The sequence below is a fragment of the Aegilops tauschii genome, chromosome 2, assembly GCF_002575655.3.
Source record: "Aegilops tauschii subsp. strangulata cultivar AL8/78 chromosome 2, Aet v6.0, whole genome shotgun sequence".
Lineage (NCBI taxonomy): Eukaryota > Viridiplantae > Streptophyta > Magnoliopsida > Poales > Poaceae > Aegilops > Aegilops tauschii.
The window spans coordinates 434033763-434105851 of NC_053036.3; the positions used below are offsets into that span (position 1 = coordinate 434033763).

Here is a 72089-nt window from a genome sequence, read left to right on the forward strand (position 1 = left end):
CAAATAACAATACATTAAATAAAGGTGTGTTTCACAAATTGTAACATGGATTACCTAACATAATAGAAATCGATTTTAAAAACAAACTGCAACAACCAAACTACTTAATATAATGCTACAAGAAAAGGACATAATTACTTGAAAAGAAGTCTTGCACTCCCAAATTCCAAAACGTGTCATTAGGCATTAAGGTTCAATAAACCACAAGATAAAAAAAGAATTTAATTTTAAAATAGAACATAGTAAAATGCCCAAATCAAAGTACTTAAATTTGCTAAAATTTTAAAATTTACCTTTAGTATATTCTCTTCCTCCGAGCCTTGAAATAGTCACCCACTTGATCATTGGTGACTTTTTTTCATTTCTTCTTTCTTCACATAACAAATAGCATCATCACTCAAGCTATCATCATTGAGGCGATTGTGCGAGTAAGTTTTGACCTATTTCAGTAATGAAAGCACCTCTCAACTGTAGCAATAGCAAAATAGGCAACACAATCACTAGTTTCAACAACCGATAAAACAAATGATACATAAAATGCCTCCTTATCTGCACCATTTTTTTGAAGCTCGGTGATTGTTGCTATGCTGGAAGAGCTATCATCTATGTACACATCAGCAATAGAGCCGTAGATCCTTATCAAGATGCCTAAAATCCCCATAATCAGAATCTTGAGGGTATATGTTAGCCAGGATCATAAGATTTCCCAAATTGAAGCCATGAAATGAGTCTCGTGGACTCAAAGACGCTGACCAAAAAAGCATTAGGGGATGTCTCACTGAACCTACTATCAAGCTCCTGAACTAGCCAATCGAAAACATCATTGAAGCAATCAACTTGATAGTGATATTTGTTGGTAATTCCGGTTACCTCCCTTCTCTTTTTTGGATTAACATATGCTTCTTCCATGTCCAACTCTCCAGTACCATGTTTCTCACAAAACGCATGGACTTCACTTAGCATAGATTCCCATCCATCTTCTCTAAGTTCATTCAAAACAATTCTTGTTGACTTGACACATTTCATGGCATTTACTATGTCTTGATCCTTCCATTGCAATGCTAATGACTGTTGGAAATATGCCCTAGAGGCAATAATAAATTGGTTATTATTATATTTCCTTGTTCATGATAATCGTTTATTATCCATGCTAGAATTGTATTGATAGGAAACTCAGATACATGTGTGGATACATAGACAACACCATGTCCCTAGTAAGCCTCTAGTTGACTAGCTCGTTGATCAATAGATGGTTACGGTTTCCTGACCATGGACATTGGATGTCGTTGATAACGGGATCACATCATTAGGAGAATGATGTGATGGACGAGACCCAGTCCTAAGCCTAGCACAAGATCGTGTAGTTCGTTTGCTTAGAGCTTTTCTAATGTCAAGTATCAGTTCCTTAGACCATGAGATTGTGCAACTCCCGGATACCGTAGGAATGCTTTGGGTGTACCAAACGTCACAACGTAACTGGGTGGCTATAAAGGTGCACTACAGGTATCTCCGAAAGTGTCTGTTGGGTTGGCACGAATCGAGACTGGGATTTGTCACTCCGTGTAAACGGAGAGGTATCTCTGGGCCCGCTCGGTAGGACATCATCATAATGTGCACAATGTGACCAAGGAGTTGATCACGGGATGATGTGAGTTACAGAATGAGTAAAGAGACTTGCCGGTAACGAGATTGAACAAGGTATAGGGATACCGACGATCGAATCTCGGGCAAGTAACATACCGATAGACAAAGGGAATTGTATACGGGATTGATTGAATCCTCGACATCGTGGTTCATCCGATGAGATCATCGAGGAGCATGTGGGAGCCAACATGGGTATCCAGATCCCGCTGTTGGTTATTGACCGGGTTGTCGTCTCGGTCATGTCTGCATGTCTCCCGAACCCGTAGGGTATACACACTTAAGGTTCGGTGACGCTAGGGTTATAGAGATATTAGTATGCGGTAACCCGAAAGTTGTTCGGAGTACCGGATGAGATCCCGGACGTCACGAGGAGTTCCGGAATGGTTCGGAGGTAAAGATTTATATATGGGAAGTCTTATTTTGGTCGCCGAAAAAGTTTCGCACTTTATCGGTATTGTACCGGGAGTGCCGAAAGGGGTCCGGGGGTCCACCAAGGGGGTCCACCAGCCCCGGGGGGGCACATGGGCTGTAGGGGGTGCGCCTTGGCCTATATGGGCCAAGGGCACCAGCCCCAAGAGGCCCATGCGCCAAGAGATAAGGAAAAGGGAGAGTCCTAAAGGGGGAAGGCACCTCCGAGGTGCCTTGGGGGGGAAGGACTCCTCCCTGGCCGCACCCTTCCTTGGAGGAAGGGCCAAGGCTGCGCCCCCCCCTCTCCCTTGGCCCTATATATAGTGGGGGGAAGGGAGGGCAGCAAAACCTAAGCCCTGGCGCCTTCCTCTCCCTCCCGTGACACATCTCCCTCCTCCCGCAACGCTTGGCGAAGCCCTGTTGGAATCCCGCTACTTCCACCACCACGCCGTCGTGCTGCTGGATCTCCATCAACCTCTCCTCCCCCCTTGCTGGATCAAGAAGGAGGAGACGTCGCTGCTCCGTACGTGTGTTGAACGCAGAGGTGATTTGGATCACGACGAGTACGACTCCATCAACCCCGTTCTCTTGAACGCTTCCGCTCGCGATCTACAAGGGTATGTAGATGCACTCCTTCTCTCTTGTTGCTAGTAAACTCCATAGATTGATCTTGGTGATGCGTAGAAAATTTTGAATTTCTGCTACGTTCCCCAACAGTGGCATCATGAGCTAGGTCTATGCGTAGTTTCTATGCACGAGTAGAACACAAAGTAGTTGTGGGCGTCGATTTTGTCAATTTTCTTGCCGCTACTAGTCTTATCTTGTTTCGGCGGCATTGTGGGATGAAGCGGCCCGGATCGACCTTACACGTACGCTTACGTGAGACAGGTTCCACCGACTGACATGCACTAGTTGCATAAGGTGGCTAGCGGGTGTCTGTCTCTCCCACTTTAGTCGGATCGGATTCGATGAAAAGGGTCCTTATGAAGGGTAAATAGAAATTGGCATATCACGTTGTGGCTTTTGCGTAGGTAAGAAACGTTCTTGCTAGAAACCCATAGCAGCCACGTAAAACATGCAACAACAATTAGAGGACGTCTAACTTGTTTTTGCAGGGTATGTTATGTGATGTGATATGGCCAAAAGGATGTGATGAATGATATATGTGATGTATGAGATTGATCATGTTATTGTAATAGGAATCACGACTTGCATGTCGATGAGTATGACAACCGGCAGGAGCCATAGGAGTTGTCTTTATTTTTGTATGACCTGCGTGTCATTGAATAACGCCATGTAAATTACTTTACTTTATTGCTAAGCGCGTTAGCCATAGAAGTAGAAGTAATCGTTGGCGTGACAACTTCATGAAGACACAATGATGGAGATCATGATGATGGAGATCATGGTGTCATGCCGGTGACAAAGATGATCATGGTGCCCCGAAGATGGAGATCAAAGGAGCAAAATGATATTGGCCATATCATGTCACTATTTGATTGCATGTGATGTTTATCATGTTTTGCATCTTATTTGCTTAGAACGATGGTAGTAAGTAAGATGATCCCTCACTAAAATTTCAAGAGAAGTGTTCCCCCTAACTGTGCACTGTTGCGAAGGTTCGTTGTTTCGAAGCACCACGTGATGATCGGGTGTGATAGATTCTAACGTTCGAATACAACAGGTGTTGACGAGCCTAGCATGTACAGACATGGCCTCGGAACACATGCAAAACACTTAGGTTGACTTGACGAGCCTAGCATGTACAGACATGGCCTCGGAACACAAGAGACCGAAAGGTCGAGCATGAGTCGTATAGAAGATACGATCAACATGGAGATGTTCACCGATGATGACTAGTCCGTCTCACGTGATGATCGGACACGGCCTAGTTTGACTCGGATCATGTATCACTTAGATGACTAGAGGGATGTCTATCTGAGTGGGAGTTCATTCAATAATCAGATGAACTTCATTATCATGAACATAGTCAAAAGGTCTTTACAAATTATGTCATACGCTTTAGTTCTACTGTTTAAGATATGTTCCTAGAGAAAATTTAGTTGAAAGTTGGTAGTAGCAATTATGCGGACTGGGTCCGTAAACTGAGGATTGTCCTCATTGCTGCACAGAAGGCTTATGTCCTTAATGCACCGCTCGGTGTGCTGAACCTCAGCGTCGTCTGTAGATGTTGCGAAACATCTGACATACACGTTTTGATGACTACGTGATAGTTCAGTGCGTAATGCTAACGGTTTAGAATTGTGGCACCAAAGACGGTTTTTGAAACGTCGCAGAACATATGAGATGTTATGAAGACTGAAATTGGGATTTCAGACTAGTGCCCACGTCAAGAGGTATGAGACCTCTGACAAGTTTCTTAAGCCTGCAAACTAAGGGAGAAAAGCTCAATCGTTGAGCATGTGCTCAGATTGTCTGAGTACCACAATCGCTTGAATCGAGTGGGAGTTAATCTCCCGGATGAGATAGTGATGGTTCTCCATAGTCACTACCACCAAGCTAGTAGAGCTTCGTGATGAACTATAACATATCAGGGATAGTTATGATGATCCTTGAGCTATTCACGATGTTTGACACCGCGGAAGTAGAAATCAAGAAGGAGCATCAATTGTTGATGGTTAGTAAAACCACTAGTTTAAGAAGGGCAAGGGCAAAAGGGATACTTCATGAAACAGCAAGTCGTTTGCTGCTCTAGTGAAGAATCCCAAGGGAACCCAAACCCGAGACTAAGTGCTTCTGTAATGAGGGGAACGGTCACTGAAGCAGTACTACCCTAGATACTTGGTAGATGAGAAGGCAGGCAAGGTCGACAGAAGTATATTGGATATACATGTGTACTTTACTAGTACTCCTAGCAGCACCAGGGTATTAGATACCGGTTCGGTTGCTAAGTGTTAGTAACTCAAAATAAAAGCTGCGGAATAAATGGAGACTGGATAAAGGTGAGATGACGATGAGTGTTGGAAGTGTTTCCAAGGTTGATGTGATCAAGCATCGCATGCTCCCTCTACCATCGAGATTTGGTGTTTGCGTTGAGCATGATTGGATTATGTTTATCGCAATACGGTTATTCATTTAAGGAGAATAATGGTTACTCTGTTTATTTGAATAATACCTTCAATGGTCTTGCACCTAAAATGAATCTCGATCGTAGTGATACACATGTTCATGCCAAAAGTAATGATAGTACCACATACTTGTGGCACTGCTATTTGAGTCATATTGGGATAAAACGCATGAAGAAGCTCCATGTAGATGGATCTTTGGACTCACTCGTTTTTGAAAAGATTGAGACATGCGAACCATGTCTATTGGTATATATGCATGAAGAAACTCCATGCAGATGGATCGTTTGGACTCGCTTGATTTTGAATCACTTGAGACATGCATATCATACCACATAGGCAAGATGACTGAAAAGCCTCGTTTTCAGTAAGATGGAACAAGAGAGCAACTTGTTGGAAGTAATACATTTTGATGTGTGCAGTCCAATGAGTGCTGAGGCATGTAGTGGATATCATTATGTTCTTACTTCACAGATGATTTGAGTAGATGCTGAGAATATTTACTTGATGAAACACAAGTCTGAATTATTGAAAGGTTCAAGTAATTTCAGAGTGAAGTTGAAGATCGTCGTGACAAGAGGATAAAATGTCTGTGATATGATCATAGAGATGAGTATCTGAGTTACGAGTTTGGCACACAATTAAGACATTGTGGAAAGTGTTTCACAATTAATACCGCCTGGAACACCATAGTGTGATGGTGTGTCCGAACATCATAACCGCACCCTATTGGATATGGTGCATACCATGATGTTTCTTATCAAATTACCACTATCGTTTATGGGTTGGGCATTAGAGACAACCGCATTTACTTTAAAAGGGGCACCACGCAATTCCGTTGAGACGACACCGTTTAGAGAAACCTAAGTTGTCATTTCTTAAAAGTTTGGGGCTGCGAAGCTTATGTGAAAAAGTTTCAGGCTGATAAGCTCGAACCCAAAGCGGACAAATGCATCTTCATAGAACACCCAAAAACAGTTGGGCATACCTCCTATTTCAGGTCTGGAAGCAAAAGTAATTGCCTCTAGAAACAGGTCCTTTCTCGAGGAAAAGTTTCTCTCGAAAGAATTGAGTGGGAGGATGGTGGAGACTTGATGAGGTTATTGAACCGTCACTTCAACTAGTGTGTAGCAGGGCACAGGAAGTTGTTCCTGTGGCACCTATACCAATTGAAGTGGAAGCTTATGATAGTGATCATGAAACTTCGGATCAAGTCACCACCAAACCTCGTAGGACGACGAGGATGCGTGCTACTTCAGAGTGGTACGTGATCCTGTCTGGGATATCATGTTGTTGGACAATACTGAACCTACGAGCTATGGAGAAGCGATGGTGGGCCCATATTCCGACAAATGGTTAGAAGCCATGAAATCCGAGATAAATGGATCTTTGAGAAGAAGACGGACGTGGACGGTAATGTTACCGTCTATGAAGCTCGACTTGTGGCAAAGAGTATTTCCACAAGTTCAAGGAGTTGACTACGATGAGATTTTCCCATCCGTAGCGATGCTTAAGTCCGTCGGAATCATGTTAGCATTAGCTGCAATCTGGCAGATGGATGTCAAAACAAGTTTCCTTGCCAGTTTTCGTAAGGAAAGGTTGTATGTGATACAATCAGAAAGGTTTTGTCGATCCTAAGGATGCTAAAAGGTATGCTAGCTCCAGCGATCCTTCCATGGATTAGAGCAAGCATCTCGGAGTCAGAATATACGCTTTGATGGAGTGATCAAAGTTTTTGGGTTTATACAAAGTTTGTTAGAAACTTGTATTTACAATAAAGTGAGTGGGAGCGCTACAACATTTCTGATAAGTATATGTGAATGACATATTGTTGATCCGAAATGATGTAAAATTTCTGGAAAGCATAAAGGGTTGTTTGAAAGGAGTTTTTCAAAGGAAGACCTGGATAAAGCTGCTTACATATTGGGCATCAAGATCTATAGAGATAGATCAAGACGCCCGATGATACTTTCAAAGAACGCACACCTTGACATGATTTTGAAAGAGTTCAAAATAGATCAGCAAAGAAGGAGTTCTTGGCTGTGTTATAAGGTGTGAAATTGAGTAAGACTCAAAGCTTGACCACGGCAGAAGAGAGAAAGGACGAAGGTCGTCCCCTATGCTTTAGACGTAGGCTCTACGGTATGCTATGCTGTGTACCGCACATGAAGTTGCCATGAGTTGGTCAAGGGGTACAATAGTGATCCGGGAATGGATCACATGACAGCGGTCGAACTTATCCTTAGTATCTAGTGGACTAAGGAATTTTCTCGATTATGGAGGTGAAAAGGAGTTCGTCGTAAAGGGTTACGTCGATGCGAACTTTGACACTAATCCGGATGACTCTGAGTAGTAAACCGGATTCGTATAGTAGAGCAATTACTTGAAATGGCTCCAAGTAGCGTGTGGTAGCATCCACAAAGATGACATAGATATTCGTAAAGCACACACGGATCTGAAAGGTTCAGACCCGTTGACTAAGAACCTCTCTCACAAGCATAACATGATCAAACCGGAACTCATTGAGTGTTAATCACATAGTGATGTGAACTAGATTGTTGACTCTAGTAAACTCTTTGGATGTTGGTCACATGGTGATGTGACCTATGAGTGTTAATCACATGGTGATGTGAACTAGATTATTGACTCTAGTGCAAGTGAGAGACTGTTAGAAATATGCCCTAGAGGCAATAATAAATTGGTTATTATTATATTTCCTTGTTCATGATAATCGTTTATTATCCATGCTAGAATTGTATTGATAGGAAACTCAGATACATGTGTGGATACATAGACAACACCATGTCCCTAGTAAGCCTCTAGTTGACTAGCTCGTTGATCAATAGATGGTTACGGTTTCCTGACCATGGACATTGGATGTCGTTGATAACGGGATCACATCATTAGGAGAATGATGTGATGGACGAGACCCAATCCTAAGCCTAGCACAAGATTGTGTAGTTCGTTTGCTTAGAGCTTTTCTAATGTCAAGTATCAGTTCCTTAGACCATGAGATTGTGCAACTCCCGGATACCGTAGGAATGCTTTGGGTGTACCAAACGTCACAACGTAACTGGGTGGCTATAAAGGTGCACTACAGGTATCTCCGAAAGTGTCTGTTGGGTTGGCACGAATCGAGACTGGGATTTGTCACTCCGTGTAAACGGAGAGGTATCTCTGGGCCTGCTCGGTAGGACATCATCATAATGTGCACAATGTGACCAAGGAGTTGATCACGGGGTGATGTGAGTTATGGAACGAGTAAAGAGACTTGCCGGTAACGAGATTGAACAAGGTATAGGGATACCGACGATCGAATCTCGGGCAAGTAACATACCGATAGACAAAGGGAATTGTATACGGGATTGATTGAATCCTCGACATCGTGGTTCATCCGTTGAGATCATCGAGGAGCATGTGGGAGCCAACATGGGTATCCAGATCCCGCTGTTGGCTATTGACCGGGTTGTCGTCTCGGTCATGTCTGCATGTCTCCCGAACCCGTAGGGTATACACACTTAAGGTTCGGTGACGCTAGGGTTATAGAGATATTAGTATGCGGTAACCCGAAAGTTGTTCGGAGTCCCGGATGAGATCCCGGACATCACGAGGAGTTCCGGAATGGTCCGGAGGTAAAGATTATATATGGGAAGTCTTATTTTGGTCGCCGGAAAAGTTTCGCACTTTATCGGTATTGTACCGGGAGTGCCGAAAGGGGTCCGGGGGTCCACCAAGGGGGTCCACCAGCCCCGGGGGGCCACATGGGCTGTAGGGGGTGCGCCTTGGCCTATATGGGCCAAGGGCACCAGCCCCAAGAGGCCCATGCGCCAAGAGATAAGGAAAAGGGAGAGTCCTAAAGGGGGAAGGCACCTCCGAGGTGCCTTGGGGGGGAAGGACTCCTCCCTGGCCGCACCCTTCCTTGGAGGAAGGGCCAAGGCTGCGCCCCCCCTCTCCCTTGGCCCTATATATAGTGGGGGGAAGGGAGGGCAGCAAAACCTAAGCCCTGGCGCCTCCCTCTCCCTCCCGTGACACATCCCCCTCCTCCCACAGCGCTTGGCGAAGCCCTGTTGGAATCCCGCTACTTCCACCACCACGCCGTCGTGCTGCTGGATCTCCATCAACCTCTCCTCCCCCCTTGCTGGATCAAGAAGGAGGAGACGTCGCTGCTCCGTACGTGTGTTGAACGCGGAGGTGCCGTCGGTTCGGCGCTAGGATCATCGGTGATTTGGATCACGACGAGTACGACTCCATCAACCCCGTTCTCTTGAACGCTTCCGCTCGCGATCTACAAGGGTATGTAGATGCACTCCTTCCCACTTGTTGCTAGTAAACTCCATAGATTGATCTTGGTGATGCGTAGAAAATTTTGAATTTCTGCTACGTTCCCCAACAATGACAACGTGTTGGTAGTAGTGAGGATTGTCAACATGAGATGCAAATAGAAGCCAAAGTCAAAACATTGAAAATACACTAGAAGACCATTTTCTTGGTCTCTATTTGTTCGACCGGTGTCTTCTTCTTCTTCTTCGACAATTTCAAGAACTTTAATAATCGGCTTGAACATGGCAACAACTCTTAAGTGTTTTAGCATGAGAACCCCGATGAGTGCCCCCGGGTCGTTGTAGGCATTGCTCTTGATTCAAACCTGTTCCCGTTGTAAGTTGCCTGCACCCTAAAGCCTTGCTCATTTTCTTCAAGATTTACATCTCTAATCATGTCCCTTTGCTTGGAAGAACGAACCACAACATTTAACATGGTAGAAATCATACTGAAGAAATTACTAACCCCTTCGTGCTTTCTTACAACAGCCACAACAACTAACTGAACTTGGTGAGCAAAGCAATGAGCATAATAAGTTGTGCTACTTTCTCTCATCATCAATGATTTGAAACCATTGAACTCACCTCGCATGTTGCTAGCACCATCATACCCTTGTCCTCTAACTTTGTTGTAACTCAACTTATATTTGTCGTATTAAAGTCACCTCCCATAATCATCAAACCATTCAGGATTGAACCTTCTCCTCTTAGCCAAAACTTGAATATGAAAAATCGATATCTCTTGGCTAACAAGGCCCATTAACCAAGTACTCTCTTCGTACCATATCTTTCAAAATTGTATGAGAATGTTTACAATTTCCTCTTATCTGGATCATATTGAAGCTCCTCCTCCCAATTCATGCCTTATGGAGCATTGTGATGATACCTTTATTTTCAGAAGAAACTTGTCCATATTATCTGCATTTAACAAACAAATTTACAAATGAGAACTCATAACTGAGTTCAAGAAAGTTTCGAGGGATTTGAAAAAGTTTCAAGAATTTGAAAAAAGTTCACGCACTCAAAAAATATTTGTGGATTTTATTTTATTTTGTATGTGAAAAAGTCCACAGATTTTTAAAAATTCACAAATTAAAGAAAGTTCACACATTTTGGAAAAATAGTTTGCGAAAAGGGCAAAAGAACCTAAATAGAAAACCCCCAAACTATCAAAAGCTTCTAGAAGCTTCCTAAAACCGGCTGGAATCTTCCAGAAGCTTCACAAAATTGGTTGGGAAAGGTTCCGAAAAAGCACACAACGACCGCTTTACGTGGGTTGGCCCATTCACGAGCGGCCGTGCATTGCGGGAATGAAACAAAATTGTTGCCACGAAAGAGAGAAAATAAATAAATGGGTCGAGCGCAAGGTGGAGAGGGGTTGTACGCTGGTTTGTCAAATGGATTGTAACAATCACAGAAGGTGCTAAATAGGGTTTGGGACAACAGTGCACGAACGAACAACTTGAAACCCACTACTGAACCCACTCAATTCTAGGGAGCAACTAACTAAAGGTTACCCCTTGTCGGGTTCCTGCAAGGGTAACTTTTTTGGCATGAGAGCGTGCCAAGTGGTGCGCCCAGCCGTCGCCACATGCCGCATGCTGGGCACTTCATATGGATTTTCATTTTTTGTTTTTCCGTACGCATTTTCGGGTTTTAGATGTTTTTTTAACCTTCCCTTATTTGCGAAGCATAATTGTGCTTCTCATGAAGGCACAAATTCACTTCCGCGAGCTCGTGAAAGCACCTATTTGCTTCCGTCAGAAGCACAACATTTCCTTTCACGATAAACATAGTTATGCTTCTCGGAAAGGAAATAAAAAATCCAACTAGGTTTATCGTGCTTCCCGTGAATAAAAAGAAAAGCACAACATGTGCTTCTACGAGAAGCACAACTTGCACTTCAAAAGAAGATTTGAAAGCCGCACAGTGCTTCCAGGCTTCGTTGTTTTCTTCCTTTTTTTCAATTTCTGTTTTTTTCTTTTTCTTCTGATTTTTTCATTTCTTTTTCTAGGTTTTCTGATTTTTTTTCTCTCTCATTTTTTTATCAAAAACTATTAACATAGATCTACTCTACTCCCTCCGCTCCATAATGTAAGACATTTTTTGACACTAAATGTCTTACATTGGGACGGAGGGAGTAGTTTTGAAGATCTCGAAATGAGAAATCCAATAGTGAAAATAGTTTAGAAGATAAAAACATTTTGAATAAATGAATCTAAAAAAGGAAAAAACTTCCAAGTTATAACAAGTGACACAGTAAGAACCTAAGAAGGTAGGGAGTGGCCTTTGCGAGGGTTAACTCTTAGTGATTTTTCTCTATTTAACACAGAGAGCGTCAAATACGAGAGACCACATTTACCCCGCAAAAAAAAAAAACACATTTGTTTTTTGAGCAACTATAGGGAAGACCGCATGCTGCTGGGTCGATAAGGATTTGGTCAAAAACATGGGTGCCCATTGAGCCCATCCAGGTCTCTAAGCCCACCCAGAGCTTACAGAAAATTTCACTGGAAGTCAAATAGAAGCCCATCTCCTGACCCTAAAGGTACCCCAAGCGCGGGAAACCCAAATCCTCTCACAGCCTCCTTCCCCAAAATCCCCCATTCCTCCACGGCTCCGCCTTCTCCTCCCCTCCCCAAACCCAAAACCCTAGAACCTTCTCCATTCCGCTCCCTCGCGGAGCTTGGCCACCATGAGCGCTCCCATGGAGATCTCCTTCGACCCCCACCCTTCTCATCCCGCGCTGCCCGCCTTCCCCTCCAGCCCACCCCTGGAGCCCGCAGCCGCCGCCACCCCTCCCGCGGTCTCGTCCTCGCCGCAGCCGACGGCGGAGGCCGTAGTCGCGCCCACCCCGCCAGACGACAAGGTCCTCGTCTCAGGTAGGCGCCGCGACGCGCACGCATTTCTGGCCTCGCCCTAGCGGCGCGTGATTAAACCGTGCTCTGCGAATGCCCGATTTGGTTTCCCCGGGGTTTATTTTTTCCTTTTGTGCTTGCAGTTGAGGTGCTGCTGCACGCCACGAGTACGGCCCGCGCCGAGGACGTCCGAGTAGCGGTCGAGAGGTCGGTGCTGTTCGGGTTAAACTTTGTTTCGAGCTTATTTTACTGTTGTTGAATGCTTGATGACACGTGGATGCATGAGCTGCTAAATGCGGGTTGGATTAGATGTAGTTTGGCACTGGAAAAGTGGAAATGTGCCATGATTGTAGGGAACGTGATTAACAATCATCCTGTGATTTAGCAGTGGAGTTTGCTGAGTATGTTGTAGTAGGAAATAACAGACATGTTTGTTTCATAATCGCTGATGGTGCAGCATATTGGAGATTGACGTGGCAACTAGCAAGGTTAGGAGTACTAAATTGTTTGTAATAGGCAATCAGGCATTGCAGGGTGATTGGTATTTTAGAGAAAAATACAAGCTAACTTTTAAGTTTTACAACAGATTAGCCATTAGGTGGGGATTTCTGCTGTGTAACATGGATATAAGCCGATCATTTAAAAAATGACTGTGTTCACCATTTGCTTGTACAAATGATGGAGAAAGCTGTAAATGAAGTTAAAAAAATCCTATCATCTGTAGTGTTCTGTTCAGAAAAGATCACTGGAAACACAGATATAAGCCAATCATTCCAAAACAATATCGCGTTCAACTGTTTATCATTGCTTATTGAGAGGCTGGATAGCTCACCAAATCATTCCAGAAATCTTATCATCACTTTCTTTCATATTAAAGTGCTGATCAGATCTGAGGCCATGGAATTGACAGAGTTTCTTGTAGACAGCTTATTGGTTTAAGCTCATAGCATATATATCTTGCACGGTTATCTTCTCTCGCAGGACATTAATGTTTGTTATTGCTCATACTTAACATTTACAAGTTGTTCTCTTATCAGGATGTTAGAATCTCGAAGTTTAAGCTATGTTGATGGTCCTGTTCAGATACCTCCAGACAATTCTTTTCTTCTTGAACATGTCAAAAGGATCCAAATAAGTGACACTGGTATGATGTTTCACTTAGGCTGGAAAGTGTGCTTTCTTGATCTCAGTTATCTATGTACCTCTTCCTGAATGCCCGCTTTTCATGTAGATGAGTTGATTGAGAACCACAAAATCCTGTTGTTTTGGCAAGTCAAACCTGTCGTTCATGTATTCCAGGTATGCATCTAAACGTTTTCTGCTTAAATCACTTAAATCTTTGTTGCCTAAATCTCTTGTAGTTCCTTTTAAAACACAGATGGTCTTTGGGTATGTTTACATGCTATTGCCGGCTATCTTTCTTCTTTGATCAATTGCCTGTTGGAATTGTTACATCATAAGATATCTTTGTAATGCTGCTGAGGTACTGGTGTTTTGTTGTTTTCACTTAAAATTTCACATTTGTTTTCTCTTGAAACAACCGGAGTGATTTTCTAAATTAGACTACCGACCTCTTTCCAAGAGATAGATTACTTCATGTCATGTTCTAAGTGAACATTTGGTTCAAATTTATCATACACCTCAAGGCTCAAGCTGATCTGGTTATCTTGCAGTTGAATGAGGATGGTCCAGGTGAAGAACCAAGTGAAGATGACACACTCTCTAGCTTCAATGAGTGGGCGCTACCTGCCAAAGAATTTGATGGATTATGGGAAAGGTTTGGTTTGATCTCATTATCCTTTACCAGTTACAATTTCTGTGTTTTTTATTCTGCTGGTGATGTCGTATGTGCTTGCAGCTTACTATATGAAGTGGGTCTCAAGCAGAGGTTGCTGAGATATGCTGCTAGTGCTTTGCTATTTACTGAAAGAGGTGTAGATCCATGCCTTGTTTCATGGAACAGGTAAGCATCTTTCACATCATTAAGCACTTGGAGGCTTCACATGTCATCAGCAGTAGCATATTTTGGTTTTACTTTCCACAATAAAGTTAGTCATTATTGCCATGGAACTTTAGGGTACCTTTTTGTGTAGTTGGGTTTGCAGTTAGCTTCTGAAACCTTTTAATGACGTTCATGAGTACTTCCTCTGTAAAGAAATATAAGAGCGTTGAGATCACTTTACAGAGGGAGTACTTCCTGAAATTGTATCTGGACAGTGGACCATTGTCTGCTTCCTCTTCTTCAGTTTTTCCTTGAGTCTATTGGTGGATATTGTTTGTTGGGATAGTTAATCAAGGTGAATGTGTAGAATACTGCAAAAAAGTATTGCAGCTTAATTGTCAAGGGATACTCATTGGATGCAAAAGCCTGAGCTTCGTGAAACTGAACTACTTGCCTTCTAATACCCATGCAAATGTGCAACAACCACAACAACAACAACATAGCCTTTAGTCCCAAACAAGTTGGGGTAGGCTAGAGCTTGAAACCCATGCAAATGTGCACTTTCAGTTATATAAATTATTCTCTAGGATTATATGATTTATTTTGTTTTGTATTGTTTATGTACTTTTTTACATACCATTGCAGGATTGTACTTTTGCATGGTCCACCTGGAACAGGAAAGACTTCATTGTGTAAAGCACTAGCTCAGAAGCTTTCTATTCGCTTCAATTCAAGGTTCTTGCTTAATGATATTTATGACTAATGTTTTACTCCCTCCATCCCATAATGCAAGACGTTTTTTGACATGTCTTAAAATTATGGGATGGAGGGAGTGATAAATTATGTGTTATTAATTACTGTCTCTTTTTCACCAGGTACTCTATGTGCCAACTAATTGAAGTCAATGCCCATTCATTGTTCAGCAAGTGGTTTTCTGAAAGTGGCAAACTGGTATGCCTTTTTGTGCTTATATCAATAATATTATTATGTATAAGTTCATGCTGGAATCACATCATCAGCTCGTGGTAATTGAGTTTTGTTATGTTTTTGCACCCTTTTGCACGATGTGGACAATTCACCATCATATGATACATTTTGTAGTATGTACTTAGTTTAGCCCACTAAAATTGTCCATTGGAGATACATCTTCATTTCCGTCTTACAATGTACATACTATAATTTGACCTTTTCAGGTAGCCAAACTTTTCCAGAAGATTCAGGAGATGGTTGAGGAAGAAAGCAACCTGGTATTTGTATTGATCGGTATGTTCATGACAAAACTGGTGAAATAACTAGATGTTCAATCTCTGTATGATCTGACTAGCTCAATCCATGCCTTGTTCATCTTATCTATGCGTTGTTAAACGGACTTCTCATTCCATTGTGTTTTTTACTTTCAGAAATGCCTCGGTACTAATGAATAATGAACCCCATTGAGCTACATGACATATGGGTGGATAGTAATATAGCAAATGATTTTGTCCTTTGTGTGAATAGAGAGAACATAGATCATAAAATGTTTTTAAAATTGAAACCAACACAATATAATTCTCTAGGCATTATCTCCTAGTTGCAGACTAGCGAAATGCATTATGGCACTCCTATAGAATTTTAACTTAACTTTTAGATTTTAGATAAATTTGATTTGCAGCATGCTGTATTTGAACCCTTAATGTTATCTCATTTATGCATTTTAACACGTGATATTGCAGATGAAGTTGAAAGCCTTGCTGCTGCCAGACAGGCTGCCATATCTGGCTCTGAGCCTTCAGACTCCATTAGGGTATAGTTTTCATCAGTTTTCCTTTGCCATATACCTTTTATCAGGTAATGTTTACACTGTCTTCTTTCACTCTGTAATGTTCAGGTGGTAAATGCCTTGCTAACACAAATGGACAAACTGAAGGCTTGGCCAAATGTTATCATTTTGACGACATCAAATATCACCACAGCTATCGGTATTGATTTTCCGCCTTTTGAGTTTTTTTCCTTTTATGACCTGAATAGCCCATCATGCCATTTTGTGTGCATAGTTGCCATAGTTTTTGCATGATTATCTGCGCGTTTGGAACAACGGTGCTGTATATGATCAACATCTGGACAAATTTGGACATTTAGTATGTGTTTTAGTTGGTCAAGTGAATCAACACAGTGAGGGGAAGATCAATTGCATAATAAGCATGTTTATGTTTGTGGAGCTGTCTATGTTTATAACATCACTTTTCCTACTTTTCTGAAGTAACTAATGCTACATTATTGATACATTTGAATTTAGATAATCTTGTTGCCATCGACAATGAGATATCAACTGTGCTCAGTACTGATGTCTCTTGGGCTAATAAAATTGTGTAATTGCAGACATTCATTCTATTTTCGATGGCTGTTAAGGAGAACAGCCTGTAGCTTTCTTAAACATCATGTAGACATGTATTGAGTCCTAAAATCAATAAATTCTAACTTGTATGTGGTTTGCAGATATTGCATTTGTTGACAGGGCAGACATCAAGGCATACGTCGGACCCCCTACTCTTCAAGCACGCTATGAGATTTTGAGATCATGCATAGATGAACTCTTCCGAGTAGGAATTCTTACATATCCTCAGGTATTTGTTCCTTTTTGCCAACTTGGTTGCTGTAATGCTGCCTTTTTTTTAATTAAACATCACTGTGAAGGTTGTTCGGGACTGCTTTGCTCATGGGGCACTTTCTCTAAGCAAACCTGGATTTGGGACCTCAAACGATGCGTTTATGAACTTCTGTATAGAATTTCTAGCTTGCAATCTTTAAATGATTATTCCTCTCCAAATACAGGGCGGTGATCTGCCTTGCATTCTGAGCTATTCAACCCTGAAAGAGAAGTTGCACGGTCCTGAGGCTGCAGAACCCCATACACTTCATCTCTCCAACTTACTGCATGAAGGTGCAGAACTGTGCGACGTAAGTGATGAAGTTTACAGTTGCCTTACCTTTTCATTGCTGTAGATTAAGCGATCTGCTGTAACCCACACCAACATGCTGCTTATGGTGGTGATGTTTTTTCCATTCTCCCACAGGGATTGAGCGGAAGATCATTGAGAAAACTTCCTTTCCTGGCACACGCTTCTGTTCCCAACCCTTCGTGCTGTGACGCTGCTTCTTTCATGCACACGCTGATTCAAACCGCGCGGAGAGAGCTCTTGGAATCACACGGATGATTCCTCGCGTATTGCTTGGAGGAGCAAATGGCTAACGGTCGGATACGAGTACCTTGCCGCTGATATGATGCATAGTTTGAGCTAATTCGAAGTCTGTTGTTCTGAGATACAAGCAAATCCATTCCATTTCTAGGTCTAGAGAAGTAGGAACTCCAGGATATAGGTGCCGTTGCTGTTGCATTACTTTTGGTTCTCCTGTAAATTGTTACGGTAGGATGCACTACACCTCGAGGGACGCCGCATTATTACCTACATACATGAAGTTTCTCTTGCGGGGATTTACCTACATGAATGCCATACTTCGGTGACTTGATCAGATCTGTTTCCGGTCATTGGAACTTGAAATGGATAGCGTTGTGTACCTTATTAGCTTTGTTTCTGTTATTGCGGTTTTGCATGATATGTGCAGGATGTAAATCAAAGTTGGCTGGACTGTTTGGCCTGGCCTCAGCCCTTCAGGCTAACTCTCTTCAGTCCCGCTGAAAGAGTGCCAAGGTATATGACCGTGCATTCCTGTGATAGGAATAGCCAAGAGAGTTTATTCTTCTGTACTGGTGCCAAGGGAGGTTAGTGCATTGAACCTTCATTAACCAAAAGTTTCGCCTATCAATTCAAGCATCCAGCAGAAAAAAAGAGAGATACAAGTTAATTCAAGACTCAGACCATAAACTGTGACTCTCAGCAACTTGATGGCGTGCGTAGGCTACAGGGAGTGAATGTACATGAAGGAAATAAGAGCCATGACAATGTTTATATAAAATTTGCAGGCGCACAGGCCATCTTCAGGTTAGAACCTTGGATTTCACCTGTGCTGGTCTGGTTGGGACATACTACGTTGCAGGATAACGAGCTGGGAATGCTTGCCCCTGAACCGGTGCAGCAGGATACCCCGTGCTACCAACCGAAACGATAACGGTGTCGAGTTGTAGTTGAAACTTTTAGTGACAAAATTGAATAATGTGGCACAACTAAAGGGCATGGAACAGCTGGTGTGTTTTGATTTAGTTATTCCCGAGTTCTACATGCGAAAAGACCGCTAATATAACTACATCATATAATGATTTTTTTTAAACTTATATAATGATTTTATTAAATAATAATAATAAGTGTTGAATCATGATTCTAGCTCCGTTCCTGCCAAGCGTGCAACTTAGATAATGATCTAGCAGAGCATATATGCAACCACCATGTCACAATGTAGTTTTCTTTGAAATATCTTCAAACAGCTGAACTATTTCACATGTATTTTGTTTGATGACTACCATGCTTTTGATTTTGAATATTACCAAATTATGTTCAAACTATTGCTGTAGAATTTATATAGTTTGTGTATAATATAGAGGAGAAAGAGACAAAAATGAAGTAACAGGGGGACAGGATTTGGGAGCTATAGCTCGAGTACCATACAAAATCTGACAGTGACATGCATAGCAATTCAGAAGACCAGATTCCCTTTCCAAAGAAAAGAGGACCCGATTCCGGTTACATGGGAGTGACAACCACGAATAAGAACTGAGAATAAACTTTCAATGCATGCCGTTTAAATTTAAGGTAGACAGCTATCCCCTCTGCAACACAAGGTGTTTTGCCTTGCTACAAAGTATCGTGGGAAGAATAATCCTCGTGGGTTTCTCAATTATTTCTGAAATATATAATTGCCGATCTAACGCTGTACGGAAAAAATAGCACTCAAAAGTTGGGACCTGTAAACCAGTCCTCCAAAAGAATCGATTCTGCAGGCGTGCATCAGGTATCTAATCCAGATTAGCGATCACTGCATCAGTAACTTCCTGGGTGGTGCTGGTGCCGCCCAGATCCTTTGTTCTGTACTTGCCGTCTGCAATGACCCGCTTCACCGCAGTTTCCAGACGGTCAGCGAACGACGGGAACTGCAAATGCCTCAACATCATCGCGGACGACAGGAGCAGGGCGACAGGGTTTGCTTTCTGCTGCTCTACAAGATTGTCATTTCCCACATTTCCTGCAGAAGCACCTTGCTCGAAGATGGCATGATCCTGACCCACATTACCTGCACCACAAATGGATCAATATAAACCTCAAACTTATGTTGGCTTACAAGAATAAACCTATATGTAGTTCATATAGATAAAAAAGGGGGTGTTAAGTTAAAATTTATTAATTATTCCAAAAGAGCGGATGAGGGTCAAAATCATGTGCGACTACAACACACTAGGCATGTCGCACTAGTCGCCCCCCAGCAAAGTTTTCAAGAATACCAGGAAGGAAGTGTTAACCAGCATTTCTCGCAATCGCCTAATTTAATCCAATTAACCACTCGTAGTATGAACTGACCACAGAAACAAAGTATGCTGAAATCTTACCTCCTGGCATGACACCTGTTCCTCCAACAAGACCTGCAGCTGTGTTGGCAACCAAATTGCCGTAAAGGTTAGGTGTAACCTATCAAAAGAATGGAAAGATAGAAGTTAGAAAATCCGCAGTAACCCCAAGGAATGGTTTACTTAATAGGAGCACGTGAGAACACCAGGATAGTTAGATACATACCATAACATCAAACTGCTCAGGCCTTGAAACAAGTTGCATGCAGCAGTTGTCAACAATGATTTCATTATACTCAATACTTGGATATTTAGCGGCAATCTCACGGCAAGACTCCAAGAACAAACCATCAGCAAGTTTCATGATGTTTGCTTTATGCACTGCTGTGACTTTCTTCCGGTAGTTAAGGTAAGCATACTCGAAGGCATATTTGGCAATCCTCTCAGAGCAAAACTTCGTGATGACCTAAACCCAATCAGTAAGAGTAACAAAAAGGCAACAAAACAGACTTAAAAGGAAAGCACGAGTCGAGCAATTGTTTTCATCGATAATAGTTTTGAGCAAACTCACATCATTTAAGACAGAACTGATAATGGGCTTGCATGGAAACATAAATGCAAGAAAATAACCACATATATGATGAATATTGTGAACATAGACAGGGCACATTTTCGGTGTATCTTGGTCTATTTGAAAATAATGGAAACGAAGCTAACCTCATGATATTCATGTTCTGTTGATATAGCATACACACATGAATGTATAGGTCAATAGACGTCAAGTTCACCCATCTGTTTATTTGGGACGGCAGTACCTACTGGCTATTATTTCCTGGGATAAACACATCCAGAATCCATGATACCAGCCTCACGGCACGTCACATCATGGTTTGACCAAAATAACGACAGTGTATTCTACATAAGGCCCACAGAGTTTTGTATTTATTACACTATTCGAAAATTCAGCAATGAGTTTTGAAGTCAAGTCAAGAGCTAATGCATAATGTCAAATGAATATTACAACTTCTCAACAAACGAGGAAAACAAGGAAATTACTCAAATACAGTCAATACCGCTAAATCATTTACCTGGTAAACACCGACCCAATAGTTCAGTTAAATTGGTTTCTATTCACTAGAAAACCTGCTAAGTTACACTACAAGTTTGGACAATCAAAGCACATGCCAATCACTGGAGCACACAATTCTTGCCAGAATCAGACTGAGGATTTACATGGATTGACCCGCAATTTCAACATTGTGAGGCATCAGGCATGAATTACCGCAATGATCATATAAACTACCAAGCAAACAGTACATTTCCAAAAGCATCTTAGTAATCTATATCATCCTGGTCACAAATTCAGATAACTCAATTTTACACGCATTGTGATTGATAACCAACTGACAGGATCAGTTCATCACAGACAAATCATATATATATATATATATACTCTGACAGTGGCAACTTTGCAATGGAAAATTCTCCTCTTAACCATGTACTAACTAACTAATTATGATATGCCAAATCCACCAATCATATACCATGTACAACAAGAAACGCACATCAGGCGTCAACCAATGAACAGGTGAAGGTCTGAAGGTGAATCATGTAAACAAACAACAGGGAGCGAGCGATCAGGCATACCTTGAGGCTCTCGACGACCCCCGGGACGACCTCGTGCTCTAGGCCCGAGTACTCGCCCTCGGTGTTCTCCCTGATGACGACGATGTCGACGTTCTGGTGCCTGGTGGGCAGGCCGGGGACGTTGGCGCAGTTGACGAGCGATGCGAAGAGGTCGAGCTCCTTGCGGAGCTGCATGTTGAGGGAGGAGACGCCCCCGCCGACGGGGGTGGCGAGGCCGCCCTTGAGGCAGACCTTGTTGCGGCGGATGGACTCGATGACCGCGGGGGGCACGGCGGGCATGTCGCCGTGGACGTCGTAGGACTCGAAGTAGACGGGCGCGTGCATCGCCTCCATGACCTGCTCGACGGCGCCGGTGACGAGGGGCCCGATGCCGTCGCCCGGGATGAGCGTGACGGGGCGCGGGGTGCCGTCGCCCGGGCGGGGCATGTAGGTCACCGTGCGGCGCGCCCCGCCGCCGTGGCCCGGGAGGGGCGGCGCGGAGGAGACCAGGCGGCGGAGGAGCGGGGCGGATCGCCGCGCCATCGGTGGCTGGCTGGGGCTGGGGCTGCGGCGGGGCGATGCGGAATTGCGATCCGGGAGGCGGAGCGCGGGCGACCCGGAAAGGAGGGAGGGAGGGAGGAAGGATTCCAAGACCGAAAGAGGGAGGAGACCGGGGCAGAGGGAGGAGAAAGGGACGGTGGAGATGGGTACTACTTGAGCCGTTTTGCGGTTCGGTCCTTGGAATTGTTGGGGTATTCGCGAACCTTTAAAGCCTCCTCCGCAAGAATGAGGGACACGTCTCTGGCAAGCGGGCCCGTCATCATCAAGGAGGCACGGATACTATTTTCGGTTGAGAAAATGGTCGACAATGTCGGTGCACAGAAATACGTACAATCGTATCGTGCTGATAGAGAAACGTTTTTTTTAGAATTGCTGATAGTGAAACGTTCAGACGAATGGAACTTGGAACCCAGCGATCTCATGCAAGCGAGCGATCAAACAAACGTACATCAGGTTTCTCAAAAAAGAAAAAAACTATCACATCAGACAAGTTTTTTCTTTCTCTCTTTCTTTTGGCACATGTATATCGATAATTCAAGCAGAGCATTTCACATACGATATTATATTAAAGAGCACCATCATGCTACTTTAAGCATGGCTCGACGAACGCTGATCCGGTAACTAGGCACCAACTAGCACCACGTACAGCTCCATTTTGCATATAAAAGCATACTAGAATGGCAAAATCAAATTGGACTTGAATCTGCTTAACCGCATAACATGGAACACTAGTGCATTCGGCTATCCAAGTGGCAGTGGCGAAATGATGCCACGTCTCACATTCGCATGCATGAAAAAAAGATCCACGGTTTCACAGTTAGTACTATCCTAGTCTCCGCATCCTTTGAACCCCTGAATCTTCTGTCCAAAAAGAACAAACATGCGACACTGGAAGTCCAGAAACCATCCAGCCAAAAAGAGGAGGAAATAGGCAGGCACTTCAACTCAAGATACAGTTCAAGGATCCCGGCTTCAAATCTTGCGACCTCTCTTACAGAACCTCTACACGCTGCAAAACAAGACGAAAAGAACGTCATCACAAGCTTCAAGTAATGGAAACGTGCCATCACGACGCATCACGATCCTGGCTAATCACAAACACAGGTCACCACTAATATTCAAATCAAGCCTTACAATCTGCTATGTGTTGGAGAGTGAATGTGAAGACTTTAAAATTCAGGTTCAGGGCCTTCTCATTGAGGATCACGGATAACATGCATTATACGGTTATTATACCACCACACAGCGAAAAATAAGTGGACACTTAAGATGCAACCTTATATAATCAAATACTTCTGCCTAAGAACAATAATAATTATTCACCAGCGGTTGAGAGTACATGGAAAGCAAGATCCTTACTCCAGTGTGTTAGCCCAACACACACGTGAAAGCAAATAAATAACATATATATACTAAGAAGATAAGAATTTATCAGGTGATGCCGTAGAACCATTCAGGTTCAACCAACCAAAGTGAAGGAATAGGGAGGTGTCAAGTGAGGATGCAAAACAAATGAGTAGCCAAATACCAGAACGATCCAGGATATTAGGAAGTTACACGTATAAAACAAAGTACTAATAGGCAAGTCAGGTTTACCTTGCTGAGAACAAGATCTCTGCCCTTACTCCAACCCAGCAATTTTTCTCCTTTCCAATATGTTCTTCCTTTCCTACAAAAAAAACATCAGCACAGACATGGTGAACAAAATAGTTGGTTAATGTCAGTAACGTATCTAAAGATAAACCTTGCAAAACTGATGATGAAGGAATGAACTGGTAGAAACAGGAGCAGCAAATAATAATAATAGCATACAATGATGCATCCGGTTAAATCTGAAGACATGTTAAAACCTGAATCTGTAGACGATATTGAAGACTCAACATAAATGTCTAGTTCTAGTTCATGTCTGGACGCTCCCTTTCAGCAAAACTACATGGATAATGATTTTCGATATCACATTCAAACAAACTGAACTTCAGCAACATGTGAACACATGTGAACCAATAAACCTATACACTAGCAAAGATCAACAACATCAATGGTCCAACCTCACATAGCTTATCCAGCAACATGCACACAATATAAAGTACTAGAATATTAACTCCTAATCTCTAATCAACCCTCACATGACATACATGACAGATATAACCATTTCACTCAGCAATAAAAATGGCAATTAGCTCAAGTACTCCCTCCGCCCGGGTTTAGTGGCCCCCCTTGTATTTTGGGTCAATTGACTAACAAATATGATGTATACCATACAAAAAGTATACTGTTGGATTTGTATTCGAAAGAGATTTCCCACGGTGTATTTTTTTATGAAATATAGTGTACATTTTATTAGTTAAATCTATGGTCAAACTTTGATCGAAAATAAGAGGGGGCCTAATAAACCCGGACAGATGAAGTACAAGATTAATGCACACTTCAGTAGTGTAGTTGCAACTGTACACTGCACGATACTTTCCTATAGCTATAGGTCAACACTTAAACTCACACAATAGCATAGCTTGTACATGTAACTACTCAAAGTGTTACCAACTAATCATCCAGAAAAAGCAAACTACCACTTTGTTTTGACTTTTGATAGCTCAAATTGTCACATTTATGACACAAGACATCGAAATGCTCTTGAAATGAGCTCTCCAAAAGGACGTACGTAGAATGACGTATTAGCTACTTCTCCAACTCACTTATGAGGTCCCACTCTACCATTTTCACATTTTGCAGCTCAGCCCTCACGAGATTCTGACAGATGCTAGCAAGAATGCAAATTTTGTAGAAGAGAGAGATGACATGTGCAGATTAAAGAAAACGTAGTAAAATCTATAAATGCTGCAATAAGATGAATTGACACTCTATGTCCTGTACATGCACAATTGCACACACGGGCATGGATATGCGATGCAAGCATATTACATATCCATGCAGCGTCTTTTGAACAAACAAATGCTACATTGTTCACACAATTTATAAGCACTTAACTTAATAAGAAGCAAGGGTTTTCTCTAATGAATAAGATCTGATTTAAACACGGAAAAATAAATCACGCAAAAAGAAGTTGGTATTAGTAGTTGGTCCTGCTGTTCGAATCAGCATGCCCTACAGAGAACGGTTTAACCTTTTTATCTGGTAAGTATATTTCGTATGAAACTCTACCTTATTAGCATTTAAAGGGGAATCAAGTCTTCACGATCAAACCTAAGTTATATCCGGTGTGTCAACTAAAATGCTAAAATTCCTTGGATTCTGACTCAAATATGTGCACAATATTGCTTCCCTTGCAAAATGTCGTTTCATGTCAGTCCAATAACCGTTGCACAACCAAAGCAATGCATTTTTCCACGGACGCAAACAAATCAATTTTACAGAAACATATGAAGCAAAGCATTCAGCAAACTAGCACCTGACGGCGCACCAGCTTCTTGCCCCCCTCCGACTCCCGAGCAAGCCTCTCCAGCCTCCTTAGCATCCCGGAATACATCTCCTCCACCTCGGTTGCTTGCCCCGTGGCCGAGGCCACCAAGGCCTCCACCCTTCCCAGCCCGAACGCATCCATCATCCCCTCCATCGCCTTCTGGTCTCCGATGCTGAAGCCCTTTGCCGGCGGACGCGGCAGCCACGGCATTGGCGACTCGGCCGCGAAGGTGTGGTACTGGCCCCGAAAACCAGGACCCACGTTGACGACCTGGAGGGAGGTGGGGAAGAGGCGGGAATCCACGAGGAGGAAGGCGCGGTAGTCGAACGAGTGGATGGAGAGGTTGGAGGAGGCAGAGGGGGCTACGAGCAGAAACACGAGGGGGTGGGTGAGGGCCAACGATTTAGACAGGGAGCGGGCGACGGCGACCTCGCGCATGGAGGGGCGGCGCGCCGCGCTGCGGCGGGAGGAGAAGAAGCCCACGGTGGCTGGGCGAGCGGGGGAGTAGGGCTGGAAGCGGCCGAGGGCGTCGGAGAGGGAGGAGGGTCGGGCGAGCGAGGCGTGGCCGGTGACGTTGATGGATAGGGTTGGGGCGAAGGAGGTGGCGCCGGAGTCGTCGTCGTCGGAGAAGGAAGGGGGAGGGGCCGGGGGGCGGGCGGCACGGCCGCAGAGTAGCCCGTCACAGTCCCCGGCGGCGGTCCCGCAGCAGTCGAGGAGCGCCGCGAAGGCCTGGCTGGAGACGGAGAGCTTCGCGACGGCGGCCATTTCTGGACTGCGACCAGGGGTTTGGCCGCTTCGGCCTTCGGAGCGTGTACTTATCGGTCGACTATTTTCCAGTTCAGCGTAGGTTTTTCTAGGAACGTCGGATCTTTATTCAACGGCTCTGATTCGTCCCCACTCGTACATATGCAGTCTCAATTCTCTTCACTCCTCCCTGCGGGCTGTGCGGCTCACCGCCTTGTGCTGCTTTCCTTTCCCATTTTTGCTGCACCAAGCGAGGACTCCCTCCGTTTCATAATGTAGTGCATATAGATTTTTTTTAAGTCAAACTTTGAGCAAGTTTATAAAAAAAACTATTTATATCTACAATACCAAATATATATGGGACAAAGCTTTTTTGGACTGAGGGAGTATAATATGAAAGCAAGGGAGTACAATATGAAAGTACGTATCGTCATGTATCTAAGGATATGTATTTATTATTCTAGATGTATATGTATTTCTCTACAAACTTGGTCAAAGGCTATAAAGTTTGACTTTTCAAAAAATCTATACCACTGCATTGTGCATTGTGGAATGGAGGGAGTATTAGATAGTGAGGAGATTATGAGGTGATTTGACAGCTTTTTATTGGTGATTAGGTTGGGGGTGTGGGCGCACTCTAAAATTGAGCGGTTGGTTTGATTTTTTTGCATGGTAATACATATCTCATTCATATGATATCAAAGTACAAGTCATGTAAGGACCAACACAACAAAACTGAAAAAGAAAGCAAAACATCTCTGAGTTTGACACTAACGTCCATCACCTGCCTCTGGCACCACCACGGCAGCCACCAAAGAATAGAATGACGGATCACCTCCTCACCCGAGCTCGACGCGGCTCCATCACTGATAAGCAGCTTTGCGGACCTTCAGGTGGCTCCCCAAAAGTGAAGCCATTGTCGTTGAACGAATCAGACCGGGGTAACACCCGGACACACCATCGAACTCCATATCTCACACCCCGCCAACTAAGACGCCGAAGGAGGAAATCACACCTGCCATCCATCAACCACGAACACAGCACACGCTCCGTCTTTCAGATGTCGTCGATGCAGACAACAATTTGCATCCGCTCCTGGACTACCTCCCAAGCTTCACGCCGACGCTGGAGCAGACGTCGTCGCAACGGCGGAGCCCGAGGACACATGTCCACCACGAGGATGCCCCCGCCGCCACACCATCCTTGCTTGAACAGACTGGATTCCACATCCATCCCCAACGATAGGACCAATCATCTCATCGGAGTAGGATCTGAAGAAATTGTATTCAGCGCCGCCATCGCCGTCACCGAAGCCAAGACGATGAACAGCCTAAAAAACTAAGCTACTTTTGCCTAAAACTATCCATACGCGTGGATCCGGCGACCCCCCTCACCACCGACGACCGAGGTTGTCGATGGAGGGGAGCCGCCAGAGAACGGCGGCGGAGCGCGAGTCCCTAGCGGCGGAAAGCTAGATCGTTTTTCCTTCGGGAAGAATAAGATATGACATCCGTTGGTTGGTTTGATTTGTGAGGAAGGAATTTAAATAGATTACGTATACACTTTTCGTAGATCTAGCATTTTTGTACCTTTCTCGTCTTCATCGACAAGTAATTTTCCACCTTTTGTACACAACAAGTTCTGTATGAAGGAGAAAAGGACAATTTCAACTAAACCATTTTATTGCTCACGGAAATTGTTCAACTAGTAATTGCTGGCAAATCCAATTTCCTTATAGTAATTTTGCAAGATTATTTAATTTGTTGTACAAATGTCGCAAAGATTCGTAGTTGGAAGAAAGGTTTGGTGAAACTCCACACTGAAGGACATGATCTACCACGAATATCTATCTTCTAGATTTTTGCATCAGTTCTACTGGTAATGGTTATAAGCATGAACCGGATGTGGATAGATCAAGAACTTTGACCCGTTGTTGGTAAGAGCAACTTGAAGGAAATATGCCCTAGAGGCAATAATAAAATTATTATTTATTTCCTTATTTCATGATAAATGTTTATTATTCATGCTAGAATTGTATTAACCGGAAACATGATACATGTGTGAATACATAGACAAACAGAGTGTCACTAGTATGCCTCTACTTGACTAGCTCGTTGATCAAACATGGTTATGTTTCCTAGCCATAGACATGAGTTGTCATTTGATTAACGGGATCACATCATTAGGAGAATGATGTGATTGACTTGACCCATTCCGTTAGCTTAGCACTCGATCATTTAGTATGTTGCTATTGCTTTCTTCATGACTTATACATGTTCCTATGACTATGAGATTATGCAACTCTCGTTTACCGGAGGAACACTTTGTGTGCTACCAAACGTCACAGCGTAACTGGGTGATTATAAAGGTGCTCTACAGGTGTCTCCAAAGGTACTTGTTGGGTTGGCGTATTTCGAGATTAGAATTTGTCACTCCGATTGTCGGAGAGGTATCTCTGGGCCCACTCGGTAATGCACATCACTATAAACCTTGCAAGCATTGCAACTAATGAGTTAGTTGCGGGATGATGTATTACGGAACGAGTAAAGAGACTTGTCGGTAACGAGATTGAACTAGGTATTGAGATACCGATGATCGAATCTCGGGCAAGTAACATACTGATGACAAAGGGAACAACGTATGTTGTTATGCGGTTTGACCGATAAAGATCTTTGTAGAATATGTGGGAGCCAATATGAGCATCCAGGTTCCGCTATTGGTTATTTACCGGAGACGTGTCTCAGTCATGTCTACATTGTTCTCGAACCCGTAGGGTCCGCACGCTTAAAGTTCGATGACGGTTATATTATGAGTTTATGTGTTTTGATGTACCGAAGGTAGTTCGGAGTCCCGGATGAGATCGGGGACATGACGAGGAGTCTCGAAATGGTCGAGACGTAAAGATCGATATATTGGACGACTATATTCAGACATCGGAAAGGTTCCGAGTGGTTCGGGTATTTTTTGGAGTACTGGAGAGTTACGGGAATTCGCCGGGGAGTATATGGGCCTTATTGGGCTTTAGGGGAAAGAGAGAGGAGAGGCTACGCGCCCCCCAAGGCCTAGTCCGAATTGGACTAGGGGGAGTGGCTGCGCCCCCTCCTTCCTTCTCTTCTCTCTCCCCTTTCCTTGACTCCTCCTACTACTTGGAAGGGGGGAATCACTACAAAAAAAATACACTTCTGTGATGATACGTGTTTGTCACAGTAGGTCGCGTTTTTTGTCATGCATGTACATCCATGACGATTTTATGACAGAGTCAAGATAGTCATACCTGTGCTGTCGTAGAAGTGTTCCATGACATTACCAAAATTATCATCACGGAAGTGTCCACTTCCATGACGATAAATCGCGCGTCACAGAAGTGCTTTCGTCAAGGGTGACCGACACGTGGCATCCACCGTAACGGAACGCCGTTAAGCTATCGGGTCGGGTTTTGGATCCGATAACCCGTTAACAGCCCCGACCAATGGGAAATTTCCACGTGTAAAATTCTTATTGGCCGGACGAAACACGTGTCAGCTCGTCAGTGGGTCAGATAGGCGCCTATGATATGTCGACACGTGCCACGGCCCACCACTGGCCCATTTATCTTACAAAGCCGGCCCGTTTGACTTGGTCAAAAGTTAACGGGCTGGCCCATGAAAAGCCTGTTAACGGTCTCTTCGCAAATAGCTCATTTTACGGCCCGTTAACTCACGGCCCGTTAGGCCCTAAAGGAAATCGGCCCAACAACGTCATGTGGGCCGTCGAATATAACACCAGCCCATTTCACTTTCGGCCCATGTGTGGCCCACGACGTCTTTCGGCCCATATGAGGCCTTCGTATCTTTCGGCCCTTTACAGGCCCACGGTGACTCTAGCCCATAATGAACAGTAATTTTCTTTATACCCGTTAACTGCCCGTGATTTACATGGGCCGTTTCCAGCCCGTGTTAGCTTTCGGCCTATTGACGGCCCATACGTTCTTGGGCTCCTTTTCGGCCCTCGATTACTTCCGGCCCGTTACTGGCCTGTTCCCCTAATGGGCCAAATTCGGCCCATGGCAAGAGTCGGCCCGTTACTGGCCTCTTACCCTAATGGGCCAAATTCGGCCCATGGCAAGAGTTGGCACGTTTCTGGCTTGTTAACCCGTTGCGCTGTTTCCAGCCGGTCCTATATTCTGGCCCATTAACGACCCGTTATGCCTGTGACAGAATTAAGCCTTTGCTGTCCTACGGCCTGTTAACGGTCTGTTACCGTGCTGGGCCGATACTAATTACGCCTGATTACGGCCCATGTAGACCCATTTATCCGACGGCCCGAGGCCCACCGATTACAGGCCCATTTATCGACGGCCCATAGGAGACCCATGGATCCTACGGCCCATATATGGCCCATGGTAGTTGCGGCCACTAGCAAACCAGGGAAAAAGAAGACTAGGAAATAAATAAGGCCGAAACTAACGCTAGGCTATTAAGGCGATTGCACAGATTACATCCACTCGGCATCAAAGATCGCCACCAGTGCAAATATAGGGAACACCCTACACTATACAAAAATGGCTTGCTGTTTTCTTCAGCCGGTGGCTGCACGTTAAGAATAAATTTTGTATCGCACCAAAACAAATTACAACTATATAACAAAAGGAAGGTTGGCCTAAAACTTAACAGTCTAGCAGATAAATGCACCACCAGAAGTTCAGAAGCTCAGTTCATTTGACCTGACTGTTACGTTTTCATGCTGTATTGTCCGATGGAGCACCATAACCGTCGCCTTCATTTCCCCTAGGCTCCTGAACAACATAGCAAATGTCTGATAGTCTGGTTTCAAAACCATGCATATCTTGACGACATTGAGCAATGTTTCTCCTTGTTTCACAAAGGGTCTCTGTTAGGGAATGGACTTGTGTCTGGAGCGCAGATACAACATTGCTTTGAGCTTGCATATCTTGATCATGAGGCAGTTTGGACGATATTGCCTTAACAACCAACCCAGTATTACGCAGGAACGTGCTTTTGGCACTATTAGTGGACAGGTACTGACCCACTGCAGCAAGAGCTGACATTGCGGTTATAGTTGCCTCGCCACCTTCAGAAGGTGGCGGTTCCACCATTTTTTCCATAGCTCACTGAAAAGTTGAGGTTTTACATTAGTAGTACCAGAACAGAAGATATTAAGGAGGCAACAAAACCAAACAAAATAGCTTTGGTCTATATACAGAACTTACTGGTGAACCCATGTAAAATATTAGTTGTATTTTATTGCAAAGTACATAATAAAACCAGGTTCCAAACATATGACCATGTACCATCGCTAATGTATTGTCTATTTCTTCACATTGTATTGAGGGCTAAGGATAAAGAGATGAAGTTTATAATACGGTAAGCATAGTATGACATCATTCATATCACAAAACAACTGAGAACAGACAAACAGGCAATTGTAACGTTGTGTGGGCAAGTCCAGCACGGAACTAGATTACGGGTCAAGATCAAAGGAACATCACTCCTCTCTTTTAAACCTTGTAAGGTGCAATGATATGCTAAGACAATTGTGTATAAAATTGAAAAGAGTAATAGACATTGGCTGCAAACCATGCAGTTCAAGGCACAAGTCAGAGTAAGTAGTAGTTAAAAGGCATGAGGATTAAGGACTTACAACAACGGCTTTGACTGGTGTAGTCATGCCCTTCTTCTTGCTGGTGTGACAGTCCTTGAAGATTTCCACAGCATTTGGTTCAGGTACTTTTTGGTCCTTGCGGGCTTTCCTCTGCATTTCGAACAAGTCAATATAGATATGATAATATGGTACAGCGAAAAGTGTGAAATAGCAGCTAATTACAAGAGCCTCGCAGTGTGCAATATAGCTACGAGATCCTGTCGTCTGTTGGAATTTCACTTTCGTACGGTTGGCCTTGTTCTTTGAACAGTTCACCTACAAGAAGATAGATTTGTGTGGCACATGCATAAATAGAACTTCAACATGTGATCTGATCACATATATATAATGTACCTGATACTTCGGATCAGACCAGTGTTTAACAAGGCCCCTCCAGTCTTCATCCGATATATTTTCCACTGGAGATGTTTGGGAAAGTTCACTGTTAGCCTTGCCTTCAAAGTGAGTTTTCCTTAAGTTATACCGATACTGTCGCAGAGCAGACTTGAAAACATGGGTGCAAGATTGTCTGGTTGCATCATCTTGGCTATCCAACTTGAACCTCATCTGTTGAAAATTATGGGAGTCTCATTATCAGCAACCTAGAAAGTATGGGACAGAGCAAGACGATATTACTAGTTTCCATACATAACCATACTTATAGATAAATGGTCGAGGAAGGTGTTGAACTAGGTTTCGTCTTTGTCATTCCTGTACTGAATCCATGTTGGGAGGATACGTACATGACACCTAACGGCAACCGCTGCCTCTGATACTAACTTGGCTGACTCTGTAGCATCACGTGGCCTTTTGAAACCTGCCTCAAAACGGATCTCCATTCTTCCTCCTCTAGATTTAGTTAACCTATCGAGCATTATCCCTGATGTTTGTTTCCTCTTGCGCCTAGGTGCTAGTCCAACAACGAACATAGGAAGTGTTAGTGTACATCAAACTGTGAGACTACATATAAAGAAGCATGCAACTGTAACTTGATTCCAGCAACTACCTTCTTGCTGTTGAAGCTCACAAGGTTCATCTGATATTGCCAACTCGTCTTGTGTCAAGAGTGCTTGGGAAGTAGTGTCAGGTGGCAAGGGAGCTTGGGAACGTGCTGCTAGCTCAGTTGACGCACGAGTAAGTCGTTCAACTGGTAGTACTGTGGTAGGTGTTGCAAGAACTAGGGCTGTCTCTGCTTGTTTGGTGGCAGCTATTTGTTTCTGTTTGGCTTTTTTTGCAACTCGTGTAGCATGGGATGCCGTGTTTGTAGAATTTTCCGCTGGACTTTGACCTTCTATTGCACCATCAGTACCAGCATAATCTGCAGGATTCATCCGCTTCTAATTCCCTGCCATTATGTGTTTCTTCCTCTTTCTCTGTGCCATGTTAAGTCAAGCCGATAAGAAAAACGAATAACAATTTAGTTCTTCAGAACAAATTGATGCGTGATGCAGACGAACTGAACTTTGATGTTAGACAACCACATGATAGGAGGATGTAATATGTATGAAAAACAGGACGGAAGAGATAACCAGAACTATGATGTGTAAACTAAGAAGAAGACATTTCACCAAATTAGAAGCAATGCAATGGAAGGTAGACACCATATGAAAGATGCTACAAATATCGCTCTGCCAAGTTAACAGTGTCTCATCATAAATGGCGTTTAAACAAATGTGAAGCAGTACAAGAAATAAATCATATGCAAAATGCAAACAACATCACACTACCATGTTAGAGGTCTCTCGTCATTAGTGCCATTGCATATTCACAGCATTGCATATTCACAGCTTATGATGTGTAAACTAAGGAGAAGGCATTTCAACAAATTAGAAGCAATGAAAGCTAGACACCATATGAAAGATGCAACGAATATCACTCTACCAAGTTAAAACTGTCTCGTCATAAGTGCCATTTCAACAGATTAGTAGTACAAGCTAGAAAAGAATGTGAGATGTAACCTATATCACACTCCGAAGTCAAACATGTCTTATGGTAAGTGATTGTTGCAGGTTACACAACAGTAGTAATTTGATGTAAGAACATGGTGTGATAGACAGATATTGTATGTTCTAGAAACAGGGACACGTGTCTTATTCAAGTATAATGTGTAAAGTAAGCAGATGGAATTCAACAAAATTAGAAGCAATACAAGCTAGACATCACACATAACATGCAACCACATATAACAGTGCCAAGTTAGAGGGAGCACCGGTGATGCTGCACTAGGGGAGACGTGCTCATCATAAACACAGCTTTGTTGAGTGTCTATGCATGTGTTGTCTTGGAAATCATCTTGGGGGTGTGGAGGAGTAGAAACTATAGAGGCCCTCCGTTCGGAAGGAGCACCTTTATCCGCTGCCTTGCTAACTTCCTTCCGCTTTATTGATTTTGAATTGTCAAGTAAAACCGACAAGAAAAAGCAATAAAATTATCTCTTCAGAACTCATTCATGCATGATACTGACAATCACTACTTTGATGTAAGGCAAACACATGATACCAGGATGGAATATGTACGAAAAACAGGACGACATGGCATGTTCACAACTGTTTGTGTAAACTAAGCAGAAACCATTCCAGCAAATAAGAAGCAATGCAAGCTAGACACCACATGAAAGATGCAACCAATATGACTCTGCCAAGTTAAAAGCGTCCCATCATAAATGGAATTTCAACAAATTAGAAGCAGCGCATGCTATAAATCATATGAAAGATGCAACTAATATCACACTGCGTATACTAAAGGTGTCTCGTCATGTTGATTGATGCGGGATACAAAAAAACAATAGTTTTATGTAAGGACATGCTTAATAGACAGATGTACTATGTACTAAATACAGGAAGGCATGTCACATTAACAGGTATAATGTATAAGCTAAGCAGACTACATGCAGTTTAACCAGATTGGAAGAATTACAATCTAGACACCATATGCAACATGCAACCACATATCACGCTGCCAAGTTAGAGCAAGCACCTGCGATGCTAGTGTAGGGGAAATGTTGTAATCAACTACAGAGCTACGTTCACTATCTTCATCTAGCATTTCTGTTTCTTGAGAATCATGTCGGGAGGCTGACGCTGCATTCTTTAAATGAGGAGTAGTCCCCTTGCCTGCCTGCCTCGTCATAAGTGATTGATGAATGATACACAAGACCATTAGTTTGATGTAAGAACATGGTTAATACACAGATGTACTAGTATGTACCAAAAACAGAAAGGCGTGTCATATTCAAAGGTATAATGTGTAAGCTAAGCAGATGCAATTTAACCAAATTGGAAGCAATACAAGCTAGACATCCGGCTGGAGTGGTGAGCATGATCATCTAGGACCCGAGAGCCTGGTGGGAGGCGGGCTGCTTCGCCACCATCGCAGCTTTTTAGTTGGCTTCCAGGTGATGCCTATCTTTGCTGGGCTTGTCACTGGCTCGGCCAGTGCCCTGACAAGCTATTTGTCTTCTGGTGCTCACGGGATGGTGGTTCATGTAAAAAAAATATCTTTCCTTATCTTACCGACTTCGGCCTTTCGAATACAAGCTAGACACCATATGGAACATGCAACCACATATGACACCGTGAAGTTAAAGCAAGCACCTGAGATGGTTGTTCATTGCGAGCGAGGTCATCAACTCCAGAGCTATGTTTACCGTCTCCATCTGCTGACACTGCACCCTCTATAGCGCTGTAACGTGTCTTGCCTACCCGCATACGAAGCTGGAGCGACTTCTCTTTTTTCTTTTTGGCTTCTCTCATGGCAGCAGAGTCTGAAATACCCTTGCATAAAAACACAATAGTGAGAGTAAGGGTGAAGTGTGTGCAGAACTAGTGCACTGTAAAAGTAGCAAATAGCAGGTGGCTGAAAAATAAATGACAGGAGACATATGATAGCTCTACAACATTGCATGGCAAACAAAATTAGATTCTACTCCGTATGATTTTGTAATATATGAGCACAGGAAATGCAGGTACTCCTCCAGCACACCACCACATGTGGTCATATCTAAGATAACAGTCGACTGAAAATAAATAGGTCAGTCGATTTTTTTAATGAACCGTCCGATCTATAAGGAACAGGCAGATGGCCTTCGCCTACCTCCCGCCAGTCACTGTTGACGATCTTTCTCGAACCGCCAGCGACCACCGGCCCAGACCCCTGCCTCCGCCGCCCCGCCCTCCCATCGACCTCACACCACCGCCGTGCTTGGCAGCGCCCCCAGGCCATCCCTTTAATCCCGGCCGACCTCCAGATCGGGCGCCAGTAGCTCTAGGCCGCACACGACCCTAAGATAAACACCAAGGCGCTGCTTCCCCGGCGTAATAGGCGTACTAGCGCCTGTTACGCCGGGGAATGCTTCCGTTAATTGGGAATCAACTGGCCAGAAATTGAAATTCAGGGGGGCGACGGACCTCTAGCTAAGGTGAAATAGTATATGAGGAGAAACCTTGTGCATCGCGAGTTACTAGGAACATCTAGTATCAAGAAGAAGCGGTCAACTAGTGTCTTCTGTGGGATGAATACCGTGCAAGCAGAGACGTAAGATTTGCACGAATAAGGGAAGAGGAGTACCTTTTTCGGTTGCCGGTGTGGTCACCTCCACATGTTGCGTCGATCTTCTTCTTTTTACCGGGGAAACCGATGTTCTGGAGGATGCAGGCTTGGACGAACCCATGGCCAAATTGTTGACTGTGTTGCCGTGGCCGTATGTCGGCGGAGGGGAAGCAGATCCGAGGCGGCGAAGGATGACATAGCAGGAACAGCTCCGGTGCGGTGGAGGGTGGCGAAGTTGGAGCGGCAGCGGTGAGGCGCAAGACGGCGTGGTTGAACTGGCTCGGGTACGGATGGCTCGGCCTCGGCTTAAACTACTAGCCGCGGAGGGCGTTGCGGTTGAGGTTGCGGTGGACGACAACGTCGGGGTATCGGCTCCGGCATGATGGAGGAGGGCGGCAGTTGATGGGTGGGATGGGGTGGCAGACGAGGACGCCGGGGTTTCGCGGCTGGTGGAGAGGTAGTTTTGGCGCCCACGGAGTACAAATGGGGAATCGGACGGTGGGGGGGGGGGAACCATGTTTCGGTCTGGGACGCACTTGTTTTTGGCTTTTTTGAACAGAAGATGGGACGCGCTTGTTTGAAATTTGGGGAAAGTACAAACTTTGCCCCCTCTTAAATTTCGGACCTACTGCGGGTCGGGGGTAGGATGGTAATCCCAGGTGTCCCAAATAGTAGGCGGGAGCGATTTCGGCCGCGCGCATGTGTGCTTAGGCGGCCATTGTGTATGAATGTTTTTCGGATGCGGTTGCGTGGCGTCTAGATGAAGCTACAAACCTACCCCGGTTTAGACCTTTGGACGTCGGGCAGGTAGGTTTCACGGGTCGGAGTTATTAGAAAAGTAATTTCCTTGTACTACCAAACATTGGTCTCACGCGGTTTCGGGCGAGTAGAGGCTCTTTTGGCGCTTCGTTCGAAATTTTGAAACACAAGCATTCACGTTTAGAGTACCCTTGAACTATGAGGATTGACCTAAATAGACAACGTTATATTTGACCTTATATGTTTGAAAACCTCATTAAATTATCCGCTTCTTTTTGAAATTTTGACACTTGAAAATCCTATAACTATGATTATTTTGGAATGGAGGAGTTAAATTTGAATCTATTTTGTACATGACTACATATGCTATTATGTACAAAATCAGAGCAAAGATTGGTGCCCCCATAATTTAGGTATGGTTTACAAATGCCATGATATCAAATTCAAATAATTGAATGGACTTCATGTTGAATTCAATTTTTTTAAACCACCTTAAGTTGAATTCAAATGTATGCTAGTTCATAGGTAGCTATTTATAATGTCCATTGTGTAACTTTCGTATGTATAATGTGCTTTACACACACAACATGAACTATACTCACGTTTATATTCGATTGCTAAAGCGATGCATTGTCTGGAGTTCAAAATACTAACATGTGGATCAATTGTGTCGAATAATAACATAGACATGCTCAAATTCGATAGAATCTAGATGTCTGATGGATCAATGACCGCTCCTTACGCGAATTGCAAATATCATGATCCTATCCTAATATTTGGATACAATTTATATCTTTAATCAATGTGTAGAGCAGTCTTTTACGTGTAGTTTCACTCTCCATCGGTGGTCTCTCACACATGCTCACACACTCTCTCCCGAGGTGTCTTTCTCACACACATGCTCTAGATATAACCCTCCCTCCCTCTCGTAACCATTTACAACTATTTTCACTAACCTTTATCACAAGCACTCTTCCTCTCGCAAACATACACACGCACAATCCTCATCGACCCTTTCTATATACATGAACCTGCCTACGTGTCTCATGTACGCACATTATCTTTACGCCTGTCTCTCACGCATTGTCTCACACCTCTCTTCCTAATCGACGAGTATGATTCTAGCAGAGCATTCTGTAGGATGCCCCTTAAAGTTAGGTTGGATGAATAGTAATATCAGAGATAAAGGGGTTACCTTAGTCCGAGAACCTAGGGTTACAAATCCTAGCCGGCTTTGTCAGTGGACACAGAGTCCTTCACAATTCTGCTATCTTTGTCTTGTACGACTAGTCATCCATGGGTCTTCCTAAATGCGTCACGGGCCGACCAATGTGGCGCAGGACGGAACCGAACGAAGGGCCTCACCTCGACCCACCGGACCTCACGCGGTGACACACCCTCTGCACCCACGTCTCATTATCTTCTCACACCCACACATACCAACACAAACACCACACACACAGAAAATTTCTCCTGGTGCCTCTATTCCCTCCCCCCTTGCATATACACACTCAAGGGAATGGAATCTCTTGTCGTGACGTCATATTCGTCTCTCTCTCTAGACCACTCTCATTTCTCGTGCTATCTCTCCCACGCCCCCCCGTCGGCCCCTCTATCCATGCCTCTCTCGAATACGTAATACACACACATACCTCTCTAGGCCCCGCCAAATGCATCAACTACACATTCACACATGTTACATCACGTACCCCATTGATCTAAAAAGCCCTCTCTTCACGTTTATTTCGCATACAACATTCCTTTTGCATAAAGTGTGGCCAATTTTTTTTTTAGAATTTCTACATATATACAACATTACAAAGTTATATGGAGGAGTATGAACGCTTGCTTGCATGGTGCCCACAATGATATTTATTCCACACTGTGAATTTGTATATTTTTATACTATATATAAAGGTAGTCATAATAAACAGAAACGAAGAGCATCTCTCTCTCCATCGCATACCCCCCCTACGCCCCTTTCAGGTACGCACACAAACTATCTCCAGGTCCTCTAAAAGTAAGCCCCCAACACATTCACGCATGTTTCATCTTTCTCTTGCGATATATACAGTGATGATCATTGTATCTGAAGCGAAAGCACGAAACGTACATTGGACTTTAGAATCCACTCATTACGGTCACCATTTACGTTTAGTGGTTATTATACAGTCACGGGCTCACCGTACAACTCTGTATTTGCTCATGACATGACTAGTTGACCAGTTAAACGCTCCACGTGGCACCTCTAGTGTTGCATCACATTATCTCACTACCATCGTGCCCACCTGTCGACTTGTATCTACTCTACATCTACACTCTTATAAAATACATAAAATACACTCTTATAAAAAACAGAGTTGGTGATGATGGTGTGCCTGCCATCCTGCAATATAGGCCGTCCGATTTATATCTGATGGATAGGAAAGAAACTATGGCAATTTTGCAAAAAGGTACCCACACACCTCTCCACATTTGCAAATAAGGCCTTCCCTCGTTCATCCTTTTCTCTCACAAGATAAACAAGTCATACAACAGCATCTTGATGTTACGTGCAACGCACGGGCATCTTGCTAGTAAGAATGAAAACAAACGACAAAAAAATATTTGGACGGTGGTTTGAAGTCATGACCGCGGGCACAGCGGACAGGGTGGCCTTGTATTAGTATGCTGAGCCGTCTGTTTTAACACACAGGAGCTGGTGTGGTGATTATACACACACGCACGCATGCACACGAACCACATCCACGCAACACTCACACAAACACATGCACCCACGCACGCACGCAACACTCACACGTACACACGCAGCCACGCACGCACGCAACACTCACACGCACGCACGCAACACTCACATGCACACACGCACGCATGCATGCACACACCAGTACACCACACGACCAACAGACACTCTCACGCTCAAGTGCTCAACCTACACGTGCATGCGCACACATCAGGCCCTGACAGACACATACACAACCAGGTGATTCCCGCGCACGGGTTGGAGCCTTATCGCGCCTGCGTAAATTTGTGTTTATCTGACCTTTTGCCTATGCGAACTGACAGGTGGGACCCACAAGGAACGTGGTCAATTTAACTAGTCAACATGGCGCCACGCAGACTATTTGGCCGGTCAACAGAGTGCAATCCGATGCTGAACTATGAGCAAGTGACCGTATAATCACCGCAAAACGTATATAATGACCGTAATCAGCTTATTCTGAAGTTCGGTGACCGTATTACGCTTTTCTCTCTGCAGGCCCTCCAAAACTACATCTCTACACGTTCTCGCATGTTACATCTAACAACTATGCAATACAACACTACTACTACACTCTAACACAATAAATCATATGTGTTTTTAGTTTTACTAGATATCATATTGTTACTTATAATTATTCAGTTTGCATACATTAAAATTGCCTTTAAAATGTATGGCCAGTATCATCTACCGCGCGGGAAAAATCCCGCCCTTTCCTGTTTAATCGGGTTTGTATCGATGGATCGTGCGAAATAGCAAAACTATAGTACTATACAGTACTACAAGTGACAGTTCACTGGGTTGTCGGATCGTCTACTCCTCCGTCGTAAGAGTGGAGAGCTCGCTTTCATAAATCTTCTAGTCCCTTTCGCCGACATGTGGGACATCAAGCTACCGGGTCCACGTGCCATATCGGAATACAGTGCAGAGCAGCCGGGGTGAAGCACCCCAGTCATGGCGCCAGCGTAGTAATGAGAAATGAGGCGTCAAATCACAAAACTGCACCTTTCCCACAGTTAAGTTGGAGGGACGAAGCAACCATCATTTCACTCGTTGCTGAATCCGCTTCTCCCTCATCTTCTTCAACTTAACCACGTGTTGCTTCTGCCGTTGTTCTGCCTCATGTGGGACGCGGATCGGCTTGGTAAAGCACTGGCACGTCGGACCGCATGTTAGAAAACCGCCAGATAACGTCCTCCGAAAATAAGAAGCCTAATCCTAGACTTACAAAGGGCTACGTAGCTGCTACGTATACTTTCCATCTAATCTATATATGCCCCCCCTGATTTTCAGGTGGGGTGGGCCTAATCCTCTCCTTTAATCCAATCAAATAGTCCCACATCACATCAGTTCGTAACTTTACGTAAACCATTACGTGGATGTAGCATTGCTCAAATAAGAAACCTCCCCCGCCATCCGCGCGGCAAAATCACCTCCTTTTTACTAATATTGATTCTATAATTTTTTAGATCAATATAATTGAGATTTGTATAGATAGCACACAGGAGCAAAACCAAGTGGTACGATTAAGGGCATCCACAATGTGTAGCCAAATGTGAAAATAGCTTTTGGCATCGCGGGAACCATTGTGGACGGTGTTGCCAAAGCCAAAAAGATGGAACCGAAGCTCCCTGATTGATTGATTGAAGGAATAGAAAAATGCAACGTCTCTCCTCTTTCTCCCATGCTTGGACGCATGTAGTACAGTATAGAGCACAAAGTCTACTCCCCTGTCCCTTCTATCACAAATCACAAAGCAGTGAGGCGTCAAATCACAAAAGCACGGACGAAGCAACCATCATTTCACTCTTCGCTGACTCCGCTTCTCCATCGTCTTCTTCGAGAAACCATCTCACTGCACTAGTACTCCTAGTAGTACTAGTAAAGGACTTCCTGGATGCAAATAAGGTGGTTGTCTCGGCTTGCAGGCGGCACTTGCGAACGACTTACCGTTGTCTCCCTCAATGGTGTTCTCCGTCGAACGCACTTCGCCAAACCACCAAAAAAAGATATCGTCGACGTCACCGCAATGGGGAAGGAAGTCAAATATAGTTACTACCTCCATTTTTTGTACACAAGGCCAGTATATCAAAATTACAATTTGCAAAGGGCCACTAACACTAATCGAGGCAAAATTGATGGGGTTAGCAACCAAGGACATTAATATCCCCTGCATGCATGCGGAAGTGAGAAGGTTGGTTTGCATGGCGCTGCATTAATCAAGCGATGAGGAGTGAGATGGTTAGCTCTTTGGTCTTTGGAGAAAAAATACGCATTAATTGACACGTGAAACGAGGATTTGTATCGATTAAATCCCGCGAAGGAAAACCCCGCCTTTCTTTTTTAACACTAGTACTCCTAGTACGTACGTACTTATCCTGTTTGGGTCTAGGCCTTGCATTGCCAAACTTCGCCACACATTTTTGCCAAGCTTGCCTAAAGTTTTCAAAATGAGAAGGAGGTAAACTTGCGCACGGCTGTCGCGGTCGCACCGCACCCTCGCACGGTCACTCCTGCACGCCGCGGTCGCACCGCACCCTCACACAGTCGCTCCTGCATGCCGCAAACCCAACCAAGGGAACGCACCCTCACTGACACGTGCTGTCGCATGTGAACAAACCAAACTCAGCCATCCTATCGCTGACACATAATTTTCGTTCATAGAGTATGTTTATCCAACCGCATGTTGGGGAGTATCCGTACGGCCCGTGCGGTGGTCTGTTGGGGAAGAAGAAGAGGTGAGGAAGAAGGAAAGAAGGGTTAGGAGACGTAGGATATTCATCCAACCGCCTGAAATGGTAGACTGACCCAAGTCAGGCGACTTGCATAGCAAATATATGTTTTTACATAGCAAAAGATCCATAAAAACAACAACATAAAGAAAAACATGCACTGCTCGTGGAAAGAGACGGCCTCGTCGTTTTGGCTGCCGGCGCGAACCAGCCGTCGCTGCCGACGTGTGTCTCCGCACCGTGGTTGTCCTCGGCCTCCAGCTACTCGTTCAAGCGGAGCGTGCGGGCGCTCTGCACGGACGAGAGCACATCCCGGTTCAAGTCGAGGACGTCCGGTTCCGCCTGCAGGAGGGCCTCGATGGCAGCGGCATCCGCGCGCTCCGCGTCGAGTCGAGCCTCCGCCGCCCGGTCAAGTCCAGGACGTCCGGTTTCGCCTGTAGGAGGGCGTCGATGAGAGCGGCATCCGCGCGCTCTGCGTCGAGTCGAGCCTCTTCCGCCCGGTTCAAGTCCAGGACGTCCGGTTCCGCTTGCAGGAGGGCCTCGATGGCAGCGGCATCCGCGCGCTCTGCCTCAAGTAGAGCCTTCGCCGCCCGGTTCACATCCACGACATCCGGTTCCGCCTGCAGGAGAGCCTCGATGGCAGCGGCATGCGCGCGCTCCGCGTCGAGTTGAGCCTCTGCCTCCCGGTCCTCCTTTAGTATCGCCATGTTGAACCGCTGGTCCGCCTGCACCATGGGGGACTTGGACGCTGGCACGAAGTCGACGTCCATCGTCTCATACCCATCGGGGGCCTTCTGCGCCGCGACCTCCGCCATGAACATTGGATCGGCTTCCTCCTCCTCGTAGCTTGGCTCCAGAGAACTCGGGGATTGGCCCGCCGCAAAGCGAGCTTGGGAACGGAGGTCTGTGGCGCCGACCGCCACCGCGATTTCTGCGCGGCGCTCCGACGTCAGCATCTTGTAGTAAGTGATCTTGCGGCGCACCATGGCTTTCCGGCGAACTAGGGGACGCTTGATGCGGGCTAGGGGATCGAAAGGTGGGGGAATGGGCTGGAGATTTGGTGTGGTTTTAGGGCAATGGCTGGCGTAGGCCGAGCAGCGAAGGTTCTGGTGTGAATAGTGGTTCCGGTGACGACCGGTCAGTCAGTTTTGACTGTACATCGCTCTTGTCGCGTTCGCGTTGCAGCCCGGCACGCTCGACCCTCCACGTCGCTCACCAAATGGAACGCGCTTCATCTTGCGTTTACGCTCGCTTGTGGGACCGCAGTTGAGAGCAAACCGACGTCCCTCCCCCTCCCCCGCCCGCGTCATTTATTATACCACCACTCCCTCCGTTTTATGTGGAGTAAATAAAAACAGAGGGAGTATACTACGGATGAGGATCCCCTGACGTGGCCGAACCCATTGAGTAACTGACATGTGGGGCCTAGCAAGCATGGGGTCCGCCAGTAAGTGACCGAAAGGGAGGGTAAGGCAGGGATACCTACGTCAGAGGATCCACTTCCACTATACTACTTTGACCAAATGTTAGAGTAATAATATATGACATGCAACTTACACAAATGTTAAGAGTAATAATATATGACATGCAACTTACACAAAGCATACAGGGTCTAATGCGTTTTTCGAGGCTAACTTTGACCAAATGTTAGAGTAATAATATATGACATGCAACTTACACAAAGCATACGGTCAAATTCGTATGTGAAAGGAGTTTCCAATGATATAATTTTCACATTATACATCTCATGTACTATTGATCTTATCAATAGTCAAATTGGAAACCATCTCGAGTACAAATCTAGGAGTACGTACGGATCTAACAATATTGATTGGGCGTTGTTGAATGTTGATACCTTTTTGATCAAAGTAGAGATACTTTGACTACACATAAAACTTATATGTAAACTAGAAAGGATAGGGGGAGTATATTGTACGTTCAAAAACGAAACGAACATTGAATACCCTTTATATATGATTTGCAGATGCTATGATCACCGGTTCAAAATTTTGAATCCGCCTTAGGTATCACGTGCCCCCACTCGTTCCCTCTCAATTTCATCTCGGGGTCCGGAGATCTATTGAAAGAGGACTAGGGTGGGTACATGCGAATGATACTCGGCGGAATGTTCAAATGAGGCATGCGGGAGGATGGACTCGACTGGAGGGCGACATGATCGATGGAGAAGAGGGTTGGAGAGGAATGAGAAATAAGCAAACGCCACATGATTATACTTGAACGGCTCAAATAAACAATAAGTTGTCTCGCTTGGCCTACATAGTGAAAGGCCTAATGCGCAACGCGGAGCACTGACGCTCGAATATGGCCGGGAAAACAGGGAAACCGACATGTGGGGCACACCCGTCGGGACGACGTAGCGCAGACTAGTCCAATGGAGGAGCTGGCCCACGACCTCCTCGCCACCGACAACCGGGCATGTGGGTCGTTGGGGCCAACAACGGGGCGCAGCTCCAGCACCGCCTCTGGACACGGCGACCTCGGTGAGCGACACGCTCATATCGTCGCTAGACACGGTCGGTTTCAGTGTGCCGAGGGTGGCGTTAGTGCTGTGGCACGACCAACGGTATGTTTGGTTTGTGCCCAAGGTTGCCCCATCAAAGCATTGGGTAGCCAAAATTTTGGTTGAGGTATTGGTTGCCCATGATTTGGCCGACATTGGCAAGAAAAATGAACTAGAGTTGGCTAGAGTTCATTGGCATGCCAAAGAAATGGCAACCATCCAAACAAAGACCAATCTTTGGGTCATGACCAAAATTTTGGTTGAGGTATTGGTTGCCCATGATTTGGCCGACATTGGCAAGAAAAATGAATTAGAGTTTGCTAAAGTTCATTGGCATGCCAAAAAAGGCAACCATCCAAACAAATACCAATCTTTGGGTCATGACCAAAATTTTGGTAAGGTGCACTTTGGCCACAATCCAAACACACCCCAACACCCGGCTCGTCGAGGATGCATGGGGTGCCGCGACGCGTCCGCGGAGTGGTGTAGCGCGGCCAACTCCATCCTCTGGACCTGAGACCATGCCGGGTCGTCTTGCTTTTTCAATGACATGCGGGGATCGCATGTGAGCAAAGGGCATCTCCAACGTTGCCACGACTGCAGCGGACTACCCTGGCACACCAAAACCCTCGTCCCTCGCATCGTCGCGCGGTGCATTCCCAGCCGGCGCCAGCTGCCCGCATTCATGCCGTCCGTTCGTATGTCGTCGTTAAGAGGCTCGGTGCCCGAGGAACCAACTCCGGCGACTTAATGATGCACCCGGACGCTTGGCCTCACCGAAATGCGCTACTTAAAGCGGCAACGCCCAGCTAACCTCCACACCATAGCGCACCGTCCTCCTACCTGGCACCACATCCGCCATGACCGCAAGTGCGAACGCCCTGCGGGAGAGCTTGTCTTCGGGGATGAAGCTCGAGGTCGCCGCCCTCGCTCCAGTCGCCTCTCGTGACGCAATAGCGGCGTAGCCGGACGCGGACGCGACCGCACAAGCGGTGGCCACGCTGGCGGCCGACGACGGGAGCACCGTCAGCCACGCGTCCTACTTGCCGCCGTCCAACGTCTGGCACCGCCGAGGTCGGGGACTCCTCCGAGGATGAGTAGGGCATGGGAGGCGGCAGGGCATGGTGTGCCAACTGGCCGGTCCGTATCCCGTGTTCTACTCTTCCTCGCCGGAGACCGCACCTTCACTTCACGGGTCTTGAACCCCGCCCCCGTACATAGAGATCGCAGATGGAGGACGTCGGTCGCCGCCGTAGAATAGGTTTAGGGTCGGGTTTCTTTTATTTTTCTGTCCTATAAAAGTTCGAAATGTAATGAAAATCTGCCGTGTTTGCATTAATCTCGGCCGGTGTATATGAACTTTCACAATAATATACATATTGTAGGAGTACTAGCAAGATGCCCGTGTGTTGCACGGAAGATCAAGATCTTGTGGGAGAAAAGGATGAATGAGGGAAAGCATTATCTGCAAATGTGGAGAGGAGTGCGGGTAAATTGTCATAGTTTCCTTCCTATCCATTAGATATAGATCGGACGGCCTATATTGCAGGATGACAGGCACACCATCATCACCAACTCTGCTTTTTATTGAACCGAGACAAATCTAACATGCGAAGTAAAATAAACACATAGGGTCTATACATACACAAATTATCTTAGGCACTCCAATAGTACGTCCACTACACATTCACGCATTTCATATCTTTCTACATCTACGGGAACCTACGAAAGGGTTAACGTAAATTGCCTCTCTCTCTCCTCCCCTGATTTTCATGGTGGTGGGCCCCTCCCTCCCCCAATCTACAATCAACAGCTCACACGTTTCACATTACGTTAATTACGTAACTGGTATTACGTAGGTGTAGCATTACTCGTCCTAAAAAACCCAACTAAGCCAACCTCCCAGCATATCACGCGGGAAAAGACCCGGCCGCGCCGTTTTAGTCGGGATTACCGGATTACTAGTAGTAGTATCGATGGATCGCGCGAAGCAACAAATTTTTTTTGAGGGGGCGAAGCACCTAGTTTAAAAGGAAAAAAGGCGGTACACTCACAACACTCTTGTCGCGGTTGCATTGCACCCCACACACGTTCGGTCCTGCACACGGCTCACGCAAACGGAACACGCTTCGGCTTGCCTCTTCACTGACACGTGGGACTGCACTTGGAGAAACCGACCATGCGCCAAACTCCCCCCGCCCACCGCGCGAAAATCCTCCCCCCCACACCCAAAAATTCCCCCCCAATCCGATTCAACCGCCCTTCGGCCAACTAGCCAATAATATTCCCCAAACCCCCTCCCCCCTGTCCCCCTCCACTCCATTCGCTCCGCCAAAGCCGCCCTCGCCACCGCGCTGATATGTCGGCGCCGCGGTTCGGCGATCCTCTCGCTCCCACAGTATGCTCTCGTAGACTGCCGTCCTCTAGCCGCGCCGCCACCTCTGGCTACGTTCTTGTGGAGGCGCACGACGGTCAGCACCGCCACCGCTGGCGATGTTCGTGTGGAGACGCACGGCGGTCAGCTTCTCCCACGGTATGCGCATTCTAGACTGAGGCCCCGTTCATGTCGGTGTAGCGCTGAATGTTAGCTGATAGACGCTGTTAATCTCACTGTTTGCCGAAGTAGTTTACTGTCAATATGCTCTGCTTAAGAAGCTTCCTTGCCCTGTTCTGCACTCAATCTGCTTAGCTGAGATGGCATGCCAAGGCCGATTAGTTGCTAAAATATCCTGCCATATATTTATTGTGACGTAGATTGCCATGGTCTAGTAGCCAATCTGTTAGGTGAAATAGATCTACACCGTTTTATACTCGATCTTTGTTGCTGCGATGGCCTTCGATAGTTCGATGGCTGTGTTCTCGGCCTCATTGACTGCTGAAACAGCCTGCCATAATTTGGCACTCAAATCTGTTTGCTGAATTAGCTTTACATATATTTCGTTACTTAGATCTGCTCGTCCAAATATCTTGCCATAGCTTTAGACATCGACCTAGGTATTTTTTTTCTGGACTTCATAAAAAAGCATATATGTTTTTCCTGTAATATCTAGTAGAAGAACTAATTTGTATGTCTAACAGATGGACATGACTTGGATAACTTCTGCTCGAAGATTCTCCACTGCATATGTCGAGGGGGTTGAAAACTTCATGAACTTTATCAGAGCTGAGTACGGTGGTCCGAAATCAGATGTGCTCTGCCCGTGTAGTAGTTGTATGAATTCAGTTACAAGACCCCAGTCAACTATGCAAAATCATCTACACTTGTATGGGATGTCGGTCACATATACTAGGTGGGTTCATCATGGTGAAGCTGTGAACGTCAATGTTATTGACTGCGTGGAAGCAGCCGATCACCATCTTGATCTGCCTGATGCTCAGGTGGAAGAGGAGGAGGAGATGGTGGTGGCGGAGCCAGTGAGTTTGACCAACATTGAAACAATGCTACGAAATGCTCGTGCATTCCATGAACTTTCACCTGCAGAAGAAAAACGGTGGGCCCGCATGTTGGAACAATGCAACGTTGCTGTCACCCCAGGAAATAAGCTATCAGTATTCTCAGCTATGGTCACCTTTCTTCAGGTGAAGACATCTGAGCGGATGACCAACAAATCATTCGATGCGATGTTGGCTGCTTTTCGCAAATCTTTCCCAGATGCGTCTGAGCTGCCACACACCTACAGTAAAATGAAGAATTTCCTTCGTGAAGTTGGAATTGGATATGATATGATCCATGTTTGTAAGAATAATTGTGTTCTGTTCCGGAAGGATTATGCCAACTTAACCGAATGCCCGAAATGCAAATCATCAAGGTGGAAAGATGGCGATGCTGTGAAGAGGATTCCTCATAATGTTCTGAGACATTTTCCAATTACACCAAGATTGCAGAGGTTGTTTCATGATGCTGAAACAAGAGAGGATGTACTGTTGCATTCTAGGAACCAGGAGTACAGAGATCAGAATGTAATGAGCCATCCATCTCATGGTAGTGAGTGGAAAAGCTTCAATGATAAACACAAAGGGTTTGCTGTTGACCCAAGAAACATTAGACTTGGCTTAGCTTCAGATGGATTTAACCCATTTGGCCACCAGAGTGCCACATATACCATGTGGCCAGTGCTTGTTATCCCTTACAACATGCCTCCAAATGTCTGCACCAAAGAATCAAACTACATGATGGCCTTGCTCATCCCAGGTCCAAAAAGTCCTGGAAAGGATTTTGATTTGTTCATGGAGCCTCTTGTGGAGGAACTTCAACATCTATGGAAGGGTGTTCTCACTCGAGACCTATATAGCAGCCCACCAGCTGATTTCTTTCTGCGTGCTGTTATAGTTTGGTGCATCCATGATTATCCGGCTTTGGGCACTATGTCAGGGCGAACGACACATGGTTACAATGCATGTGTTCGCTGTGACAGGAATCCGCTGTCATACGCAATACTTAGCAAGATCTGTTACATTGGACACCGCCGTTTCCTTGCCAAGGACAAGCCGCATCCTAGAAAATACCGAAGACATGTGTTCAATGCAAAGCATGAAAACCGTGATGCGCCAAAGAGGCTCACCGCCGATGAGTTGCAAGTGGAATTAGAGAAGGTCAGGCATATTACACCAGGAAACCATCCTGGTAATGGTAGCGGGAAAAGGAAGCGTGGCAGGGTAGAAGAGAGATTATTGTTTACCCGCAGGTCCACTTTGTGGGACTGGGAGTATTGGAAAGATTTGGATCTGTGGCATAAACTTGATGTGATGCACATCGAGAAAAATATATGTGACAGCATTATCGGCACACTTCTTAATATTGAAGGCAAGACGAAAGATACCTTAAAATCTAGGATTGATTTGACACACCTGGGTATCAGAAAGGATTTGCAGGTGCAAGATGAAGGTAAACCGCGGGATACGGCACCAGCTGTGTACGTCTTGGACAAGGTAAAAAGAAAAGAATTCTGCGAGGTCCTGTCACGTGTGAGATTCCCACATGGATTTGCTTCCAACCCTGAAAGGAGAGTCAGTGTAGATGGAAATAAGGTACAAGGGTTGAAAACTCATGACTGCCACGTCCTACTTCAAAGGGTTTTACCTGTTATCCTTAGAGGATTGGGCCGCCCTGACTTATACAGAGCAGTTGCAGAGTTGGGACAATTCTTCAGGGAACTCTGCAGTAGGAATATCAGGATAGATGCTTTGGAGCGTCTTAGAGACAAGATACCAACTATCCTATGTGACCTTGAGAAGATATATCCTCCAGCCTTCTTTGATGTGATGGTGCATTTGGCTGTTCATCTACCTGATGAGGCACTACTTAGAGGTCAAGTACAGTATGGCTGGATGTACCCTATTGAAAGGCGGCTAGGCACTTTCAAGGGCTATGTTAGGAACAGAGCTAGACCCGAGGGTTCCATTGCAGAGGCCTACATTGCTACAGAAGCGTTGACATTCTGCTCAAAATACATTGAAACAGCTGATCAGCTTAGCAAAGAGGTGGGTGAAGACAATCCCGGGCTCAATGTTTTCGATTATTCTGTTCGAGTTACAGGGAAGAGTCGACAAGAGGACAAACCTAAAGATTTGGACAAAATGGTTTGGTATGTGTTGAATAACTGTCCTGAGATACTACCTTATATCAAGTAAGTGCAGTACTACAGCTTATACATCGTAATCTACTAAACTTGCAGCACATTCTTATATATTTAGATGTTTGACGCGATCACTATGTTGTGCAGCATCTACAAAGTGGAGTTACTGCCGCAAAATCCAAGAAACATTGACAAACTGGTTATGGCAGGATTTGCGAAATGGTTCAAGAACCATGTAAGCTTTTGAAGTGCACTGTCAGTTTTTTTAATATATTGAGTACATAAGATGATCAGCTTGTCTATTTTCTAACCATAGGTTAAGAAGATGCGGGAGGATGGGCAGGCAGTTGATGATGCCCTTTACTCGCTAGAATGGGTCCTGATACTCGGATAAGACATTATGAATCTTGCGTTGTTGGAGATGTGCGCTACAACACCCTTGCACGAGACGGAGGCAGGAAGACACAAAACAGTGCCATCATGAGCATGGATACGTATGACAAAGAGACAACTGAAATGTATGCTAACATAACAGACATTGTTCAGTTGCAGTATATCTCCAGTTTCGAGGATCATCAGTGTGTGGTTCTGTTGTGCTGTCGTTGGTATAACCTGTTTTTCAGGATCGCAAAACCCAGAGCTGATGATTATTTCAAATCCATCAATGTCAAGGCGGCGTACCAGACCAACGAGCCTTTTATTTTGGCAAATCAAGCAACACAGATATTTTTCTTGGAAGACACATTTGCACGTAGCGATGACTGGAGAGTATTGCAAAGGTTTGAGCAGAGGAATTCGTTTAATGAAGTTTCACAACAAGATGATGCTTACACTGCTCCTGATGTACAAGATAACACAGATGTTCCTAATATCTTTGAGAACCATCACGTCAATGACGCCGACGAAAAGATTGCCTGTCGTGTTGTGGACATACAAGAGTTGATCAAGAAGAAGCCAACGTTCGAGGACTTTGAGGACGAAGAAGAAGATGACACCGTGGGGAATTACGATTCAGACTGATACACATGGCGAAGATGTTGAAGCTGCTACTGCGGATGATGATTACATTGCTTTTGTCGTATTTGCCTGTCAGAAGACGTTTTTTTATCTACTATGTGAAATTGAGTTTGCTATGACAACTGAAACCTGATGAACATGTTGTTTAGTATTTTGCTGTGGGAACATCACTTGTTATGTATGATGATTTGTGTTTGGTGATTGTATGACAACTAAAACATCATGACATTGTTGTTTAGTTGTACTCTATTTGGCTGTCAAACTTGAATTTGATGACATAGTTTGCTGTTGGACTGCAATTTGCTCGACGTCTTCGAATGAGAACAAAGCTGACCCGACAGGGCCTCTGCTATTTATTTATTTATATGAGCAAAAGGGGATACCCCCTGATTTCCGTTAATAGAAATCATTAGATGTTCACAACACTACGCCCAGCCTGCTACACAGGTTTCATTCATTACTAGTTTCAGCAAAGTGCTCATGTCGTAGCCACTGAATACATCACGAGTGCTACATACACTGCAAATAAAGAGACAATCATCCTACAGAGCACATCGATTTTGCCCATTATCTTCACAAGCTCTTTCATCTCCTCATTGCTGTCAAGGCCGTTCAGCAGCTGTTGCTTGGCCATGATCAGAGGAACTGCATCTTTAACCTTCTGCTCTGCATCTTCCTCTTCTGCCGTTCCTTCAGTTACTTGTCCAACACCCCAACCTGCTGGTATTGGGATTTCTCGGCTAACCAAATAATCAGCGTAGTTGCATTCCCCCACATCAGCAACTTCCCAGAAATACAAATCACACGAATCTTTCCTTTTCTGCACTAATCAAATTGGAAGATCATCAACCAAACTATTAAAAAAATCAGCAACTGAAAGCAGCAGAACAACACTTAAACATATTATTACCCCATGATTCGGGCATTTGTAGAAGACTCGGCCAGGGTTGCGGATTGTGGTTGAGACGCGACGGATGACTCTGCGTGATTTGCAGCAGTGGCACCACACCAATGGCAGCGGGTTGCGATGAGCAATCGGCTGCGGTGCGCGTGCCGGCGGGGGTGTGATGAGACCCACAGGCGATGGTACGGGTGGCGACTTGGCGCATATCTGGTTGTTGCCTGCTGAAGAGCAGGTGGACGAGCAGCCAGCGGACAAGGTTGCTGCGACCAGAGCTTCTGATGCTAGGCAGAGTAAGTAGAGAAGAGGAGAAGCGAACGTTGGATATGTCAGTTTCATTACTTGCAGAGTAGCATAGCACCATATATAGTCATAGTCTAGGTTTGGATTCGAACCAGCTACAGGAGCACGACTTTCTTTTTTCTAAAACTCGGCAATGTCTCTTTACTGGTACACTAGCTTGTTCTGTACGCCTTCCCAAGTCTTTGATTTTCTTTCCCTTTTTTTGCGAGGAAGGAAGGAGGACAAAATTGAGAGTTCCTGGGACTCGAACCCAAGACCTCTTGGTTGAAAACCAAGGGTGCTACTCACTTATGTGGCGAACGTTCCCTGTGAGGAGGACGGCAGACGAACGCATTTTCCTCACAATTTTCTTCCTATATATAAAAAAGTATGCTACTTGGTGTCCGCTTAGTCAACAAACGATTGTGCCAACCTTGACCGTTGGATTGACATTCAACGTCTGTCGCGTTTCTTTAGTCTCTTCTTCCTCGACCCGCCAAAGCCAAACCAGCGCCGGCGGGACCGCCTGCTCTCGCCTCCCACGGCTGGCTGTGATCTTCCCCGGCTCCTGTTCGTTCTCGTCCGAGGCCTCACCATCGTCCTCCACCTTGGTTCGCTCGCCGCGGCGCCGCCCTCCGGTGTTGTCAACATGGTCAACAACCGAGAGGAATAAGGAGATGACTGTACATGGTGAGGATGACAGTAGGGACCCAGCAGTGCGCGCAGTAATTTTGTTTTTTCGGGACGGAGAAAGGTATCAACTGGGTTGTGCGGGACCCGTGGCCCGTCTAGCCCAGGCTTTTATTTCATATGTTTAGCACATGACCAGCCCAGTTTGTTTTTTTCCTTTCTGAAAATGGCTAGCCAGCTATTTTGTTTTTTGCAGAATAACCAACGTAGGCCTACTTGCTTTTCTACGCCCTGCTGGGCCGGAAATCTTTCAAGACGAGGAGGGATGCATTTTGCACAGAAAATGGGCTATAAGTAATAAGAAATGGGCTATAAGTAATAATAAATGGGCTATAAAATGAAAAAATACAACAAACAGGCAATTAGTTCCAAAATACTGTTTTCTTCCGGATTTTGATATTTTAAATTTCATTGTTTTTGTGCGGGTAAAATTTCATTGAATTTAAATTAAGGTATATTTAGATTTAAAATTAATTTGAATTTGGCTAGAAATTTCGGGCTGTATGCTGTTTGGGACAGATTTGGAGGCTGACTTGTGGGTCTACTAGGTTGACGTGTACTTTGGCTTTGTCAACTTAGTCCACAAACGATTCTACCAGCAGTGACCGTTGGATGTTAATCCAACAGCCATGCTGCTTCTTCAATATCTGATCTTCTTGCTCCAGCCGCCCAAACCAGCTCCGATGGGACTGCCTACTCCCGCCTCCCGTGGCCGGCTGTGCTGCCGCACAGGCCGCACCGCCCCACCCTACTTCATTGCTGGCCAGGCCATTCCTCTACTCACCCACACCTCCTGTTATTTTCCGGCGACGGCAGCCGGACCAGTAAACCCTCATACTCCCCACCGCGTGGGCAACCATTGCCGAGTCTTCCCCGGCTCCGTGTCGTTCCCTTCCTAGGCCTCACCGTCGTCCACCGCCATGGTGCTCTCGGCACGGCCTGGTCAACGTGGTCAACGAACGACATCCATCGGCCATGGATTGTACTCGCAAAATAATGATTCCTCCACCTGACAGCTGGGACCCACCGAAAGGGCGTCTGTATTTCGCGCAAAAAACGTTCCCCCCGCTGACATGTCGGACCCACCAGCTATATCTTCGCACGCAAGGAAGTGCCTCCTTATTACGCACAAAAAAAATGAATACCCCCCTTCTAGCTGGGACCCACCATAGTGGGAGGATGACTTGTGGGCCAACTAAGTTGACGGCGATGGAGGACTTTGTCAACTTAGTCAATATGAACGATTCTAGCTCCAGTGACCGTACGATGTCCATCCAACGGCCGTAGTGCTTCTTCAACCTCTGGTCTTCTTGCTCCAGCCGCCCAAAGCAGCGCCGGTCGTGCCGCATGCTCCTGCCTCCCGTGGCCGGCTATGCTGCCGCGGAGGCCTCACCACCCCCTACTATTCCCACCGCTGGCCAGGCCCTGCGGCGACGACAGCCTCACACCACAGCCGAACCAGTGAACCCTCGTACTCCTCTCCGCGCAGGCTTCCACTGCCGCGTCTTCCCCGGCTCCGTGTCGTCCCCTTCCTAGGCATCGCCGTCGTCCACCGCCGTGGTGCTCTCGGCGCGGCCTGGTGAACGTGGTCAAGGAACGACTTCCATCGGACGTGGACTGTACGTGGAGAGGCTGACAGCTGGATCCACGGCCGCAGCAAGGAAGTGCCTCCTTATTACACGGAAAATAATGATTCCTCCACCTGACAGCTGGGACCCACCGGACGGGCCACTGTATTTCGCGGAAAAAATGTTTCCCCCTGACTGCTGGGACCCACCAGCTTCATCTTCGCACGCAAGGAAGTGCGTCCGGGCAAAAAAAAAACGATTCGCCCCCCTGACTGCTGGGACCCACCAGCTACACCTTCGCACGCAAGGAAGTGCGTCCGGGCAAAAAAAACGATTCGCCCCCCTGACTGCTGGGACCCACCGGCTACATCTTCGCACGCAAGGAAGTGCGTCCAGGCAAAAAAAAATGATTCACCCCCTGACTGCTGGGACCACCAGCTACATCTTCGCAGGCAAGGAAGTGCCTGACAGTCGGGACCCACCTGGTCGAAGCGTACATAGCGTTGTCATTCTGGTCGCGAACGTGTACGTACATACTGGTCGATGTAGAGGCGCGCACGTGTCGTAGTAGAGGCGCGCACGTAGCATGTACACGTACGTACAGCGGCCAGGGTGCAAGAAAGAAAATACGGCCACGTATGTGTACATACGGGCGGGGTCTCAAACGCCTACTCGCGCATACGTACGCCCAGGGCTCGTGTACATGGCTGGGTCGGAACGGACAAACAGCGTCGTCGTCGTGTTCATGGGGAGGCAACGGAATGCGTTGTGTTCATCGGGAGGCAACGAAACGCGTGGGAGCCAACCGGCTGGGTCGGAACGGAATGCGTGGTCGTGTTCATCGGGAGGGCCTGTATGGAACAGGCGATGGAAACGAGGCCTGGCGTACCGCAAAACGGAGGAAACGGACCTCCTACGTTCGGAACGGGGTCCTGTTGATCGGGAGGGGTGTGGCGTACCGCAAAACGGAGGAAACGGACCTCCTACAGTTGAAACGGGGGTCCTGTTGATCGGGAGGGGTGTGGCATACCGCAAAACGGACGAAACGGACCTCCTACGGTCGAAACAGGGGTCTTGTTGACCGGGAGGGGTGTGGCGTACCGCAAAACGGACGAAACGGACCTCCTACGGTCGAAACGGGGGTCCTGTTCATCGGGAGGGGTGTGGCGTACCGCAAAACGGGACTCCACGGGATACTGTTCATCTCCACCGTCGACCTCCTCCAGCCTCCACGGGCTACCGTCGACCTCCTCCAGCCTCCACGGGCTCCTGTTCATCCAGCCTCCACCGCGCGCTACTCCACCGGCTACTGTTCAACCACCCCTCCACGGGCACCCCTCCGCCGTCTACTGTTCATCCAGCCCTCCACACCACGGGGTCCTGTTCAACCACCCCTCCACGGGCACGCCTCCATCGTCTACTGTTCATCCAGCCCTCCACACCACGGGGTCCTGTTCATCTAGAGGCAACGCCACCGCTCACTGTTCATCCAACCCCCCGCCCCCCCGCGCGTGCGCAACGCTCACTGTTCATCCAATCATTCGGCTTCAGTTAGCAGCAGTAGCGAAAGAATCGCTCGATCGGGTTCAGTTAACAGCCATCGATCGATCGCTCGGGTTCAGTAACGCGTAGCCTGCAGTGCAATCGCTCGGGTTCAGTTAGAGCCCAACGCCTCGCTCGGGTTCAGTTAGAGCCAACGCCTCGCACACACGCGCGTACGTGTACGAGAGAAACGCGCATCGCTCGGCCCCCGACCTCCCACCGTAATCGGGAACTCCCCGAAATTTTCCTCCCCCTCGCTTCTACCACGGTTTTTTCCGTCATGGACGACCCAAAGAATGTCATGCAGCTGCGTCTCTGGCCCACCCAGGACGAAAAGCCCATTTTCTGTCATGATTTTTTGTCATAGAAGTAGGAGCCCACCACATCTATGATGATACCGGGTTTTGTCACAATTATCGTCATAGAAGTGTCATATGTATGACAGAAAAAAATTTCGTTCGGCCCAAAATGTCACGGATGTGTCTTTTTTTTGTAGTGAATCCTACTCCCGGTGGGAGTAGGACTCCTCCTAGGGCGTGCCATAGAGAGGGCCGGCCCTCCCCCTCCTCCACTCCTTTATATATGGGGAGGGGGGCACCCCTTGGAGACACAACAATTGATCTCTTGGATCTCTTAGCCGTGTGCCGTGCCCCCCTCCACCATAATCCACCTCGATCATATCGTAGCGGTGCTTAGGCGAATCCCTGCGTCGGTAGAACATCATCATCGTCACCACGCCGTCGTGCTGACGGAACTCTTCCTCAAAGCTCGGCTGGATCGGAGTTCGAGGGACGTCATCGAGCTGAACGTGTGCTGAACTCGGAGGTGCCGTGCATTCGGTACTTGATCGGTCGGATCATGAAGACGTATGACTACATCAACCGCGTTGTGCTAACGCTTCCGCTTTCGGTCTACGAGGGTACGTGGACAACACTCTCCCCTCTCGTTGCTATGCATCACCATGATCTTGCGTGTGCGTAGGAAAGTTTTTGAAATTACTACGTTCCCCAACACAACTCTAGCAGACCCCGCATCCCGCCGGCCCGCAAAACGCGTTTGCAGTTCGCGCAAAACCGCTTTTGCGGGCCAGCACGGACGGACACAGATGCAGACCCCTCAAACAGACCCGCATAAAAGTATATTCGCGGAATATGCTTTTTTATGGGTCGTCTTCTGCCGGTTCTGCTTGGGCACCACCGCGACGACCCACAAACGGAAAAACTGCAAATCTCGCATTTGACATAGGGTTTCACAAACAAGTTCAAATTCAAATGACATAACACAGTTTTACACGGAAATAAAAGCCAAGTTCATTACGGCAAACGCAAAAGAGGGCCCTGCAAAAGTTTGCGCCCATGTCCGGCATCATCTTGGTCGATCTTTACTCCGCGCCATCGAGTCCATCTTGAAGTTCATCGCCACCACCAAATCCACCTCGGGCGCTTGTTCCAACTCCCGCACCAAAATCATCAACATTGCTACCATATGGAGCGGAGAAAACATCTCCGAAACTGTAGCACGCACCGGACGACGCAACCATTCTCCTCTTCAAGATTTCTCTCCTTGCCATATCATGCCATGTTTTGGTGAGATTGTCCATGTCATTGCGGTTCATTGACATGATCTTGTTCTCTTCGGCGAGCAGCTTGGACATGGCTTTGTTTTCTGCAGCGCGTGCTCTTCTCTCCTCAATGGCAGCTTTGCACAGCCCCTGTTCTTTGAGCAATTGCCACTTTTCTTGCTTCTCCTTTGCCTTCTTCTTGGCCAACTCTTTCTTGATCTCCAACGACTTCAACAACATCGACTCGTTTGATTGCACCATGGCATCAATCTTCTCCCTCAAGCTCGATGCTTCTTGCTCTCTCTTCATCTTCTCCTTGGTCTTCTTGTCGCCATCGGGCTTGTGCAAATTTCTTGGGCCATCATCATCCTCATCTTCATCCATGTTTGTAAGTGAGCCTCTCTTTGGTGGGGACTCTTTGTCGATCAACTTCCACTTCTCGCACTTTTGGAGCAACTCCCAACAATGCTCTAGTTTGAAGAATTTGCCTTCCGAAGCTTCCATGTCCTTGTATCTATCTTGTCCTACAAAATGTGAACAAAATGATGCAAATATGATGATGCACAACATGAACAAAGGCAAAACAAACTCACATAGTCGGACTGCACGGTGCCACTTGGAGGTGCATTGCGTACTTGCTCCAAGCAAGCTGCCCTGCACATTGGTTTGATATTCTCCCAACGCCCTTGAAGCGACCGAAATATGCATGGAGTCCTATTGGGATGCTTTGCCATAATGCAGAAGTATTGATCTTCGATCCTTTGCCAATATCTCTTGGCGGTTTGAGAAGTACCCGTGCATGCATCAAGAGACACCGCACTCCATGCTTTGATCAAAGCTTGATCTCCCAAGATCGTGTAGTTCTTCGATCTTATGCTTTTCCCAGTTTTTGTTTGCGATTGCTCATACGCTTCCGCTTCGATCTCCTCCAATTCGTCCTCACAACCATGATCATCCACGCCGCCCTCCGTTTCATTGTAGTCGAATGCGGCGAACGGGGCTTGATCAATGTCAACCGCGTTCGTGTCCAACAAGTTCACGAACTCGGTAGTTGCATTGTTTGAACCACCGCTATAGTAAACAATAACAAGTCAGGAGCTATCGAGGATAATGGCGAAAATGAAAGGAAATCGCCATGACCGAAGACGCATACCTTCCGGCCATTTCGTCGAACACCTCGCTTGCGGGGGGAGCGGCACCGTTGAACGGCATCGCCAGAGCACCTCCTTGCGGGGGGATGGAGTGAGAGAATGAAGAAGTTGGCTTCATTGTAACCGGAATCTTCCTCCGCTTTACGCCCGCGACCTTGCCGACCTTCTCCGCGCCGGCCGGGATCGCGCTGCCGCGTTGGCGCTCGGAGCGCGGGCCATCATGGCGGGGGCAGTCGGATTCCCGCCCTACACGACCACGTTGCCCTGCCGCTTGGGGGCAGGCGCGGCGTTTGCTTGGGCGATGGCGGCGGGGCCAACATGGCCAGCGACGAGATCCGCCCGAGGTGAAGGAGCGTGCGCGACCTCGACAGTGATGGGGGACAACATGGGGTCGTCCATGGCGGCGAGGGACGGCCGGGGAGGAAGCACCAGAGTGTGCGGAGGCGGGGCAATGGTGGCGGAGGGTGGGGGGAGGGCGGGAAAGGGCGCGCGAAAATGTCCCTCCCGCCAAATCTCGCTGCGGATAGGGGTTGAGCTCGGGTTGGCCTCCCAGCCCGTGAAGATAGAGGTTGGAGGAGAAGATTTGACGCGCCCCGCAAAAATATTTGCGGACCGGGGCGGGATGCGGGGTCTGATCGGGCAGGTTTTCCCGCCCCGATCCGTAATTTGGCGGTTATTTTGCGGGGCGGGGCGGGATGCGGGGTCTGCTAGAATTGCTCTAAGGATCGCATATAACCATAAAACAAGACTAATGGTTTCAACAAAGACTTTCAAGCAAGTTGTGGGATATTAACAACAACAAGAAGAGCAACAACCCTCCCCCCCCCCCCCCCCCCCCCCCCCCATATGAGAATTGTCCACAATGACTCGGTGTTTACATGGGTTGGGATAGCTTTACGGGCTGAGAGCGCCCTGCTTTTCCAACCATTGCTTCCTCCTCAGGATAGATTTGGACTACAAGGTGGACCGTGCTCCACCACGGTCAACTCATGCAGTTCCAACGTGCATAGAGGCCGGAGGAGAATCCGTGCACGCCTTGGGAAATAAGCATTCAGCTTGGAGAAACTTGGAGAGTTCACAAGGAGCTTCTTGAATTCTCGTGCATCCTTTAGTATTCTGAACACCTTCCACCAAAGGCCAAATTGGATAGTACTTCTGCAACACACCTCTGTAAATGATGTAGTAATGTTTGTCGGGGTTGGATAGATTTGAAGGAGCTTATAGTGGTTTCATAATTTTCATGTTGCCCTTTCAATGTGGTGGTGAAACGGGGGAGAGATTAGGGAAAGGGGTGTGACTTATTTAGAACTTGGTTCCAACAACTTGAGTTCCTCTGAGCTCAAGGATTGATGGCTTTCTCAACATGGCTCCTGAGTTTGGGCAATAGAACAAAACTAAAAAGCAGCAATGGATTGAAATTATATGGACTAGGCTAATGTTTGATGAATACATTATTTACTTCATTCGGCTAGGTAATTGTTTGTAACTAACCTATGCGCCTAGCTAAAATACGAGATGTGTTGTATCATGGGCATATCAAACAATCTACCTGTGAGTGCTTTCTTGCTCCCAGTTTCTTTTAGAGAAAAAGGAGGTTCAAACCCCCGACCTCTTGCTCCCAAATGGACAGACACCTCTCTGCCCCTAATTATATGCGGCTTGGCTAGTATTTTCATGAGAAACTAAATTGTCATCATGTTGATACGACTGAGGAGTGACTGGTTGTTTCCTTTTTCGCAAAGGGGCGCTTTATTACTTAAAAGGTTTAAGTATTACACCCGGCTCTGCATAACTAAGATGCACACAGCCAATAAAGTCCTCACGACAAGCGAAAATAAAATAGGAAGGCGAAATACAAAGAAAAATGTATATTTGTATAGCGCCTAAACCGTCAGTGGCCCAATCCTAAGATCATGCGGCCACCCATGTTGTGTAAAAGTATCCCTCGCCGTAGCCTCCAATCGTGTACACACCTCCGTAAACAGGTCTCGATTCTCCACTCGTTGTAGAGAGGACCATAAACGAAGTGTCCCGGTACATCTGTAGATAACCTGCATAAGCGAAGTACTTTTATCGTTAAAAATCTTATCATTTCTACATAGCCAAAGCGACCAAATCACGGCAAGCGCTCCCACCCTAAGTAGAATTCCGAACTTTTGATCAATCCCATGTAACCAGTTGCCAAATATATTAGCAACACTACAAGGAGGGTACAAGCCAGAAGTTATTTGGATGACTGACCATATAGAACGAGCCAATTTACATTGGAAGAACAAATGTTTTCGTGTCTCATCATGCGGACAAAATACACATTGCGTACTTCCATGCCAATTCCTCTTAATAAGGTTATCTTTAGTAAGAATGACTCCGCGACGAAGATACCATGCAAAGATTTTATTCTTAAGAGGTATCTTCATCTTCCAGATCTTCTTATTATTATCAACTGGCACGTCAGACTGGATCAAAGCTCTATACATAGACTCCACTGAGAATTGCCCATTCCCATGTAGGTTCCAACGAAATAAATCGGACCCCTGTGACAACTGTACCGTGGTTAACCGTTCAAGTAGTATGTTCCACGATTGGAGTCTAGGTCCAATTAAATCCCCTCTGAACGTCACATTGGGCGGAAATGATTCCAAAACCTTGGCAATAGTATCACCCTTGTGACGTACAATATTGTATAGAGCTGGATATTGTTCCCGGAGAGTAGCATTACCTAACCACTTATCCTCCCAGAATCTAATTTCTGAGCCATTCTTAATTGAGAAGGACCCATAGCGGAAGAAATATTTCTTCGTTGCCATTAATCCCGCCCAAAAATGAGAGTCCCCAGGCTTCCAGTATACCTGGGATATCGCCTTTGAACCCACATATTTTCTCCTAAGGAGGGTTTGCCATACACCATCTTCGGTCAACAACTTGCCAAGGAGGGCCCTATTCTTAACCTCAAGGTCATGAATTCCCAACCCGCCTTGGTCCTTGGGACGACAAACTGCACTCCATTTAGCCAGCCAATATTTCTTTCTCTCGCTATCTCCTTGCCAAAAGAATCTTGATCGGAAGTAATCCAATCTATGTAAAACTCCTTTCGGCAATTGAAAGAAGGAAATCATATACAGTACCATGATACTTAGTACTGGTTGTTTCCTACTTTCATAATCAGATGGTGACCCTGACGCTTGTTACATACTTCCTCTATTCGAAAAATATAAGGTGTATTTTTTTTTCAAAAGTCAAACTTGTGCATATTGTCCAGTTTAAAAAAATTGATATATACAATGTCAATTCTTTATCATTAGATTCATCATGCAATATTTTTTATATTTTATTTATTTTGTATTGTAGATGTCGATTTCTCTATTCTATAATCTTGATCAAACATACATATATTTGATGTTCATGAAATTTGGTGCACCTTATGATCTGAAACGCCCTCAGCCCGGCCGACAAACAGGGTGAACGAACGGTGATGTGGCCACGCCATGGTCGGTATCTGAACATTTGTTATCTGTAAGCCGCAAAGGCCTTTTGTGTGTTTGGTTCATCTGCGCTTGACTTCAAGCTGGATGCAGAGCTGTTTCTGATGTCACACCTCATTTTTAATGCCGATTTCCACGCAGGCAAACTGATCTTTAGACTGTGTGCCCATAATGAAAAGTTTCCTCTTGACGAGCAGTGCCAGCGCATGTCGTTTAATGCTTTTGCGTAAACCTGCTTTAAAGTTTAGAGTTTGGATGCCTACACCCCTTGAAAAGCTCAGGGCATTATAACTTTGCATCAATATTGTAATCATTTGCCTTTACATGGGAACAAAACGAGCCTAAAGTTATGTATTATTTCCTCGTGTAGTGTCAGAAAACGTCTTACATTATAAAACGGAGGGAGTATCATTTTGTATGTAATTAATCTCGCTCCCCTTATGTCTTATGACACCTACACGTAAGACGGTAAGACCTGCGACTAGTGCTCCTTGCACGAGCTGTACGGAACTACTACACACAAATTTTGAAATAGCTGTAGAGCGTGTAGAGCATGCCACAAATTATATCCTTTACCAGAAAGTAGAAACCCAGCAGGACTACTGACAGACAGATGGATTTTTTTCTTTTAATAAACATGAAAAATGGAATAAGAGCAAGGATGAAATGAACGAGAGGATATGCCACGAGATTATTCTTGTCCAGATTCATCCGCCGGCAAGTGGAGTATTATTGTATCTTTGCACGTGGAAGCAATATTCTTTTTCTTGGAAGAGATTCCAAGTTGAACAGACAACAATATGTCTTCTCTCTTTGCTGAGCACTACCTTCACCTGCACGAATACCTTCTTCTTCTTGCTTGCCTTTTTTTACTCTCGGCTTGTTGCTTTGTCTTTCCCTCTCATCTTTCGTCCATGACCGTCTTGCAAGATTTAGGTGACCACTGCCCCACCAATGGATGTTGGCATGCCGCCGAGATGAGGCGCCATTGTCCCAATCGAGCTCTACTCTAACCCTGACGTTCCATTGCCGGTGCCGATGAGCCCCTAGGGTTGCCATTGTCGGACGTCTTCACCTCCTCAAAACAGTCACCCTTCGCCATCCTCCTTTTCTTCACCTCTAACGATTCAATGGTAGGCAGGAGTCATCTGTGCATTACCACGTTTTTTTAGGGAACATTACCATGTTTTCTTTGGAACGGCGCATTACCATGTTGCATCATTCCAACGTCTTAAGCGCAGTTGTTCACACATGCATTTTTGTCTAAAACCTTCGTGCTTGTATCACCATCGGACCATCACCTCTGGAGAATTGAAGAGTGCTTGGTTTAATGTCAAATTTTGGCATTGTCTCCTCTCTGACATTATATATATTGTTTGCTAATTGTTTGGTTAGCAGATGGCCTAGGCAACCTCACATAAAGTTGCCAATTTTTGGCAAGTCTTGACTTCAACCAATTTTTGGCTTATCAACACATTGACAAAGCTAGCAAACGAAGCATGTTTGAAGAGTGCCATCCAATTGAAATTTGTTCTGTTCTATTAATCTCATTTCATAGACATAAATCCAAATTCAATCTAGCGCCCTGCGGTATGTACAACTATGGAACGAATAAAAATGCACCTGGTACAAGTGTAGGCGTTGATGATATTTTTGTACAGTGTAAGCTTGTAAACTACTACCTCCAGTCCATAATAAGTGTCGCAGTTTTGAACTAATCTTAGCTAAAAACTGCGACACTTATTTTGAATCGGAGGGAGTAGCCTATACGTACAATGCAAAAAGAAAAAAAAACTAGCTTGCACTCCCTCCATTTCAATAAATAAGGCGTGCATGCTTTTCAAAATCCAACTTTGACTGTAAATTAAATCAACAGTATATATATCTGTGAAGAAAAAATCGTACGTTGAAAACATTTTTCCAATACGAATTCAACAATGTAATTTTTCTCACGTATAATCCTCATTTGATTGGCTAATTTATGGACAAAGTTGAATTTTAGGATATGTGCGCGTCTTGTTCATTGGAATGGAGGAATGGAGGGAGTACTTGAGTGATAATGAATACGACATCAGGTACGGCATTGTTTCCAAAATAGGTGTTTGGGTCCCGGTCGACTTATAATTAACCAATTCTCTATTGATTATATAAATTGGTTAATACGATTCTATAAGAAATATTCATTGTGGTACAAAACAGTGTTCAATCTAGCAATTTTGTGTCTGATGTTTGTCTTGAGAATTTATGGTTTGACCTTCGATCAGCGGTGCCAATGTATGGAATAAGAGCATGTCTAGTAAATCCCGTAAAATCGGTCAAACCTTTGTATTTACGGTACAAGCTGAAAAAAAGCCCTGAATAGATCCTGCAAAAAATAGCATATGCCGTAAATTTGTTTGCAGGCTTCCCTATATTCAAGCTCTCATATGTCATATACGGAGTATTTCAGCCGTTTTTGGAGGATCCTGTAAAGCCGGTCACGCGGGAGTAGGGGGCCTCGCGACGCCGCGCGCGAGCAGCGAGCAGGCGGAGGAGCTCGTCGGCGACCGGCCAGAGCGTCGCCGGAGCAGGCAGCGGGCCACATCAGGCGGCAGGCCGGAGCGACACCGTTCTGGCCGGTCGGAGTTTGAGTTCGTTCATGCGTGCGTCCCGGTGAAGAAGAAGCATGCGGAGAAAAAAGAAAACAAAACGTTTACGGTGCGTGTTTACGGGATCTGTTCCGCCCACCTAGTACCGTAAATTCGTTTTAGGGGGGCCCATACACTATTTTTTTACAGGTGGTGCTTTACGGGATCTGCTAGAGATGCTCTAAGGTCTCCTCGCTTCGCCCTCACTTTGGTGGTCCCTCTTTGTACTGCAACAAGGTATGTAGAGGGTGGTGTTTTCCCGATATAATTCTTCGGGTTTGTTTTTTTAGGTTTGTCATGATGGAGCTATCCCGCGGAGCGAATACCGTGGTTGTGTGTCTTGTCCCTCAACTTCATTTCTGACCGATGAAGGTTGGCCAGCTTCGGTGGGAGCGTGTGAAAGTTGTTTTCCTGGCTTCGTTTTTGTTGGACCTGGGGCGTCCCACATGCCCTATCTAACTTCTTCTTGGGGTGCAACCATGCGCATCTATTGATCTACATCAACGATTTTTTGGGCCGCTGCTTCTACGAGCTTTTGGGTTTCACCATTTCATCAATTTTGCTCCATTGAGACAAAAGTTCGAAGATGACAACGAGCTTTGGTATATACAAATGGAAGAGACTTCGCGGCCCTCCCCCTATGGATTTGGATGCATTTTTCAAATTCTATAGGCATGTGTTTTTAAGGATTGTGCTATTTAATGCTATATGATCACTCTAAGGAAAAAACAGTGGATCTCAACTTCAAGATCGACGGTCCTCGGTTTCAACCAAGGTTTAACTTTTTAACTAACTATGGCCCTGTTTGTTTGGGTTTTCACTTCTGCTTTACAGCTTTTGCATTTTGACCAAAAAGCCATAAAAACTCCTAAATAGGTGCTTTTGGAGCTATTATGGCTTTTGGAGCTCAATATTGTTATATTGATTCATCAAAAGCTAAAAAAGCTCCAAAATCACCTATTTAGGAGCTTTTATGACTTTTTGGCCAAAGTGAAAAAAGCTGCAAAAGCATAAGCAAAAGCCCAAACAAACAGGGCCTATGTATCGAGTACTTTTAGCTTTTCCTCCCCTATCCTTTGGAGGTTAGGAAAAACTGTCATGGTCTTGTCATGACAGATGTCCTCATAGAAGAACTAAGTCGTGAGACAATTGCTGCTAGGTGAAAGCTTAGATGGGGTTGATCGAAAACGAGAGACGCAAGTTTACCCAGGTTCTGCTCCTCGCGGTGGAGGTAAAATCCTACTCCTGCTTGATCGCTATTGATGATGATGATCTCAATTATAAGGGTGTTGTTTTCCTACTAACTTTCAAGAGACTACAACTTCTCATCTTGGACGACCCAGCCGGGGGTTCCTGGAGATACAATTGATTCCGGGTTCTACCCATAGTCCGAGTCCTAATCTAAGTCTCGTAGGTTCTCCATGTCTTCCAAGTTATGAGATATCCATTTAATATTGGGACTCTAGGTCTTGCCGTGTCCGTTGTTCACCGGTCGGGGTTTTTTTTTTCCTACAGAGAGCCGGCCCAGGTTGCTCCCTAGATGACCCGGTCATGGGCCTTGTGATCTAGTCGGGTTACGTTTTGGGTTGCTGGGTCTAGTCGTGGGTAATTCCCCCGACATTAGTCCTTAATTTAGCTTGAACTAGCAAGATGCCCATGCGTTGCACGGAACATCAAGATGCATTTGTATGAGTAGTTTATCTTGTGAAAGAAAAGGATGAACGAGGGGAGGCCTTATTTGCAAATGTGGAGAGGGGTGTGGGTATCTTTTTGCAAAATTGCTATAGTTTCCTTCCTATCCGTCAGATATAAATCGAACGGCCTATATTGCAGGATGACAGACACACCATAATGCGGAGCATCCCACGTTCATCCGCATGTACACTCCGACTACTCTCCAAGCCTCAAGGATACATATGACGAGACCACGAACATACGCCATTGTACACAAGGTGAACTCGCTCCTCTCCGAACCTTCACTTTCTACATGTGAGACATGGCTACTACCTCAAACATATGTGTTGTGCATGACCAGGAGCCAAGAGGGAGACCATGGACAAGACGGCGAGTACACCAAGCGCGAGGAGCAAGAGAAGGAGCAAGAAAGGAGCCGCTCAGAAGCTTCAGCCACCGGACGACCGGACAACACCGGACGTCAGCCAGCCAGAAGAGCCAGCCGACGAAAGCTACAACGACCGGATGACCGGCAAGTACCGGACGTCCGACACACTCCAGGCCCCGGACGACCGAGTGCCACCGGACGAGCGGTGCCACGGCGACAAAACGCTATTTACGGAAGTCCGAAGACTTCCGGACGTCTGGACCGGCCCGAGCCTTCGGACGTCCGACACCCACCGGACATCCGACGCCTGTCTGCGCACAGAGATCGGGCCCGAGGCCCATGTACCCCTTCGCCCTCACTTACCCCTTCGTGGCTCTAGACTATAAATAGACCTCCCCCTCATCCTTTCTAGGGTTAGCATTGGTTTAGCTCATATGTGAGATAGAGCTTTGCTCATCCATTACGGATCTACGCCACGAGAGAGACCACGGCCCTTCTACGGAGAAGATCCCCTTGGATTCAAGACCCCCTCTTGGGTGGCCCCATCAAGACCTCCTCGCGGAGAAGAACCGGTTACGCTATGTATCATCCCTTGTTGATTGTGGATCGTGTATCTCTTTGTGTTTCGAGAATCTAGCACATGTGTGATTGTTCTTGTTGGTTTGAGTGATTCTCTCGTGTTTCCCCTCGTGATTTCTCCTCGTGTTCTTCGTGTTCTTCGAGGGATCCCACTCCAATCGTGAAAGATCGGCCTACACCGGGTTAGCCCCGTATCATATGGAATCAGAGCTTAGGTTTATCACGGATTTGGAGCCTTCCCTCTTTGTTTTCTAGCCTTCTTTTGCTTGATTTCGTCCTAAAATTTCAAAAATCCCCACCGAAAATATCCCCAATTTTTTTTGTGATTTGTTGGTATGATGAAGTTTTGTTGATTTTGATCCATGGATTCGCTTGGTTTTGAGTGGATCTAGCATTTACCCAAGTTTCCCCGTCTTTCATCCACAATATCTCGTCAATTTTGACTCCAAAATCCCCATTTTCCGCTCAAAATCGTGTCCCGAAACTTGCATCTCGCGTTGATCCCGACCCACCGGACGACCGTCACTTTACCGGACATCCAGACCCCCCACGAAGCACCGGACGTCCGTCATCCACCGGACGACCGGAACCAGCCAACAGAACAGAATTTACGGATTTCCGAGCCCGACCGGACGTCCGACGACCGGACATCCGTCCATTTACGGACGTCCGACACCTGTAGATATTGACTTCGGCTGATTTTTATTTCAGCCATAACTAATTCATCCGAACTCCGATTTTGACGTTCTTTAGCTCGTTTTGAAGCTCTTGACATCCCCCTTCCCACAAAAATACCACAAACATCATTTGACTCCATCAAATTTTGACAACTTTGGCATCTTTTCCTAGGGCTTCCACCACATCATCCGCTACACCACCACCGACTTCCGCAACCTAACCCATTTTGTTCCATATCGCATTAGTGGTTGTGTGAGTTGTGATTTGAGTCTCCTAAGGTGTTTCGGCTACTTAGGTACGGTTGCTTCTTCATCAACCACCACCACTACCGCATAGGCTTGCCCACCATACACTTCCGCCACCCCAACTTAACCCGAATTTGTTTGAGCTTGTTTGAGCTGTGGCTTGCATCTCCTAAGGTGTTTCAGCTACTTAGGGACGGTCACTTCAACATTGACTCGCATAACCCTTCATTCCACGTCCGCATTGCCAAGTACAAAACTACCACCGCATTCCGCTACCACCATTTGACTTTTGTCCTTGAGATTTTGAGTTTGCGGTTTTTCCGTTTCCTAAGGTGTTTCGGCTAATTAGGAACGGTTCGACATCGACAACACCGCCTCTCATCATCGACACGGACGGTAACCTCGACCTCCTTGCAATTGCATTGATAACCCCGAACCCATTTTGCATCACTTGCCTATCGAGACTAGCCTTTGAGTATTGCCGGCAACGTTACTTGTGCACATTAGTGATCATCGATACACCTTCCATTGCATACATACCATATCATATTAGTATCATATCATCTCGTGTGCCTCAAGTTTGTTCCCACATATACACAATTGCTATCTTGGTTTGTGCATTGTGCAAAAGTAGCCAACGAAAAAAAGAATAAGCTTTTAAGCAAAGAAAAAGACTGAACAAAGAGCTTGTAAAAAATAGCCATAGTATCATACCACATTGCATAAGATTGTCATAGCCGATCATCTTGGATCAAACACCGGGAACCATACATACATAGCATACTTGGGATAGAAAGTTTATCCATTTTGCATATCATAGGTTGCGCACAAGTGTCGTATCCGCCTATAGAGCAATCGTGCTAGCGTCTCTCTTGAGTTGTGCAACACGAGCGTTTTCCGTGGATTCCACATTTTGAGCTCATTCCTTGGTTGCACGACCCCATTTTATCTATCCGTGTGTGCGTTTCCGTGTGCCACCCATTGCTATTGGTCTACTTGTTACACTTGCGAATTTGTGAATCTCTTTCAACATTATTGACTCTTGCTAACACTTTGTATCAAATTTTTATGCCACTATCCTCACCGAGCTCCACCATAAGCCTTATTTGTGTAGGTGTGAGAAATCGACGAGATCGGTACCAATTGTGCTATTTCCTTGTTACATCATTGAGTGATAATTGATCCATTTTCAACATCGGTCAAGGTACATTTGGTATAGTTCTTCTCTTTCTCCCACTCATATTTGCTCGATTCTTGTGATGGATAGGCAAGGCATTTCATCTCTGGTCTTCGACAACAACGACGGCATGAACACTTGCATCACCAAAGCGTCCATCTTTCATCTACAACGACAAATGCAAGGCACACAATCATGATTGCGAGAGTGCATCGAGAACCTTTCCATCGACATTCGTCACTTCGAAGCAAGGAAAAGGGACTACATCGACAACAAGCTTTCCGCCCAAAAGGAGGAGCAAGATGCAAGGATGGAGGAGATTCGGGCCTTGATCAAGTCTACTTCCAATTCGTCATCTTCAAGGCGGCGGCGACCAAGTCGATCATCTTTGGAGCGCCCAAGCGATGCAAGCGCAAGTCGTCCACGTCCACATCTCCATGGCGACCACCATCACGTTCGTGATCCACATCGTCATGAAGGGCAAGTCACCTCCAAGCAACATGTGCATGAAGACGACGAACAACATCTAGTACGAGCTCAAGTGCGACAACGACAACATCAGCATGAAGATGCTCCACAAGCGCAAATGCACAAGTCCGAACAAGCCCTACTTCACGCCAAGTACAAGCTTCATGAGCAAAAGAGAAGACCGTGAGACGAGCACCACCAAGAAGGAGCTACGGCTACACCAACCACTTCGGCATCTTCGCCAAGTGTTCTCAAGGCATCTTCGCCTTTGGACGTACGACATCTTCGCCTACTTCCCGTGAGTTCGCCTACATCGACATCTTCAACAACAAGGCGACCACCTACGAGCGAGGGCGACACTTCCATCTTCGGAAGCCCCTCAAGGAAGATGGCCGAGCATGGGATATTCCCTTCGGTCATGGAGACGAGCTACGAGGTGCCACATCATATGGGCCTCCAACCACAAGACGGTGACAAGAAGGTTGAGCATGGGACTATCCCTTCAACCAAGGCGGCGATAGGAGTTGAGCATGGAGACGTTTGCACCTACACCTGTCCGACACCCACATATGACGAGATGTCCCAATTCCCATGTGAGGAGAGCCACCCCACCATGAGTGATATGAGAGACTCCACCATATGTGACATTGAGTGCATTTCCTATGAGAGATGAGTGTGACCACCACTAGCCCCACACTTGAGAGCATGCCACACATTCTATGTGAGGTTGAGAGCCATTTGAGTGACTTCACCAACCATACGAGTGAGAGTATCCAAGAGGGAGTGAGTGAGCCACAACACTTAGTGAGTGAGGTAGTTGAGACGGCATGTGAGGCCACTATGATTTCTAACGACTTACCCTCTACTCCTAGTGTGTTTTCTCCTTTGGTGCTAGGTCTCCTACATGACGAAATGCCTATCCTCGACGAGTCCATACCTCCAATGGAGACGACGATGGCCATGGTGGAAGAAGATGCACCCCCCACATGGTACCATCAAGTTGCAACGTCACCTACAACACATGAGCGACGCTCCAAAGGTAACATAGGTGACAATGTTTCTCTTGTCCCACTAGTGGACTATCTCACGAATGATTGCTTGCATGATGTTGATCCACATATTCCCATGCTTCATGCTAGTGCGACTTCTTCATGTCATGACTTACCAATTTATGATGAATATGATGATGAGCATGTTGAGTTGCCTAGTTGTGATGCTATGCTCCATAGGATATCATGTGAAAATTCTATTGGTCACTTCATGTTTGACAATCCATTGAACTTGTCATATGCTATGAGTGAGATCTCCCATATTGCTTCATTTCAATCTCAACATGGTAACTATGCATGCCCCATTAAAATAAATCCCATTTGCACTTATGGCATAGATGACGAGATGATGGTCATTGGCTTTTGTTTTTCA

The 72089-nt window shown here is 45.8% G+C and overlaps 2 protein-coding genes and 1 non-coding gene across 5 annotated transcripts; 1 reads left to right on the top strand and 2 right to left on the bottom strand.

The window, feature by feature from the left end:
* Positions 1–12017: 12017 nt before the first annotated feature.
* On the top strand, positions 12018–17817 carry LOC109773326 (pachytene checkpoint protein 2 homolog). The gene is made up of 14 exons (XM_020332022.3): positions 12018–12339; positions 12459–12522; positions 13353–13459; positions 13547–13614; positions 13989–14092; positions 14174–14278; positions 14903–14992; positions 15133–15208; positions 15451–15520; positions 15970–16040; positions 16125–16215; positions 16733–16860; positions 17069–17194; positions 17311–17817. The coding sequence occupies exons 1-14, from the start codon at positions 12153–12155 to the stop codon at positions 17449–17451; spliced, it is 1428 nt and encodes a 475-aa protein (XP_020187611.1). The 5' UTR covers positions 12018–12152; the 3' UTR covers positions 17452–17817.
* Positions 17818–18855: 1038 nt separating this feature from the next.
* On the bottom strand, positions 18856–22111 carry LOC109773327 (isocitrate dehydrogenase [NAD] regulatory subunit 1, mitochondrial). Of its 2 annotated transcripts, none has more exons than XM_020332023.4 (4): positions 21399–22111; positions 19978–20217; positions 19794–19872; positions 18856–19480 (listed from the first exon to the last, which is right to left on the bottom strand). In XM_020332023.4, exons 1-4 carry the CDS (start codon positions 21918–21920, stop codon positions 19206–19208), a joined length of 1116 nt encoding a protein of 371 aa, XP_020187612.1. In that variant the 5' UTR covers positions 21921–22111; the 3' UTR covers positions 18856–19205. The 2 variants fall into 2 exon arrangements, with proteins under 2 accessions (XP_020187612.1, XP_020187613.1); XM_020332024.4 differs by having other exon boundaries at positions 19978–20205; positions 21399–22047.
* A 373-nt stretch (positions 22112–22484) lies between these two features.
* On the bottom strand, positions 22485–26162 carry LOC109773328 (uncharacterized). 2 transcript variants are annotated; one of them, XR_005768591.3, is made up of 3 exons: positions 25345–26162; positions 23535–23602; positions 22485–22947 (listed from the first exon to the last, which is right to left on the bottom strand). It is a non-coding gene; the product is annotated as an uncharacterized protein (transcript). The 2 variants fall into 2 exon arrangements; XR_012202945.1 differs by having other exon boundaries at positions 23535–23607; positions 25345–26161.
* Positions 26163–72089: the final 45927 nt, after the last annotated feature.

What these genes read in the sequence shown, in the direction of transcription:
- LOC109773326 (XM_020332022.3), top strand. Translation starts at nt 12,153, where the DNA reads ATGAGCGCTCCCATGGAGATCTCCTTCGACCCCCACCCTTCTCATCCC. An exon ending in TTTGATGGATTATGGGAAAG is followed by an intron (nt 14,093 to 14,173) that starts GTTTGGTTTGAT and finishes ATGTGCTTGCAG; the next exon opens with CTTACTATATGAAGTGGGTC. An exon ending in TGCCTTGTTTCATGGAACAG is followed by an intron (nt 14,279 to 14,902) that starts GTAAGCATCTTT and finishes ATACCATTGCAG; the next exon opens with GATTGTACTTTTGCATGGTC.
- LOC109773327 (XM_020332023.4), bottom strand. Translation starts at nt 21,920, where the DNA reads ATGGCGCGGCGATCCGCCCCGCTCCTCCGCCGCCTGGTCTCCTCCGCG. An exon ending in CTGAGCAGTTTGATGTTATG is followed by an intron (nt 19,873 to 19,977) that starts GTATGTATCTAA and finishes TTCTTTTGATAG; the next exon opens with GTTACACCTAACCTTTACGG. An exon ending in AACAGGTGTCATGCCAGGAG is followed by an intron (nt 19,481 to 19,793) that starts GTAAGATTTCAG and finishes TTTGTGGTGCAG; the next exon opens with GTAATGTGGGTCAGGATCAT.